This window comes from Uranotaenia lowii, unplaced genomic scaffold, assembly GCF_029784155.1.
Source record: "Uranotaenia lowii strain MFRU-FL unplaced genomic scaffold, ASM2978415v1 HiC_scaffold_184, whole genome shotgun sequence".
Lineage (NCBI taxonomy): Eukaryota > Metazoa > Arthropoda > Insecta > Diptera > Culicidae > Uranotaenia > Uranotaenia lowii.
Window position 1 is genome coordinate 1 of NW_026597899.1, and position 64,443 is coordinate 64,443.

The following is a 64,443-nucleotide window of genomic DNA, read 5'->3' on the forward strand; positions in this document are numbered from 1 at the left end:
TTTTTACTTCAAACAGCCACAAAAATTTTATAAAAATTTTTTTTAGTTAAATAAAATCGTTGGGGTTTAGAAAAACATCTATCAAAAATATTTGGCTCTAATTTGTTGACTTCGGATGATTCTGTGCTGAGATACAGTGTCCACCGCAAATCCTGTTTTCTAAAAGGCATCCTCGAAAGTGCTCCGTCACCGGCTCATTTTTCAATATTTTTCTACGAAAAAATTACTAAATGTTCTTTTAACAATGCTTTGTATAATGCAAAAAAATTTAATACATTTGCTTGAACGATAGCTCTAAAAAAAATTCGTGAAAATGGTGTTTTTTTTACCCGTTAGACCCTACTTCCCCCCTTTGTTGAAGGTTTGAGTCTTTTTCGTTCTGAGTCTGTTTTGTTTATGTTTCCAATTACAAGATTGATTTGACGAGAGCAAAGATGCTTTTTCTAAGACGATTAAGTCGCTAAAATTCAAATACATGTAGTTTGGCATTTCTATTAGAACTTTTTTAATAAAATTTTAATTGCGTTATTTTATGTAAATGAAAAATGTCAAATGGATCGATAAATATTTTTATTTGGATCATTAAGAAAAAAGTATGAATATTTACGAGTCCTTACAACTACACAACCTCTTCGTTCATAATTTTTCGAGTAAACAACCCATGCAGCAACAGTGAAATTCGTTAAGCTACACTCAGGAAAAAATTTGGTATATTTCAATAAACAAATCAATTTGTTATTTAATGTTTGTCATTTGTATTCAATGCGTTTGAAAACTAAATTATTCCGTATATTTTCGCTCCACAAGTGGCATAACACATTCCAACTTAGCTCATGAATTAAATATAACTCTCATATTTATCAACTTGATTTGGCTCACTCGCGTATTTTATTTTTATACACTTTTTCTCTGTGTATCGCTACCTCTTACCTGCAAATTTTGCTTCAAAGGAAGTAGATGAAATTCAGGAATTCAAATTTCATTTCAGCTCAATGTTACTTCCTTAAAATTTTGAATTTATTTTGTTCCAATTTGGTGCAAAGTATTGCTTGCTTCGAAACAAGTGATGAAATGATATTTTTAAAACCACACAAATATTTGAATGGCTTAGAAAGTTCAAGTCCAAAATTTAAATTTTTATGTTTAAGTTGAAGAATATATTATCAACAATTCCTCATATCCATCATTATAAAAAGTCGAGTGGTGATCACTTAACCCACATCACCCAGAAATAGACAAAACGGTAAAATTTAACAAGTTTGGTGAAGATCATAAATACGTACATAGCATCCCTACATATCTCCGTAAAGCATGCACAAATGCTGCTGTGGGAAATTTTCAGATCTCCTCTGTTTTTTTTAAAGTTTGCACTCATCTTTCGTTCGTTCGTGGTTGCCAAAGTTCTTCTTCTCCTAGATGGGTACACATATTCTCGTCAGCATGAGAAAGGATACCTTCCAGCAACAAAGCTCCAGCAGCACCAGTCACACAACAGCATCCATCCTGCTGGGTACATGAGTCAGTCAGCTCACAACACAACCCTCGACATTCGGAATTATTGCAACTTTCTACCGGTCTTTGTTCCAGTCATAAATTGTTCGTTTTGAGGTTACACGTGTTAACTTTTAAAAACTTTTCAATGTGGTTAATCACAAACTTTGCTTAAAAGTAACAACATATCATAAATTTCGGATCAGCTGATTGATTCGTTAAAAAAGAAACATCGTTAAATTATTTTCAACTATTCTCTTGGGTCCAGCACTGGTGCACTTTCCCTACATGCTAGAGCTCTAGCAGATATAGACGAGTAGCAACATTTCACAGTATCGGAACCTGAGATGGTGAAAATTTAACCATCATGCCCCAGCTCGCAAAACCACGCTTTATGTACTACCGTTTCCGGTGACAATTGGATGAACGAACGGAAGCTGGCTGAAAGGAGATGCGATGATTGGAAAAAAGAGGGAAGAGAACAGGACGGTTTGGCATCAGTTGAGCAAATGTGGAAAGGTTGAAAGCTCCTGGCGGCTGTACATAGTCATTTTCCTCCAGTCGAGCTTTGCTGTGGTAGAGAGACACACAAAAGTGGGTGGAATGACACCCAACCAGAGGTGGATGATCAACGAAAACATTTTCCCTAATATGATAACACAAAAATTGTATCATAGTTACCCCCAAATCTCGACGCCAGTGGACAAACTTTTCATCAAACCTGCCGAGAAGAAAATGTTTCCAACGAATGATCTGTCTACGGGAAAGGCGTTCAGCACGATATGAACAAGTTTTTCCTTTAACATTCTCTCAACAATTTCCCAGCAGCAGTAGCAGCTCTTCTCGAAACACTCCTCGGTTTGTGTTTTCGCCCATCGCATCGAGTAGAGAAGAAAGTCAGCCACCCACCCGACAATTTTGAACCTAAGCAGCTAAAACGAAGCGTCACGAAGAAGCAGAGAAAGCATATTAAGCACAAATCCGAGTCAGTTGTGGGTGGCAATGTGCTTTAGGTAGGTACCTATTTAGAAAGACTGTAAGATAGGTCCATGTCAGGAAATATTTTGGAAAGATATCCTTAACCTTTAAATGTTTACAATTTTTTTTATGGAACACCAAAAACATTAATATAACACCTTTCAATTTGATAAACCTTAAGAACTAACATAATATGAAAAATTTCGAAGAGACATAAATAAAATCCTAAAGAGTAAGGGGGGATGAATCAACTGCTAACAAACCACCGTGCGACTCCATAAAGCTATGCAATTCTTTGCACAACTGCATAAAAAAAAATTGTCAAAAAATGACGAATGATAAATGACAAAAATGAAAAAAATCACAAAAATGACAAAAATGACAAAAATGACAAAAATGACAAAAATGAAAAAATTAACAAAAATGACAAAAATGACAAAAATGACAAAAATGACAAAAATGACAAAAATGACAAAAATGACAAAAATGACAAAAATGACAAAAATGACAAAAATGACAAAAATGACAAAAATGACAAAAATGACAAAAATGACAAAAATGACAAAAATGACAAAAATGACAAAAATGACAAAAATGACAAAAATGACAAAAATGACAAAAATGACAAAAATGACAAAAATGACAAAAATGACAAAAATGACAAAAATGACAAAAATGACAAAAATGACAAAAATGACAAAAATGACAAAAATGACAAAAATGACAAAAATGACAAAAATGACAAAAATGACAAAAATGACAAAAATTACAAAAATGACAAAAATGACGAAAATGACAAAAATGACAAAAATGACAAAAATGACAAAAATGACAAAAATGACAAAAATGACAAAAATGACAAAAATGACAAAAATGACAAAAATGACAAAAATGACAAAAATGACAAAAATGACAAAAATTACAAAAATGACAAAAATGACAAAAATGACAAAAATGACAAAAATGACAAAAATGACAAAAATGACAAAAATGACAAAAATGACAAAAATGACAAAAATGACAAAAATGACAAAAATGACAAAAATGACAAAAATGACAAAAATGACAAAAATGACAAAAATGACAAAAATGACAAAAATGACAAAAATGACAAAAATGACAAAAATGACAAAAATGACAAAAATGACAAAAATGACAAAAATGACAAAACTGACAAAAATGACAAAACTGACAAAAATGACAAAAATGACAAAAATGACAAAAATGACAAAAATGACAAAAATGACAAAAATGACAAAAATGACAAAAATGACAAAAATGACAAAAATGACAAAAATGACAAAAATGACAAAAATGACAAAAATGACAAAAATGACAAAAATGACAAAAATGACAAAAATGACAAAAATGACAAAAATGACAAAAATGACAAAAATGACAAAAATGACAAAAATGACAAAAATGACAAAAATGACAAAAATGACAAAAATGACAAAAATGACAAAAATGACAAAAATGACAAAAATGACAAAAATGACAAAAATGACAAAAATGACAAAAATGACAAAAATGACAAAAATGACAAAAATGACAAAAATGACAAAAATGACAAAAATGACAAAAATGACAAAAATGACAAAAATGACAAAAATGACAAAAATGACAAAAATGACAAAAATGACAAAAATGACAAAAATGACAAAAATGACAAAAATGACAAAAATGACAAAAATGACAAAAATGACAAAAATGACAAAAATGACAAAAATGATAAAAATGGCAAAAATGGAAAAAATTACAAAAATGACAAAAATGACAAAAATGACAAAAATGACAAAAATGACAAAAATGACAAAAATGACAAAAATGACAAAAATGACAAAAATGACAAAAATGACAAAAATGACAAAAATGACAAAAATGACAAAAATGACAAAAATGACAAAAATGACAAAAATGACAAAAATGACAAAAATGACAAAAATGACAAAAATGACAAAAATGACAAAAATGACAAAAATGACAAAAATGACAAAAATGACAAAAATTACAAAAATTACAAAAATGACAAAAATGACAAAAATGACAAAAATGACAAAAATGACAAAAATGACAAAAATGACAAAAATGACAAAAATGACAAAAATGACAAAAATGACAAAAATGACAAAAATGACAAAAATGACAAAAATGACAAAAATGACAAAAATGACAAAAATGACAAAAATGACAAAAATGACAAAAATGACAAAAATGACAAAAATGACAAAAATGACAAAAAAGAAAAAAATGACAAAAAAGAAAATAAGAAAAAAATGACAAAAATGACAAAAATGACAAAAATGTCAAAAATGTAAAAAATGTCAAAAATGACAAAAATGACAAAAATGACAAAAATGACAAAAATGACAAAAATGACAAAAATGACAAAAATGACAAAAATGACAAAAATGACAAAAATGACAAAAATGACAAAATGACAAAAATGACAAAAATGACAAAAATGACAAAAATGACAAAAATGACAAAAATGACAAAAATGACAAAAATGACAAAAATGACAAAAATGACAAAAATGACAAAAATGACAAAAATGACAAAAATGACAAAAATGACAAAAATGACAAAAATGACAAAAATGACAAAAATGACAAAAATGACAAAAATGACAAAAATGACAAAAATGACAAAAATGACAAAAATGACAAAAATGACAAAAATGACAAAAATGACAAAAATGACAAAAATGACAAAAATGACAAAAATGACAAAAATGACAAAAATGACAAAAATGACAAAAATGACAAAAATGACAAAAATGACAAAAATGACAAAAATGACAAAAATGACAAAAATGACAAAAATGACAAAAATGACAAAAATGACAAAAATGACAAAAATGACAAAAATGACAAAAATGACAAAAATGACAAAAATGACAAAAATGACAAAAATGACAAAAATGACAAAAATGACAAAAATGACAAAAATGACAAAAATGACAAAAATGACAAAAATGACAAAAATGACAAAAATGACAAAAATGACAAAAATGACAAAAATGACAAAAATGACAAAAATGACAAAAATGACAAAAATGACAAAAATGACAAAAATGACAAAAATGACAAAAATGACAAAAATGACAAAAATGACAAAAATGACAAAAATGACAAAAATGACAAAAATGACAAAAATGACAAAAATGACAAAAATGACAAAAATGACAAAAATGACAAAAATGACAAAAATGACAAAAATGACAAAAATGACAAAAATGACAAAAATGACAAAAATGACAAAAATGACAAAAATGACAAAAATGACAAAAATGACAAAAATGACAAAAATGACAAAAATGACAAAAATGACAAAAATGACAAAAATGACAAAAATGACAAAAATGACAAAAATGACAAAAATGACAAAAATTACAAAAATTACAAAAATGACAAAAATGACAAAAATGACAAAAATGACAAAAATGACAAAAATGACAAAAATGACAAAAATGACAAAAATGACAAAAATGACAAAAATGACAAAAATGACAAAAATGACAAAAATGACAAAAATGACAAAAATGACAAAAATGACAAAAATGACAAAAATGACAAAAATGACAAAAATGACAAAAATGACAAAAATGACAAAAATGACAAAAATGACAAAAATGACAAAAATGACAAAAATGACAAAAATGACAAAAATGACAAAAATGACAAAAATGACAAAAATGACAAAAATGACAAAAATGACAAAAATGACAAAAATGACAAAAATGACAAAAATGACAAAAATGACAAAAATGACAAAAATGACAAAAATGACAAAAATGACAAAAATGACAAAAATGACAAAAATGACAAAATGACAAAAATGACAAAAATGACAAAAATGACAAAAATGACAAAAATGACAAAAATGACAAAAATGACAAAAATGACAAAAATGACAAAAATGACAAAAATGACAAAAATGACAAAAATGACAAAAATGACAAAAATGACAAAAATGACAAAAATGACAAAAATGACAAAAATGACAAAAATGACAAAAATGACAAAAATGACAAAAATGACAAAAATGACAAAAATGACAAAAATGACAAAAATGACAAAAATGACAAAAATGACAAAAATGACAAAAATGACAAAAATGACAAAAATGACAAAAATGACAAAAATGACAAAAATGACAAAAATGACAAAAATGACAAAAATGACAAAAATGACAAAAATGACAAAAATGACAAAAATGACAAAAATGACAAAAATGACAAAAATGACAAAAATGACAAAAATGACAAAAATGACAAAAATGACAAAAATGACAAAAATGACAAAAATGACAAAAATGACAAAAATGACAAAAATGACAAAAATGACAAAAATGACAAAAATGACAAAAATGACAAAAATGACAAAAATGACAAAAATGACAAAAATGACAAAAATGACAAAAATGACAAAAATGACAAAAATGACAAAAATGACAAAAATGACAAAAATGACAAAAATGACAAAAATGACAAAAATGACAAAAATGACAAAAATGACCAAAATGACAAAAATGACAAAAATGACAAAAATGACAAAAATGACAAAAATGACAAAAATGACAAAAATGACAAAAATGACAAAAATGACAAAAATGACAAAAATGACAAAAATGACAAAAATGACAAAAATGACAAAAATGACAAAAATGACAAAAATGACAAAAATGACAAAGATGTCAAAGATGACAAAAATGACAAAAATGACAAAAATGACAAAAATGACAAAAATGACAAAAATGACAAAAATGACAAAAATGACAAAATTGACAAAAATGACAAAAATGACAAAAATGACAAAGATGACAAAAATGACAAAAATGACAAAAATGACAAAAATGACAAAAATGACAAAAATGACAAAAATGACAAAAATGACAAAAATGACAAAAATGACAAAAATGACAAAAATGACAAAAATGACAAAAATGACAAAAATGACAAAAATGACAAAAATGACAAAAATGACAAAAATGACAAAAATGACAAAAATGACAAAAATGACAAAAATGACAAAAATGACAAAAATGACAAAAATGACAAAAATGACAAAAATGACAAAAATGACAAAAATGACAAAAATGACAAAAATGACAAAAATGACAAAAATGACAAAAATGACAAAAATGACAAAAATGACAAAGATGACAAAAATGACAAAAATGACAAAAATGACAAAATTGACAAAAATGACAAATATTACAAAAAATACAAAAATTACAAATATTACAAAAATTACAAATATTACAAAAATGACAAAAATTACAAACATTACAAAAATTACAAAAATGACAAAAATGACAAAAATGACAAAAATTACAAAAATGACAAAAATTACAAAAATTACAAAAATTACAAAAATTACAAAAATTACAAAAATTACAAAAATTACAAAAATTACAAAAATTACAAAAATTACAAAAATTACAAAAATTACAAAAATTACAAAAATTACAAAAATTACAAAAATTACAAAAATTACAAAAATTACAAAAATTACAAAAATTACAAAAATTACAAAAATTACAAAAATTACAAAAATTACAAAAATTACAAAAATTACAAAAATTACAAAAATTACAAAAATTACAAAAATTACAAAAATTACAAAAATTACAAAAATTACAAAATTATATCAAATTACAAAATTACAGAAAATTACAAAAATTACAAAAATTACAAAAATTACAAAAATTACAAAAATTAAAAAATTTAGTATTTTTTGGTATTTTTTGGTAATTTTTGGTAATTTATTGGTATTTTTACAAAAATTACAAAAATTACAAAAATTACAAAAATTACAAAAATTACAAAAATTACAAAAATTACAAAAATTACAAAAATTACAAAAATTACAAAAATTACAAAAATTACAAAAATTACAAAAATTACAAATATTACAAAAATTACAAAAATTACAAAAATTACAAAAATGACAAAAATTACAAAAATTACAAAAATTACAAAAATTACAAAAATTACAAAAATTACAAAAATTACAAAAATTACAAAAATTACAAAAATTACAAAAATTACAAAAATTACAAAAATTACAAAAATTACAAAAATTACAAAAATTACAAAAATAACAAAAATTACACAAATTACAAAAATTACAAAAATTACAAAAATTACAAAAATTACAAAAATTACAAAAATTACAAAAATTACAAAAATTACAAAAATTACAAAAATTACAAAAATTACAAAAATTACAAAAATTACAAAAATTACAAAAATTACAAAAATTACAAAAATTACAAAAATTACAAAAATTACAAAAATTACAAAAATTACAAAAATTACAAAAATTACAAAAATTACAAAAATTACAAAAATTACAAAAATTACAAAAATTACAAAAATTACAAAAATTACAAAAATTACAAAAATTACAAAAATTACAAAAATTACAAAAATTACAAAAATTACAAAAATTACAAAAATTACAAAAATTACAAAAATTACAAAAATTACAAAAATTACAAAAATTACAAAAATTACAAAAATTAAAAATATTACAAAAATTACAAAAATTACAAAACACACAAATATTACAAAAATGACAAAAAACCAAAATATTTTTTTTTCTAAAAACACAATAAAGACACAAAAAGAAACTTAATTTTTACAAAAAGTGAAGAGAATAACAAAGCAATAACAATGAAAAGACACAGCCACTGGTTCATTTTACTCGCAGCTTTTTAAAATTTACAATATTTGAAGGTCAGCAACCCGAATGGAGTTAAGTTCATAGAAAAAAGAAGTGATTTAATATTCTCAACTCAACCGCTGCTGCTAGACACTAATCCGGAGCTATAAATTTCTTCAAAATATGAGATTTTTATCGCCCAGTTCCATCTCCTCGGCACCGAAGTCGGTAAGCGACACGAAACTTTGTGCCATCGTTCGCAAATATTTACTCCTTGGAAAGGAACACACATTTGCTTCCGCTTTTCGGTTCTTGGTCCATCTTCGAGTGGTCTCTTTCTCATTGGCCCGACCAAGAATGTCTCCAAGAAAGTTACGATGATGATTTGGCCAAAAGTTTTCCCCCCAAAATATGTGGACCTTGGGCTGCGAAGAGGAAAGCGACAAAAGACCAGACATAATTTTCCACTTTCCTGGTTCAATAGACTGGCTCCTATACTCATCTATGCCGAGACAAGCCACGATGCCGGAATTAGACGAGAGTTACTTCCTTTGGCCCCGATCATCATCATCCTAGTTACGCCAAATGAGCTCCTAGGAATGTGTCATTCGGAATGAGTCTGGAAGGAAGATGGCGCTAGTCTTGCCTGGGCACATCATCTTCGAGGAGAGTTTAGGTTTTCGCATACGGAAAGAGTGTCTCCCGATATGGTGCGTCATTATTTCGTGCGACCGGGCATTGGTTTTTCGGTTCCTCCGCCGGGTTCTTCTTCTGCTGCTGCATCTATTCGATGTAAGTAAGTAGATGAGTAAGTATTTGGTTACGACGCGTCGCCATTCGACAACATGATGTCGTCTGGACGTCTCGACGGCGCGGCAGTGTTATTTTCTACTATTTCCTCATTGTTGCACGTGGCGTTATTGCTCCTTACCATATTGGCGGTGGCATTCAAATTTGAGGTTATATGAGGATCATTCACATTTGATGTCAGGGAAGGATAAGAATTTCAATTTACTTCCTTTTTTTATGGACATTGGCATACAATCTGAAACAAATAATAAATATTTATCTAGATTTTGGATATCTATTCAATCGGGTTAAGTCAAATTGATATTCGCTCATAAAACTCACTATGAGAAAATGAATGAAATTTTAAAATCGCTTCCTTGAAGTGCCAGCCTGAACATCCTGCCTACATTCTCTCCTTTTAGGTCTAACTTCTAAGCCAAAGCCACCCAAGGACGTGCATGTCGGCAGGTGAATTATTGATAGCTTTCCTAGCACAAATGTCTACGACGCCCGGCCTTATGATTCCGAATGAGGAGGAATGAGCTGTACCGGAATGGGCAAGAATAATGGGTCCCTATCCCTAGTCAGTCCAATGCCACCTTGTCGAATTGACTTATCGCTTGTTGTTTGTCGAGGCGAATAATAACTGTAGCGCCTTGGTAGAAGAAGCCAGCACAATGTCTCGGCACACATACAAATTCATACACACACACGCTATCCCACCCACCAATTGTTAACTAAACCGTGCAAAATCACCCACTATTGTCTCTCATCTATTTACTGAACTAAACTATAGGATAGGATAGTGCTGCTTCCTGCTAGGTTGATTCCTATTACCTAGTTCATGAGCCTACAAGGACTTTCGTGCTTCGGGGAGTTCTGAACCGTCTTTGGATCGAATTTCTTCTTCATCATAACGCCCTTGAGCCTCCTTCCCTAACCCTTCCAATAGTGGGAGATTTACTGTTTATCAACTAGGAAATGTATGTTTAATAGGAAATGGGGACTAGAGGTGGGCAAAACGGCTCATTTCAATGAGCGGCTCAGAGCCGTTCGCTCAATTCAATGAGCCGGTTCATTTGAACGGCTCAAAAATGAACCGTGTCACGCGGCTAACACTGGAGCCGTTCACATACCACGTTGTCAACCTAAGGGAAGGGGGGGGGGGGGGGGGGTTTGGAAATTTCCATGTAGAGGGGAGTAGGAGTTTGAGTCATGTCCACGTGGACATACTCACTCCATAAATATTTTGGAACATTGAATAAATATTATGAAATTGTAATTAATATTTTAAAATATCTAGCATAATGAAAATTATAAATAACTTTTTTTGTAGAGAAATGAATCCAACTTAGATGAAATTTCAGGGACTAGATAAGGGAAAATTGATGTTGAAAAACATGCGAAAAAAAATAATAAATAACTTTTTTTTAAAAGTGCTAAATTCAAGGCAACATTACGTATTAAACTTCTACTACGAATATAAACTCGGGATTAATGTTTAATGTTATAAAAAAAACATGAATTAAACATGTCCGCTGGAGTCCTCAATTTTCGTTCATTTATCTCTAGCACACTTTAGCAGCTTTCTCACATTATCCAAATTAAAGTTAAAATTACATTATAGGCTCACATTTTTCGAGTGTCTGAATTTTGTTAATTTTGTATTCGAATACGTATACGGAACACGAGATATGGCTGAAAAATCAAAGAATCCAGCGCATCCCTTTTTTGTGTGGTGATCTGCTTTTGCTTCAAATTAGCAGCTTTTGGTTCTTCGCCCATCAAATCACAGGTAACATAGACTGAGGAGCGAAGAACAGCAGAAAGCCGTTCGATCGTTCTCTCGAACCTAAAGGAACCGTGCTGGGTGGTGGTTCAAAAAAGAGTCGAAAAACGGCTCGCAAAAGAACGGCTCGAAAAGAACGGCTCAAAAAAGAACCGCTCAAAAAAGAACCGCGACTCGCTCAACTCTGGTTCACAATCTGAACGGTAAGAGCGGAGTATGGAGAGCCGTTCAATTTGATCAAATAAACGGCTCGGCTCGGATGCTCTGTTCGGTTTTTTTTTTCGAGCCGTCCTGTAGCTCTTTTTTAACCACCCACCACCCACCACGGTTCTTTTGGTTCGGGAGAGCGAACGAACGGATTTCTGCTGTTCTCCGCTCTTCAGTTTGTGTTGCTTGTTTGGTGATAGGAGAGCAACCAAGAGCTGTTTATTTGAACCGGCTCTTTTGGAAAGAACGAACGAACCGTGACTCGTTTGATTCGAAGAACGGACGGCTCTCCACTTTCCGCTCTTTCATATTGTAGCGGTTAAATATTTCAATCGGTGTTGAGCGGCGGGTCACGGTTCATTTTTGAACCGCGGCTCTTTTTTTAAGAGCCACGGGTCGTTCGTTCTTTTTGAAGAACCGGTTCAAATGAGCGGCTCTTGAGCGCTCGCGCATCACTAATGGGGACTCTGGGAGCACTGGCTTCTTGCAAACGCGATTCTTTTCGCGTAAATTTTAAAGTCAATATTTTTTTATTAAAACGGTTTAAAATTCATTTCTTGCTGTGAATTAAGTGAATAAAGTGTTCGTGAAAGTGTTCAAAGTGAAGTTCAGTGAAAATATTCAGTTGAACCCGCGTAAAAAGTGATTTTATTTCGCCGAAAGTTGGTCTTCAGATGACGCGATGATGCGACAAACGCTTCCAAAGCCACGGGAAAAGCTTACGCAAAATTGCAAAAGATGGCACTGATAAGCTTAAGCAAATAGGTTCAGGTCTTAGCTAAAGTTGAAGCGTTTGAGCTACCAAGTGTTCCCAGACTAATAAATTTTTCATCTTGTACAATCTTGGACGGATTGTATTATCTTCGCTGGATCTGGATTGAAGATAAGTACCTTTCTTTAAAAAAATTGTATAAGGACACATAGTTTTCAACATAATTTATACCACATGAATGAATTTAATTTACACTATTCAGATTCTTTAATTCACAAATTTATAGTAATTAATATAAAAAAAATTTAAATATAAGCGACTTGACCAATTTTTTGTTAAAAAATTTGCTTTTTTAACGATTTTTAACTTGATTCCTCCACTCTAAAGATTTTCAACAAATGATTAATAATTCCCTATTTAGTCGCTAATGTTTTTTTTCTGATTGAACTTGCTTGTAGAAGAACTGCGTATCTGAATGCTTGACTGTGAAATAATTTCAATCATCAACAAGCCAATAATTTTAACCTCTCCAACCTGAAGTCCGTATCATATTAAGTTTTTAAAAATTATCTAAAGACCTAGAGGAGTATTTAGCATAATAATCATCATGTTAAAAGCTTGTTAAAAGGTTCTGAATATTTGAATTAGGAAATGGAGTTTCGAAACAGTACCTCATTGTGTAGTCATTATTGCATTGAAGTAACAGTTATTCGAAATGTATTTTAGGTTTGTTTTCGAGAATCTGTCGTTTGGTGGAAAAGTCAATAAAGGTGAATTTACACATCACAAAAGTATAAATTTAGAAAAGGGCTTTTCTTGAATTCTTATTTTTTTTTAAAATAATGAAGGGCAAAGTCATCAAATGAATGTCATGATAGTTTTTCTAACATGGTCTGTTCGACAGTATTCAACGTCTACATGTGGCATATCTAAAACTGAATCATACGCTTTGTAGTAATGGAATAACGAATTGTTTTTTTTTATTAGTTTAGGAAAATCACAAAAAATAACAATAGGGTAATAACACAAAAGTAACATTAAAAAAAAACAATTTATCTCAAACAAAAAAAGCATCGAATTAAAAATAATTTTAATGCAGCTATTTAAAAAACGAACCCATTTATTGTTTGTGTGTGCTGAAATAAATTAATATTTGTATGTTTTGAAAATGAAACAGACAACAACTGAAAGGCAATTATTCGCTTGTTAAATTATGTAATTTATCAATGAATTTGATAACCATTAAAGCAAGGTACGATGCAGTTCAATTATGCTATACGTAACCGTTCGCTTTCTTAAACATTCTTGTTTGTAAAAAAAATAAATTGATCATGATACATATTGTTTTGTTTATGATTAATGCCCATGTTTCACTTTTTAAACATAAGTAGTCAAATAATCTCCATTTCCAGATCAATTCATTTTTTTTTATATACCTAGTTCAATTTTGTGTTTGCAGTTTGAGTATAATGTTCCCAAACATTTATTTGAATAATATCAGATTACGACTATATTCCTTAGAAAAATGTAAACACATGATTCAGGAGTTCCATTAGCGAATAGTAGGAGATAAGGATTATAGGTTAAAATAGTCAGATCCATGCACTAGTCAAAAGTGTTTCCAGATCGTATCCTTTAACCCACACTCCCAACCAAAAGTTTTTTTTTTTTTGCTAAGATGCAGAGGTAACCTCGGTCTTAAAGCGCAAATTTATACCTGTCATCCCTTTCTCTACTTTTTCCGACTATCTATTGACTACTAGGACGTGGCCGGCGCCGTTATTGATGTTTAAAGAGAGAGCATCAGTTTTGTACATTGAGAATGAGCTACTAATCCCAAGAATCATTCTTTTGACCTTTGTTCAAAATTGATGGCCTCGATCAATCACGGAGTAGCAACCATTGGCGATGTGGAACTTGTTCTACTGAGCCACGCCTGCGATCGTGGAATTCGAAATGCATTTATATAAAATACTGTTAAACATATGAGATTTTCTAAAACTTGAATACATTGAGAATAATTATCAAAATTGTTAAAAGATTATTTATACTTCAAAACTGTTGATAGAGCATTTCGAGTTCAATGATTAAGGTGGATGTGAGTAGTCAATCAAGCTAAGCTAAGCTAAGCTAAGCTAGGAAATGTATGTTTAATAGGAAATGTATGTTTAATAGTTTAGGTCTATCAATTATGCAAACAGTCTATGCTGCTCCTCATCCCCAGCTTCAAATTAGGATGAATATTTCTTACAAATCTTAAAACTTAACTTTTAGTTTGAAGGACCACAAAAATCCGAAAGCCAATTCAAGTAAACTCACCAAGAACAACAAATCATATCAAACAATTAATGTTGCACAAAACCCTCTCGTCTGCCTCAAGATGAATGGATAATCCGTTTTCCAAGAATTTCCTTCCAATTCCCTGAAACATCCGATAGGCGTGAACCGGAATCAAAGTGTATCACAATATGTGCAGGCATCACAGGAATAACCTAATAAATTAATTAGCATCGACATTGCCGTTGTCGACAACTTGTTTCGTTTCATCCCTGTAATCCCCTCCCCACTCTTTGCAGGATGGTTCAGAATGCTAATTTAGAAAATATGAATGAAATTCAAAATCCAATCCATTTTTCGTAAAATGTAAAGTAGATATTTTTATCATAATTTAGGATTTTTGAATCAATCTAGTGATTTTCTACCGAGAAACACACAGTTGTACTTGAAACAATCAAAGTAAACTGAGGCTGAGACTGAGTGTGTTTGTATGTGATTTTCCCCGAATTTCCTACTAGACAACAACAAAAGACATCGGTCGAAGTGAAACTGTTCGAGATCACTGCTTTCTCGTTGCCAACGGGTTTGAATGACATCCAAGCAAGCTATTTGGTTGGTCTAACATAGACAACTCAATTATCTGATGAACTACTACAAATTTTATTCCTAATATAAAAGAGTTTCTGATGGAACCCCTGGAAGTCAATTTTTAAATTTCTATATGAGAAGTATTACATATAGAATTTTCATTTATTAGCATTGGCGACCTAGTTATCCATGAGTTTTGCACTAACTGCTGTCATTGTGTTCGTTTATTATTTCAGAAGTCCACCAGTTTTTCCCGAGGTTTGAACCACAAGCAGGCGGTAGCAACCCGTAGAAGTTGTCAGTGTTGGGGGTGAGCATAAGGGTGAATATAGCAACCATATATCTGCATCGTCCAGGCCCGGGTGACGATTTTGTTTGTTTATTCTGAAAAAGTTTTGCCCGCGCCAGTGGAGGAAACGAATACGGCAATAGATTAGCTTTCTTCTGGAAATGCTATACAAAGAAACAGCTAAAATTTTTATCTTTCAATCAGCACTTCTTTAGGGTCTCCAGTGAAATTTTTAAAGCTGTTTGGCTCAATAAAACAGAAGCGCGGATTCCAGTATACTGAAGAACTGAAAATTTTTATTGAGAGAAGGGTGGTGTCATTACATGTTACAGATTACATGTTCGAATTATACCTTTACTTTAAATCTATAGATCTTCGTGTATAAATTCGTCTTCCATTTTTCTTCATTCTTTTTTCTTTAACTGTACAAGTTAATGAATTGTAAATACAAAAATAAGGGTTTGGCTCTTTAAAGCCCTCGGTATAAGCCGTTTCAAATAAACAAATTTAAAAAAAAAACAAACAGACGAGGAACTTAACTTATGTTAGATCTGTTTAACACGCCAAACGCGAGCGAAAATTACAACAAAAGTTGCAACATGAAATTCACTGAAATCACACAACTTATTATATTAATGTATGTGAGCATTATTATTGTTGAAAGACGTGAGTTTAATTCGAAATTTCCCCTATTCGAAACACTTTTTTTCGGAAAAAAGTTCTTGAAAATTTATAAAAACGAGAAGCGTAGAAATGTTCACGTAATGTCCGAAGCACGGATTACTTTGATGTTCCCTAGAGAATTGATGGGAGAATAGCATGGGATGGATATTTTACATATAAGATGTAGGTAGGCGAAATGTTTCTATGATGATTTGAGAGCTTCTTTACAAGTTGTTTGACGTAACTCAGGAGCTGATCAAGCAAATGTTGATCAAGCAAATGTTCAAGAGATTAGATTCGAAAGGTGTTGAGATTTAAATGAAATCTGTATGATGATCAAATAAATCATAGTTCAAATATGTAACTATGAAAAATTTCAGCCATACCGGGTCAGCTAGTTTCCATTAAATGTTGCATATAAAAATGCTGTTATGGATAGAACAAGAAAAAACAATATGTTCCGATTTGTTGAACCGATTTAATTTATTCCACTGATCGGTTAAAAAATTTCGGTGGTACATATAATCCGGTTTGTTAAGTAATAAGGTTTGTGTTTGTGTTTTCGTTAATTTCTTCGAATTTGAGCTGGGTATGTTTGTGTTGTTTTCAACTCTTTTCACCTATCATTCGAAAACAAACTATTATTTCTTTTTCAAATTTCTTCTTTGTTTTTCAGTTACCTTTTTTGAAGAGTGGTCACTTTAGTGTCCGGAATAACAGGGTATGCTACGAAATGTGATCGAGAATCCACTCTAACGGGTGTTAAATAAAAAATGAGAATGTTTTCAATACCTTTCAGCAACTCAAATAAAGAGCGTAAAATTTTCTTTCTCCAAGAAAATTGCTCTTTGGGCTCCCTAGAAACAGTAGGCGTGTTTGGTTTTGCTAGTTTGAATTCAGTTAAAGCAAAGATGGCGTCGAAAAAGCACGTGCTCCGCGAACGCATTGTACGGTTCTACGAAACGCATTTCCAGCAAGGAAAAAAGTTCACGGTGGCACATTTTAAGGAAGAAAATGTACCTGTCAGTACGGTACATCGTATCCTGGGTTCCCTGAACGTAGAGCGGAAGGTCGGAAGTGGTCGTCCGGTGATGATAATGACGAAGCAGAGGAAGACATCCTTAAAGAAGCTGTTTGACAACAAGGACGCAACCAGCCTGCGTGACGCCGGTCGGAAATATGGCTGCTCCCACGTATTGATCCATCGTACCCTCAAGATGGAAGGAATCGTCTGCAGGAAGAAGACGAGGTCGCCGGAGTACACGGAGGAGCAGATTGAGACGGTTAAATCACAGTGTCGGTGGATGACCAAAAAATACCGCGGGACGTCATTCGTTCTGGCTGGCTGGCGTACCTTGAGGAGAAAAAGATACCGTTCGTGCCGAAAGATTGTAACCCAACAAACTTGCCCCAGTGCCGCCCAATAGAGGATTTCTTTGGCTCACTCAGTGCCCTAGTGTATAACAACAATTGGAGGGCCAAGGACACGAAGCAACTGACTACAAGAATCCTGAATTGTATCCGGAAAATGGACGTAAATACCGTACAACGTTCTTGAAAGAGCATCGCGACAAAGTTGCGTCGAACATCAGACCACGGCCCTTACTCAAACATTCACTGACATTTTTTTTGAAGAAAATACATTATGTTAATTATGAAAAAATTCTGAAATCGATGAAAAATAAATAACATTTTTTTTTATATGTGATTGAAAATATCTCATTTTTTATTTAACACCCGTTAACCTATAAATTACGGATTTTCTAAAATTCTTTTCAAGGTGTGATATATATTTTAAACCCTAGTTACCTATGCTCTGCTACGAACGATTGTTCGCTACCACCGTATTTGCAGCCACAGCTTAATCCTCTAAATCCATAAATTTCTATCGATTACAATAATCGCGAACGAACTTAAGACACGCTTTGTCATAAAGACTTTGCAAGAGGAACTGTTTTAGATTGATCTGTTTTTTGACATTTAGAAAAAAGGTACGCTACGGTATGTTTTTTAAAAAGTATAAGTGTGTCTTGGTTTAAGGTGCGTTGACACGTCCGAGACGTTCATCACACATGCATTATCAAACAAATATTTAGACAGTTAAAATATTATCGGTTTGCATTTAGTTGATCCTCAATCGCATAATGTTATTGTGTAAAATAACAACAACAATATGCGTTTGAGGATTAAGAAACTACCGGTTAACCCTAAATGTCTTCTACACTTGAAGTAAATCAGTGCAAAATTGGTTTCCGATAACCGGTTTGGGTTTGCTAGAGTATTATGTATAGCATTAGGCAGTTTGATTCGGTGCCTGTTGGTTTTCCCGAACCCCGACACGACACCTTCTCGAACCGGTAGATAGCGGACAAACGGAGGAAACCCATCATCATCGTCATAATACGACGGAGGGACATCATAATTCTCCAACCTCCTTCCTTGCGGAACTACCCATGTGTGTTGATAGAAATGTGTTGGCAGCAGTTGGCAATTGTGTTCTGCCAATGCTGAGAAACGTCCGGAAAGTGCATCCCCATCCGCATATGGGCGGATAATTCCGTCCGGCCAGTTGCACATCCGTCGTCGAGCGAGAAATGAGGATGCCCTTACAATATCGCACCCATCCGGCTACACATCCAATAAATTCAAACAAACTTCTCACCTCCCAGCAGTTCTCCGAGTCGAAGCCGTTGATCCAACGAATTCGGACTAGCATGGCCGGGTGCCGGGGATCAAGGATGGAATTGGTTTTATCAGACGCGTTGATCAGTGTTAATATATCCGTGACCATGAACAGACAACTATGTCCACATTTATCCGGACTGTAGTCAGTTATGGCTTGGCCCATCTATGGTTTAGGGTTGGCCCATCACACCGAAAGGATGAAGTCATCCTGTCGTTCTTCCCCCATCCCACACCCCCGGAAAGCTGCTCCAAACTAACTGTCGACGGTACAATGGCTGGACATTGACCAAACCGGCCAACCAACCAACCATCTATCATATCCTTATTCGTTCACCCCTTTTCCCTGTCCAGTGTCCGTCCATTTTCAGAGCCTGCAGTGTAGTGGGATGTGTCATTCCGCCGGAGAGTCTGTTACAATGTGTTTTGTGGTGGGCGCTCGGATTCCGAACCGGAGAACATATCATCCCGTTTGCTGCTTGCTGTAACTGCCCCCGGGGAATAACTCCGGAAAATTGTCCACCACATGCAAATCCTTACATAAATATAAACTCGTCGTCGTCGTCGTGCTGCACACGTGTGTTTATGTGTCCTCCCAGGTCCTAGGAAGGTCGTTAAATACGTATGACGGCACCCTCCATATGCATTCATCAGGTGTATGGGACAATGGATGTGGGAACAACCGGAAGACGCTGCATGGGAAGACAACCGGAGAAGGACGCACCCCGAAACTGATTTCGGCCGGAAAAACTTGGACGTCCAAATCCGCTTCACACCTAACCGGTGTGTGTTTTGAATTAGGGGGAAATCTAACGCTTCCTGAATTGAGGCGCGAGTGTAAGGCTGGTGTTTCCGATGGGTTCAAGTGGAATCTAAACGCTTTAAAAATCATAAAAAAATATGTTTAAATATTTATCTTTAAAAAAAACAAAACTTAAAAAAAAATATTTGAATTTTTGAAGAATTCTCAACAAATGCAAACTTTTGATTTTGAATTTTGTGGAGATAAATTTGAAGGTTGTTTTTTTTTTTTTAATGCATCTAAGACTCCTTATAAATAATATTATACAATTCAATAAATCATTCTGACAGGTTCAAGTCAAAAAGTCGATCGAAAATATCAAAAATTGTCATGTTTGCCATTTTGGTTATACCGCTAATTTTTGGCATTTTTCTATGATTGTAATTTTTTAAATTTATTGTCATTTTTGTAATTTTTGTTGTTTTAAAAACTTTTGTCATTTTTGTAATTTTTGTCATTTTTGTCTTTTTCGTCATTTCTGTAATTTAAGTCATTTTTGTCATTTTTGTCATTTTTGTCATTTTTGTCATTTTTGTAATTTTTGTAATTTTTGTCATTTTTGTCATTTTTGTCATTTTTGTCATTTTTGTCATTTTTGTCATTTTTGTCATTTTTGTCATTTTTGTCATTTTTGTCATTTTTGTCATTTTTGTCATTTTTGTCATTTTTGTCATTTTTGTAATTTTTGTAATTTTTGTAATTTTTGTAATTTTTGTAATTTTTGTAATTTTTGTAATTTTTGTAATTTTTGTAATTTTTGTAATTTTTGTAATTTTTGTAATTTTTGTAATTTTTGTAATTTTTGTAATTTTTGTAATTTTTGTCATTTTTGTCATTTTTGTCATTTTTGTCATTTTTGTCATTTTTGTCATTTTTGTCATTTTTGTCATTTTTGTCATTTTTGTCATTTTTGTCATTTTTGTCATTTTTGTCATTTTTGTCATTTTTGTCATTTTTGTCATTTTTGTCATTTTTGTCATTTTTGTCATTTTTGTCATTTTTGTCATTTTTGTCATTTTTGTCGTTTTTGTCATTTTTGTCATTTTTGTCATTTTTGCCATTTTTGCCATTTTTGCCATTTTTGTCATTTTTGTCATTTTTGTCATTTTTGTCATTTTTGTCATTTTTGTCATTTTTGTCATTTTTGTCATTTTTGTCATTTTTGTCATTTTTGTCATTTTTGTCATTTTTGTCATTTTTGTCATTTTTGTCATTTTTGTCATTTTTGTCATTTTTGTCATTTTTGTCATTTTTGTCATTTTTGTCATTTTTGTCATTTTTGTCATTTTTGTCATTTTTGTCATTTTTGTCATTTTTGTCATTTTTGTCATTTTTGTCATTTTTGTCATTTTTGTCATTTTTGTCATTTTTGTCATTTTTGTCATTTTTGTCATTTTTGTCATTTTTGTCATTTTTGTCATTTTTGTCATTTTTGTCATTTTTGTCATTTTTGTCATTTTTGTCATTTTTGTCATTTTTGTCATTTTTGTCATTTTTGTCATTTTTGTCATTTTTGTCATTTTTGTCATTTTTGTCATTTTTGTCATTTTTGCCATTTTTGTCATTTTTGCCATTTTTGCCATTTTTGCCATTTTTGTCATTTTTGTCATTTTTGTCATTTTTGTCATTTTTGTCATTTTTGTCATTTTTGTCATTTTTGTCATTTTTGTCATTTTTGTCATTTTTGTCATTTTTGTCATTTTTGTCATTTTTGTCATTTTTGTCATTTTTGTCATTTTTGTCATTTTTGTCATTTTTGTCATTTTTGTCATTTTTGTCATTTTTGTCATTTTTGTCATTTTTGTCATTTTTGTCATTTTTGTCATTTTTGTCATTTTTGTCATTTTTGTCATTTTTGTCATTTTTGTCATTTTTGTCATTTTTGTCATTTTTGTCATTTTTGTCATTTTTGTCATTTTTGTCATTTTTGTCATTTTTGTCATTTTTATCATTTTTGTCATTTTTGCCATTTTTGCCATTTTTGTCATTTTTGTCATTTTTGTCATTTTTGTCATTTTTGTCATTTTTGTCATTTTTGTCATTTTTGTCATTTTTGTCATTTTTGTCATTTTTGTCATTTTTGTCATTTTTGTCATTTTTGTCATTTTTGTCATTTTTGTCATTTTTGTCATTTTTGTCATTTTTGTCATTTTTGTCATTTTTGTCATTTTTGTCATTTTTGTCATTTTTGTCATTTTTGTCATTTTTGTCATTTTTGTCATTTTTGTCATTTTTGTCATTTTTGTCATTTTTGTCATTTTTGTCATTTTTGTCATTTTTGTCATTTTTGTCATTTTTGTCATTTTTGTCATTTTTGTCATTTTTGTCATTTTTGTCATTTTTGTCATTTTTGTCATTTTTGTCATTTTTGTCATTTTTGTCATTTTTGTCATTTTTGTCATTTTTGTCATTTTTGTCATTTTTGTCATTTTTGTCATTTTTGTCATTTTTGTCATTTTTGTCATTTTTGTCATTTTTGTCATTTTTGTCATTTTTGTCATTTTTGTCATTTTTGTCATTTTTGTCATTTTTGTCATTTTTGTCATTTTTGTCATTTTTGTCATTTTTGTCATTTTTGTCATTTTTGTCATTTTTGTCATTTTTGTCATTTTTGTCATTTTTGTCATTTTTGTCATTTTTGTCATTTTTGTCATTTTTGTCATTTTTGTCATTTTTGTCATTTTTGTCATTTTTGTCATTTTTGTCATTTTTGTCATTTTTGTCATTTTTGTCATTTTTGTCATTTTTGTCATTTTTGTCATTTTTGTCATTTTTGTCATTTTTGTCATTTTTGTCATTTTTGTCATTTTTATCATTTTTGTCATTTTTGTCATTTTTGTCATTTTTGTCATTTTTGTCATTTTTGTCATTTTTGTCATTTTTGTCATTTTTGTCATTTTTGTCATTTTTGTCATTTTTGTCATTTTTGTCATTTTTGTCATTTTTGTCATTTTTGTCATTTTTGTCATTTTTGTCATTTTTGTCATTTTTGTCATTTTTGTCATTTTTGTCATTTTTGTCATTTTTGTCATTTTTGTCATTTTTGTCATTTTTGTCATTTTTGTCATTTTTGTCATTTTTGTCATTTTTGTCATTTTTGTCATTTTTGTCATTTTTGTCATTTTTGTCATTTTTGTCATTTTTGTCATTTTTGTCATTTTTGTCATTTTTGTCATTTTTGTCATTTTTGTCATTTTTGTCATTTTTGTCATTTTTGTCATTTTTGTCATTTTTGTCATTTTTGTAATTTTTGTAATTTTTGTCATTTTTGTCATTTTTGTCATTTTTGTCATTTTTGTCATTTTTGTCATTTTTGTCATTTTTGTCATTTTTGTCATTTTTGTCATTTTTGTCATTTTTGTCATTTTTGTCATTTTTGTCATTTTTGTCATTTTTGTCATTTTTGTCATTTTTGTCATTTTTGTCATTTTTGTCATTTTTGTCATTTTTGTCATTTTTGTCATTTTTGTCATTTTTGTCATTTTTGTCATTTTTGTCATTTTTGTCATTTTTGTCATTTTTGTCATTTTTGTCATTTTTGTCATTTTTGTCATTTTTATCATTTTTGTCATTTTTGCCATTTTTGCCATTTTTGCCATTTTTGTCATTTTTGTCATTTTTGTCATTTTTGTCATTTTTGTCATTTTTGTCATTTTTGTCATTTTTGTCATTTTTGTCATTTTTGTCATTTTTGTCATTTTTGTCATTTTTGTCATTTTTGTCATTTTTGTCATTTTTGTCATTTTTGTCATTTTTGTCATTTTTGTCATTTTTGTCATTTTTGTCATTTTTGTCATTTTTGTCATTTTTGTCATTTTTGTCATTTTTGTCATTTTTGTCATTTTTGTCATTTTTGTATCATTTTCAATCATTTTCAATCATTTTTAATCATTTTTGTGATTTTTGTGTCTTTTTCTTATTATTTTTGTATCATTTTCGTGCCATTTGTGTACCATTTTTGTGCCATTTTTGTTTCATTTTTGTGTCATTTTTGTCATTTTTGTATAATTTTTGTGTTATTTTCGTGTAATTTTTGTGTTATTTTCGTTTAATTTTTGTGTAATTTTTGTGTAATTTTTGTGTTATTTTTGTGTATTTTTTTTTGTTATTTTTGTGTAATTTTTATGTAATTTTTGTGTTATTTTTATGTAATTTTTGTGAAATTTTTGTGTAATTTTTGTGTAAGTTTTGTGTAATTTTTGTGTATTTTTTGTGTAATTTTTGTGTAATATTTGTGTAATTTTTGTGTAATTTTTGTTATTTTTGTAATTTTTGTCATTTTTGCCATTTTTGCCATTTTTGGAAAATTTTCTCATTTATCCGCATTTATTTTTTTTCCATAATTTCATATTGAATTGTCTGTATTTCGTTAACAAAAGAATTGTTTCCGCCCGGGATCGAACCGGGGGCCTTCCGCGTGTTAGGCGGATGTGATAACCACTACACCACGGAAACTGTTGAATCAGATCAGCAGCTGCAGCAGCAGCTGTTCAGATCAGCAGCTGCCAAATTTCGAACAAATGAAGTCATTTATCAAGATCACAGACAAACATCAAACCAGAGGCGATAAATTATCACGCGGAAAAACTTGAATAGACGGTTGAACTCAATAAAAGACTCAATCTTATAACTTTATTGCCTACCACTCTTGTATAGTTTTCATCATAAAATATCTTGTAGTGCTGAATTTGTTGAAAATCTTAACTAACTTCCTTCAATTTATTTTCTATATAACATCATAAACGTGAGAAAAGTGTATCATGTTTACTCTATAGTCGCTCGTCTATAATTGTATATGTCCATCGACACATCGTCTTCAGTTGACCGCATCCAACAAATGACGGACATTTTCCGTTTTGATTATTTCTAACGAATTCAAGCCAACGTGAGCCGATGTGTTGAAGCTGTGGAAAGAGCGAGAAGTGAGCAGCAAACGCGATAAGCAGCGTAACCACTTATCTAGGGTACTTCTGTCCATAATGCCCTTGCGGGGTAAAACGCCAGCGACTATATTTTGATAAATTTTGGAGATTTGCGTAGTTTTTAGTGGATTCTTTTTACACAAATGTGTTCTCAAAACCAATACCTTGTAACTTTAATAAAAATGGTTACCAGATATTCATTAAAACGCGAATAACAATTAAATTAAATTTTGAGGTGGCTATCCATCATTCAAGTTGTAAAAAATGATGAAATGAAATAGGCTTTTACACCAAGATGATTGCTTAAAACATCCTCACCATTGATTTTATTGATAGTTCAAATTATACATTTGAGTTATCAATTGATGAAAAACTGTGGTAAATTGATGTTTTATGGTAAACTGAAGACATATTAAATTTGCAATATCTGATCAAAATGCCCCCATGAATTTATGGACAAAACGCCCTCCTCTCAAGGTGCTGTTCGGTAAGATGTAAACAAAACCACGTGTTTTATTCTAAATTTTGGAGTGCAGTTTTCCATGAATACAGACCGATTATCGAAATGATTTATCGATCTTCTTCTTTGCTTAGTCCTAAATTATCATTAGGATGCATAATAATTATAACTTTCGATCGGATTTGAGTAAAAAAAGGGGACAGAAAATCGAATCGGTTCACTAAATTTGTCGCCAAAAGCCGCAGAAAAATTTGGTTGAAACGGACACAGTTCAAAATACAGTCAAGAATATCAAAAATTTTCATTTTTTCATTGAGAAATGTTAACAAACCACTTGTTGTTGTGTGTAGATAAACTTGGAAAAAATGTTTTTTGGACTTTTTTTCGAATCGAATAACAGAATTAGTTTATTTTCACTGTGAATATTGTCTTGTTTTCGAGTCGTTTTGATCCAATGTTTTGGAGCATCCTTTGCCTACACTGGGGCGTTTAACATCCAAGTATTTCAAAGGTTGCTTTTGGAGGCGTTTGTAAAAAATCGAATATTTTCATAGTTTTTACATTAAAAAGTTATATTTTTGACAGAATATGAGTAGAAGATAGAAATACGAAGCACATGTTGCAATGTATTCGGGTGTTCAGCTTATGTACTCCGCATACTCGGTCATTTCCCTTAGCAGGTGCATATTCCCCCGAAATACCCTACTGATTTTTTTTATTTATAGGCTGACCAAGCCACGCGCTGTTATCAGCGCTCGGCTGATAATCAACAGTTTCCGTAGTGTAGTGGTTATCACGTCTGCTTCACACGCAGAAGGTCCCCGGTTCGAACCCGGGCGGAAACAAAGAGTTGCTTATTTGATTATTTTTTTGCCAAATATTGTTACTGTATTAATTTTGAAGTTCGTTTAAAAATTCTCTATAGATTGTAAAATCCCACATGAAAAATCACGAGGCTCTCGATAGTTGGTGAGTGAGTTTTCCAAACTTCGTGGAAAACAAATTAAGCTTAAAAAATTCATACTGGAAAACTCTCTTCAGCCCTTCCGACAAGATGCAAGAGAACAGCCATGATGGCGGGGAAATTTCCCCTCCTCTCTCGACTAGAACTTCCCCTGTACGAGAAGCTTTTCGTTTCTTACTGTACTTGGCGTACCAGATAGGGGTGCCTACCTGATTGTCCACCCAATGTGCTCGTTGCGAGAAAAATGTGGAGAAAATCGAGTTCAGCGAGATTCGAGATCTTCCCCAATTTGGGGGCTCCAAACATTAAGGGGCACAATCACACTCCGTCGAAAGTGAACTTGGGAGCCACCAGGCTGGCATGATTTCGAAGAAGCAATCTCTGTTTGGAGGGAATGTTTCTTGTTGTTCATTGTGCTTTTTTCGGGCTTTCTCACACCCCTCGCGGGAGACAGCGGTTATTTTTGGAGCTGTTTGTGGGCAAAAAAAAAACAGCTTTTAGGTTTTCCTTTTTTGCTTTGACAGTGATTAGAGTTATTTCACCGGCATCATGCAAGGTAAAAAAAAATAAAAATTAAAGCTTGATGTGAATAATGTGTTTTGAGCGCAATATTACTATTTTATATGACGTTTTTCTCTGACTCTATCTTTCCATTTTAATACTGAAGATTTCTAAAACTAATACACAAACTGAAGCAAAATTAGGTAAATATTAGAAAACGTTAAAAATCTGTTTAAAAAACTGAACATTTAATGTTGCCGAAATGTCCAGTAGACTAAGGCTCATTCTTTTCAACATCAAAACTCGACGCAGTTAGGTTTGAAAGAAACCATTATTCTACGGTAAATTAAAAGATCGGAGTTGTTTGGGTTAGAAATTCGAAGCCATTTCATTTTGCTTATGTTAACTTCAGAGAGAAGTTGGTTTCAGGAAACCGATTTGAAGAAGATAAATAATCCCCCCTTACCCAAGCTGCAATTATTTAAAGCAGAAAATATAAGACTGGTTTAGGTATAAATTTCATTGACTTTCAACAAAAAAATATTTCCGCAGATAATTCAAAGGCTTATGCATCCATAGTGGTATAATTTATGGAACATCACAATGATTTAGTCAGAATAATATATATAGCAAAGTTTCCTCAGTAATTTTTGATAACTAAAAACATGCCTTTACCTTAAGTTTAGAAAAGTTTAGCTAAACCCTATGAAAGTTTAACAGCCTTCTCAGAAATGGTCCTGAATTTTCAATCAACGTGCCAAAGTTTCGTATTTATTTTGAGACACTCTGAAGATTGGGGAAGATAAATGGGTAAAAGATTTTGATATCTTTGAAAGTGTTGATACTTACGATTTCGGTGGAGCACATTGCTGCCGATTGCAGCAGAACCAAAATATTGTTTGTTTTGGTTCCACTTGCTATTCCCAATTCGCATTCGAGAACAATAGATCGATGGTTCCTCATGACAGGTGATGATGGTAAACACGGTACGAATGTTTACCATCATCACACGGTTAGGCGAGAACACTCAAATTGGGTTTGTGGTAACACAACAGTGTTGCCAGATATTCTGGGTAGGAATACCAAAGTACTCATTGAGAAATGAGTACTTTCCCGATTAGGAAATATAAGAAGTGGAAAGTGACAAGTAGCTATCGCTAATTAATATAGTTGTGTTCTAATGACCTAACAGACGAAACATGAATAAAGATCTATTCCATCACTGAAACCTGCGTCTTCAACAGAAAGTTCTAAAATCATCGAAAAATTTTAAAGCCGAATCTCCTAAAATATTGGCTTATTGTGCCATGAAGGCTATCAGGCTTCCACACTTTTTTTTTTATTTTGCCCGAAACAAAATTCACACCTTTTCGAAAGTTGATATATGAAAAATCAAAATATATTTGCGAAATTAAAGAAAAAATATTATTATAAAAATTTTGCGCAATTGAAATCTAAAAAGCAAAAGTTTTGACGTATAAAAATTAATTGTTAACAAACATGTGTTGCACAATTAGGTATATCCAAGAGTGTAGGAACGAAAGAAATTGAAACTTACAAAACAATCGCGAATTTTTTGTTTTAGATATTTAAAATGAGATTAAAGTACGCGGGTTTTGATATGAAGTTCTGTATGAATAAATTCAATATTTTTTTCAGAGAAACCTGCCCTTTAAGATTGAGATCAAATACAGACACCGTTCGTTTTTGGCAACATTCGATTTTGGCAACATTCGATTTTGGCAACATCCGATTTTGGCACATGTGCCAAAATCGAACGGTTTTTAGAAGCGACATTACCTTTTAGTTTTCTCTATAACAGGACCAATATAATTTAGACTAACACCAAAAATACGTTTTTACGTTCAGAAATGGTGATAAAATACAACAACAAAAACAAAAGTTTTTTGAAAAATTTATAAAGTACTCAAAAATTACAAAAAGATGAAAAATTAAAAAAAAACAAAAACAAATACAAATACAAACAAAAGCCTAAAAATGACAAAATCAACGTAAAAATGATGAAGAATGACAAAAACAACAAAAATGCCAAAAAAAACGAAGATTATTAACAAAACCAAAATAGTGCAAAATGCATCAAAAACATGAGAAAAAAAAACTATAAAAATTCTAAAAATGGTCGAAAAGAGACTTAAAATAACGTTAATGATAATAAAAATATTTACTTTGTAAAAATACGAGAAAAAAATTTCAGATAAAAATCCGTTCGATTTTGGTAACATTCAATTTTGGCAACACAAAATATTCGGACATGTTGCCTAAAACGAACGGGGTCTGTATTTAAAAAATGTTTGAAAAATTTCCTTACCACAACATTTCTGAAGACCGTAAAAAAAGGAAAAGAGAGAAAAAACACGCTCCACTAGAGTAATTTTTAACCTTGAAATAATTAGCATCACTGACGAAAAATCCTCACAAAGTTTCTTAAGCTCATTATAACAAGTCATAAATGTTGGAGTCTTGAAATGCTCTGACAAACTAATTTGCAGAGTTAGCAGATTTTCAGAGTCACCAGTTGCACTGATTCTGAAAAAATTTATTTCATAAGTAGTTTAATTACTGGACTGGGCGCTTCGAGTTTGTTGTGTCCTATTTTATTATGTTTTTCAATGATTTTTTAAGTTTCTTTTTTATACAGATATTAGATACTGACACATTTATTAGCTTAATCAATGTTTAAAAAAAATCTGTTGATAAATTTGAAAAATGAGTCATGAACCATTTTATTCAAGCACTGTCGGTTCAGCTTACAGCGAAGTGATCTCAGATGAGCGATTCTGTGGTAAATAAATCATCCCCCCTTACTGACGGTTCAAAAATTGAGTGCCGAATTCATCGGCCTACTGAATTGATATTTGAATCTCGTCCAGGGAAGTTATCGAGTGTCAATTGTGAAAATCACCTTTGAAGTATTGCTTGAGAATTAGTCATGTCATACCTCGCTAGGCATCAGCAGTGATGTCAGTTGAATTGATTATTTTTCAGTGCCAAAAGACATACCCCTATTCAACAGCTAATAACTTTTTTCCTGATAGAATACGAAGTTACGGTCTTCGAAAAAGTTGTTTAGCGGTAAATTTTCTTTAGAGAATTTATAACTTGGCACAAAAACTATTAGCAGAATCAGTTCCACAGAAGAAACCAAAATGATGTTGATTTTTCAGTACAAAATATTATATTGTCCCATACAAACCTAAAAGAAAAAATAAAAGAAAAACTGAAAGATCGCTACCAACATCTGCAGGGAATTCCGCCGAAATCCTATATAGACGTACAACCAAGGATTCTTATTGGCAGCAATTACGCAAATTTAGGTTATGTTTTGAAAGGGAAAGAAGGTAGAATGTTTGAGCCGGTTGCTACCAAAACTCGACTTGGCTGGATCGTATACGGAGGCAGTGACAAAACGTGGCTACAGTTCTTAGAGTATCACCACCTGCATCACTGTGAATGCAAGGAAAAAGGAAACGATGAACTTCATAACGCAATGAAAGAGTTTTTCGCTATCGATAAAGCTGGTATCGAAAAACCTATGAGGCTGATTGAGTCAAAGGAAAACCGCCGTGCATGTGACATCTTGGAATCATTTCAGCGTACTGCGAGTGGTCGTTATAAACTACGACTTCTGTGGAAATTCGATGAATTTCGTTTACCAAACAGTAAAGCTAACGCTCTACGTCGAGCACAGTGTCTCGAAACGAAACTTAGAAAGGACCCACAGCTAGCTGCTGTGTTGACTGACAAGATCAATGATTACGTTTCCAAGGGCTATATTCGAAAATTATCTGACAAAGAGCTGGCTGTAAAGCAGAAACGAGTATGGTATTTGCCTATATTCCCGGTATTTAATGCCAACAAACCGAAGAAGGTACGCCTGGTGTGGGACGCAGCAGCTAAGGTTCAAGGTGTCTCGCTCAACTCACTACTGCTCAAGGGTCCTGATCAGAATATCTGCCTACTCGATGTGCTGATTCGGTTTAGAGAGAACCGGATAGGGGTATGCGGCGACATTAGGGAAATGTACCATCAAATTCTCGTCGCCGAAGAGGATCAACACTGCCAGCGCTTTCTATGGAAAGGGAATCTAACGGATGGCGAACCAAGCACCTATGTGATGCAGGTGATGACCTTTGGAGCAAGCTGCTCCCCCAGTTGTGCTCAGTTCGTAAAAAACTTAAATGCAGAAAAATACGAAAGCCAATACCCTAGAGCAGCCGCAGTAATAAAAAATAATCACTACGTTGATGACATGCTGCTAAGTGTGGAGTCAGAACAAGAAGCTAGTCAACTGGCTCAAGATGTTCATTTTATACATGCTCAAGCGGGATTTGAGATGCGAAACTGGTTATCGAATTCTCCAACAGTATTAGCAGCCCTCAATTCAAGTAGTCTACAATGAAAAAGCTTAAACTTTGAAGATGAGTTGTCCACAGAGAAAGTCCTAGGGATGTGGTGGTGTACTGCAGCCGATTGTTTTACGTACAAATTGTCTCCGAAACACGAAGAAGATTTGCTAGCCGGCAGACGCGTACCAACGAAGCGTGAAGTACTTCGCACACTTATGGCGATTTTCGATCCGCTAGGATTTCTTTCAAATCTACTTATCTTCCTCAAAATACTGCTGCAGGAAATTTGGAGGAGTTCAATTGGATGGGACGAAAAAATACCGAAAAAACTTTTTGATGACTGGCTACAGTGGCTTAGCGTGTTACCAACAGTTCAAAACATCAAAATTCCCCGCTGTTATCGCTCGAAAATATCGTTTGATGAGAATACATCGATAACCTTACACACATTTGTTGATGCAAGCGAATTAGGATATGCGGCTGTAGTTTATCTTCGATTCCAACAGGGAAACAGAGTTGAAGTTGCCATTGTATGGGCTAAGGCTCGAGTAGCACCCTTGAAGTTTCTTTCAATACCGCGTATGGAACTACAGGCAGCAGTTATTGGGACCAGCTTGGCTGATTCTGTTGCGAAGGCACTATCGTTCAAGACGAAGCAACGGTTCTTTTGGAGTGATTCCCGAAACGTTCTTTGTTGGATAAGATCAGACCACCGCCGATACTCACACTACGTTGCTCATCGGGTCAGTGAAATTTTGGAAACCACACAAATTAAGGACTGGAAATGGATATCCACCAAGGACAACGTTGCAGATGAAGCTACGAAGTGGCAACGCTTACCTGATCTTAACAACCAAAGTCGATGGCTAAATGGTCCAGACTTCCTGAGAGAAAACGAAACGGCGTGGCCAAGCGAGCACTTTGGGAAGGAGTTTACGGAAGAAGAGCTTAGACCGAATAATTCTTGTAACGTGCATAGCATATTTCCTGTTAATCGTTTACGACCAGATAATTGTAGGAGTTGGAATTTTCTCAGGCGAACTGCAGCCTGGGTTCTGCGATACATTGCCAACCTCAAAATTAAAGAAGAATTTAAGAAGAAACGCGAACTGGGACCACTTTCCGGCAAAGAAATCCACCGAGGGGAGGTTTTAGCGTTTAGAGAAGCCCAAAGTGAGCACTTCGATGGCGAAATTAGTTTACTAAGCTCAACATTACCTTCCCCGTCTCAAATACCGAAATCAAGCTCAATATATAAGCTTTGGCCATTTCTCGATGACGAACGAGTCTTGCGAGCTTCTGCTCGGATCGGCGCTTGTGAAGCAGTCAGCATGGATGCAAAACATCCTATCATACTTCCGAAAGACCATCGAATCACTTGGCTAATTGTACAACACTACCATGTTAAATTCTATCATCGCAACCATCAGACAGTCATCAATGAAAAACGACAAAGGTTCCGTGTAACTCCTAGGTTATCCAGTTTGTACTGGAAGGTTCGAGCGAATTGCCAGTTGTGCAAGAATCTGAAGGCTGCTCCGAGACCTCCTCGGATGAGTAATCTTCCAGCAACAAGACTTTCCGCGTTTACCAGACCATTCTCGTTCGCAGGCGTCGACTATTTCGGTCCGATGTTTGTCACCGTGAAGCGTAGTACTGAAAAGCGTTGGGGCGTATTGATAACATGTTTGACTATTAGAGCTGTACACATCGAGATAGCACATTCCTTGTCAGCAGAATCCTGCATAATGGCACTTAGAAATTTTATGGGGAGAAGAGGTACACTGATTCAAATTTTTAGCGACCGTGGCACAAATTTCATAGGGGCAAATAAAGAGCTTAAGTTGGCATTAAGGGAAATGGATCAGAATACTATTCTTCGAGAAATTTCAAGTCCAGATACAACTTGGTCTTTCATACCACCAGCGTCTCCTCATATGGGTGGATCTTGGGAACGAATGATCCAAACAGTTAAACGTAACCTAAATCAGATCAAACCCAAGCACCAACTTAACGATGAGGTGCTACGCAACTTGTTAATAAAAGTAGAGAACACCGTCAACTCTAGGCCGCTAACTCATGTTTCATCTGAGGATTCGGAGCAACCAGTATTAACTCCGAACCACTTCTTGGTTGGGTCATCGAACGGGTTGAAACCAGCCTCGTTGTTGGACGACAGGGACGAAGTCGTGAACAAATCGTGGAAGTCGTCGCAGATAGAAGCAAATATCTTCTGGAAACGTTGGGTACGAGACTACCTACCCGATCTTACCGAACGTACAAAATGGCACGCTCCAGTGGTTCCTATCCAGGTGGGCGATATTGTGGTGGTAGTGGACTCCAATCTACCTAGAAACTGCTGGCCAATTGGCAGAGTTATTTCAGCAGAACCAAGCAACGACGGAGAAGTAAGAAAGGCGGTCATCCAGACATCCAACGGAATCTACGAACGACCAGCAGTGAAGCTTGCTGTACTGGATGTTCAACGCAAAACGGAGTAAGCCATAGTACATTGTCTTACTGGGGGGAGTGTGACGACCTCTCGGACGTAGCGTCTCCATCATCACGGTTGCCAGCGAAATTTATTTGGATAGTATTAAGTACCTTTAAGCAACATAAATGTCAAGAGAAAAAGATAGATATATGTATAAAGTAGAAGGCATGTAGTTAGCAAGATTGTCAGATGAGATAAAACGGAAGTTGCAAAGCGTGTAGTTGGCGGCAAAAACTAAGATAGCTTATCGAAAATTTCTATAGTACAAAGTACTAGTAAGTTTATTTAGATTGAATCCATTTCTTTCAAGCACTAAATCATTGCTAATTTATGTATGCAGGAAGCTATCATCAGACTTGTTCCGAAGAGTGCATTAGAAGCCTTCCATCCAGTAGATCTCGGTCCAGACAGTTGATGGACGATCAGCACGTTGTAGGTTATACCTGAAATAATTAAAAATAACATAAAATCAATTCTGAATATTAGTGATAGGTTATCGGAACTTTACTTGTCGTACCAAGTTCCTACGGATGAAATTCGTGGTGTAGAGTAGCAGGATATAAGGAAAGGAAAAGGTTTGGAGAAACAGAGTAGAAGAAGTGGCAAAAAACAGTAAACGTAAGTGGAAATAATTTCCCAATTTGATGATTCCTTAATTGAAATTATATTTTAGGATTTTTTAATATACATTCTATTAAAAAATTGGAAAATTCTGCTACCTATTTCTGTCGACAAACCACAACCACACATCGCGTTACGCCTCGGTCGTATGCTGCTGCTCGGTGTGAATATATGGCTCGTTCGATCTATTCGATCCGAGCAGCAGCGCATACGATCGGGCATGGGTACGGTATGGGCACTACAGTCATCCGTGACAGTCCAGCAAAAACTGTCACGCCCTGCAGCCGACAGTTAGGATGAAATTATTTTCGAAACAGGAGGCATGAAGGGATGAAAACCGAACTGTCGGTTGGGTTCGCTACAGCTTAAAGCACAACACTTTCGGCAACGCATGCTTTGAGCAGATTGTTCAGATACAGCCTAGGTTCTCGCACGTGTGCGTTGTAGCCGAAGCATTACGATTCGTTACCGACGGTACAGCAGCCAACCGAGTGGTAAGGAAAACCGAGATAGTTTGCTTGGCAAGAAAAAAGCTGTCATAGCAAAGCTGTACTTTTCGGAAGCCTGATTAAAACACCGGGCCGAGCCGTCTTTATTTTTCTTCGTTTGTTTTGATTCAACCGTTTGACGACCAGAGGCGTTACATTCCATTTTTCGTGCGTTCCATAACGCCAACCGAATTTAGTCATCAATACGGCGGAAAAAATGGATAAATTTCGAAACACTATTTTTCGACCACGGTACAGCAGAAAATGGAACAGTGAAAATTTTTCGCACGCGATATTAAAACACGGAATTTGTCACTTCACACGAGATTCAATGAAAACTGTGAGTACCATTCACAACAGTTCTTCTTTAATAATATAAATTTAGCCTTTTTCACATTTAATCTTCATTTTAACTGTTAATTAGACAAAATTTTTACACAGCTCAAAATCTAGATAACACTTGCAAACAGAGTTGCCAACTCCTCCGTATTCGAAACTCATAATTGCGGTATATAAAAAATAAATATTTAAAATTGCAAACCATTTTCAAGACTTTGATTTGAATTTTAAATTTTGATTCTTATGCAGAAACAGAACTTAGAAAAGTTCATGGCTCGCAATTTTCAACGAATAACGAATTCATATTGAAAGCCAAAAATACAGAATTCGAATCAGATATCTCTGGTTGAGGGTTCTCAAACAAATTCCGATTTTTTGGTTCATATCCATAGGAATTTTTATCTGGAACTAAGATACAAAAATTGTTTTCAGATTCAGAACTCAAATTTTGATCTTAGATTCAAAAACAGGATCCAAATTGAGAATTAAAATTAAAAATTCAGTTTCAGATACAGCTTGAAGTTATGTTTTTTAATCAAGACTGAAATAAGAAATAAGAGTTATATAAAGGATTCAAATTGAAGGAGATCGTAGTTTCAAAGTTTTGATATAGGATTCAAAAATAAAATTTAATATTCAATCAGAGTCAATTTTGAAACACAAACCAGAAGAAATCACAAAAATATAAAAAAAATGGATTCATTCTAATGATTTCGATTGTAGAAATATAACGATTTTAATTTTTTTTTTAATATTTACAGGATTTTGACAATGAATTCAAGCATAAGTGGTAAATTTTTGTTGGTCAAAGAACTTGTAGGCTTTAACTTCATGTGAAAATTCAACTGGAAATACTTACTCAGCTCTGATCTAAGCATCTATTGCATTCTTCTCAGCCCAAAATTTAAGTTACTATCCATATTACCAAGTTCCATAACCGAAGCTGAATAGGAGACTATTCAGCTTTTGAATGAAAGCAAAAAAAAATTAATAGAAAATAGGGCGTTCATTTTTATTATCTACATTCAAACATTACATCCCTCATATTATTATTTTAACTAACTTTTAATGAAAATTATACTTACTTGAAAAACTTTATGGAAAAATTATGACCTTTTCCAAATTTTAATTTTATTTAGTAACAGAAAAGATCGATCTATCAGAGATCGATCATCAAGCTTCGATTTTTAAGATAGATCGATCCGAGATCGAGAATAGCATTCAGTAAGTTTCAGGTGCAAATAAATTTCAAAAACAAACATTTTGTTTGATCAACAAACTATTCGAACAACGGTTATCTTCTACCAATAATGGTAAACAAAGCTATTATTTGCTTAATAAGTTCAATATATTCATGCACTGACTCCATGGGATAATTTTCAAACACGCCTTTCACCCTCCCTCCAAAACGCTCGTTATCGCAGAATAAATTGAACAACGCTCAATACCCACCACAAATTGATCACAAATCAACGGGCTCAACAACAAAGCTCAACTGTGAATGAGCAAAACCAGTTCACTTTAACAGAAATACCGCATGACCAACAGATAATGGCTTTAATAGCTCAATTGACGGCGACGACGACGGCTATGAACGCACATCAGCCAAACAGAGAAATAATAGAAAGAGGTAAAAAATAATAACACAGAGGGAATGAGAAAAAAAAAGTCCGAAAGGTAGGTACAAATAATAAAGCTCCCGAAGCATTTGGTTCAACGATGAAAATGTAACAATTCACTTTTCCCCCCATTCTTCGACCCACCCACGGGGGAGAACAAAACGAACGAAACAAAAAAAAAGAATCAGCCACAACACACACTCGGTGTCATTCACTCATTCGATTCATTGGATTGGATTGGTGAAATAACCCGCTGGCATTCCCGATCGACCCACAGACTCTGGACGTTTGAGTAACATAAACCTATAGTCATATGATAAAAGTCCAACAAAAGTTTGGTCATTTTTCCCGCGAGCTTGCTCCTGGACATCCATCTGTGGCATAAAAAATTGGAGCTTTCATACGAAAAAGCCACCACATTGGCATCATCGAGTGGATCCGAACTATCATCGTCGGTTTATGGGCCAAGGAACAAAAATTCGCTCCGAGGGTGGGGGAATGAGATCGAGAGACAGCGAGACCAGTCAGTGTCAGTAAATCAATACCGGAGGCTATTTTCAACAATATTTATTGTATCGAGCTGGTCAATCCAGCAAATGCAGACACACACACATTCGGTAGGAGGACGTCACCGTTCGTTGTTTCTCGTCGTCCGATGGATGTCCTCGGGCCGGGTTGGTCGGTCGGTCGTTCCGGAGGTTTGCCACCCGACGAATCGAATGGTTTGAAGCCTGGCCGTGCCGAATGGCAGAGGATTTGCAGTGATGAACCGCCTCTCCCTGAGCTACGATTTTCAGGAACATGTTGGGAGTCAGAGTTGTAGCAAGGTGATGGTAGTCAACCCCGGATTCCACGAAACTTAAAGAATCTTAAAAAAAATATTCGATGTGCCAAATCAAATGTTTTTCGAAAAACGACCAAGTTTATAAAGATAGATTTTTGACCAGAATTTTTTTTTTTTTGAGCTCACACCAGATTTTGTCGTTTTATGCATTTTGTAAGTCATTTGGCATCGAAAGTAAAATTTCGGTGTTCCGATATACTTTGGTCTCCCTTTTGGTAATTTTCGAGGGTCAACTTTGAGCGCTTTGAGGAACCCTAAAAAACCTAAAACCCTAAAATTAAATGCCCATTTTGGATGCCACCCTAAGACATATGTGGCCCTTGGAGCTAAAGAGGAATTCTAGATTCTAAATCAATATCCTGATTCCGGATCTTAATCTGGATTCTGATCCTGGATCCTGATCCCACACTTTGATTATAATACTGATTCCTAAATCTGATCATAGATCTTGATCCAAACCTTGATTCAAAATTTGTGTCTTGTTATCTGATCCTGGATTGTATACCTGATCAAGATACAAAAGCCCGAACTCGAACCTTGATGCTAATCAAGGACCCTAATCCCGGATTCTTATTCCGGATACTTATACGTATTCTGATTCTGATAATAGATTCTTGACCTCTGATATCGGTCCTAATACTAAAGCTGGATCTAAAATCTTGATCCTCCCGGTACCTAATCCCAGTTCCTGAATCCTGAAACAAGATTTTGATCAAAATCCAGCATCCTAGATTCTAATCCTTAACAATAATAATTGTAAAAATTTTAAAAATTGTAAATATTTTAAAAACTTGTTAAAATTGAAAAAATTGTAAAAATTGCAAAAATTGAAAAAAATGTAAAAATTGTAAAAATTGTAAAAATTGTAAAAATTGTAAAAATTGTGAAAATTGTAAAAATTGTAAAAATTGTAAAAATTGTAAAAATTGTAAAAATTGTAAACATTGTAAAAATTGTAAAAATTATCAAATTTGTCCAAATTGTCAAAATTGTCAAAATTGTCAAAATTGTAAAAATTGTAAAAATTGTAATAATTGTATAAATTGTAAAAATTGTAAAAATTGTAAAAATTGTAAAAATTGTAAAAATTGTAAAAATTGTAAAAATTGTAAAAATTGTAAAAATTGTAAAAATTGTAAAAATTGTAAAAATTGTAAAAATTGTAAAAATTGTAAAAATTGTAAAAATTGTAAAAATTGTAAAAATTGCAAAAAATTGTAAAAATTGTAAAAATTGTAAAAATTGTAAAAATTGTAAAAATTGTAAAAATTGTAAAAATTGTAAAAATTGTAAAAATTGTAAAAATTGTAAAAATTGTAAAAATTGTAAAAATTGTAAAAATTGTAAAAATTGTAAAAATTGTAAAAATTGTAAAAATTGTAAAAATTGTAAAAATTGTAAAAATTGTAAAAATTGTAAAAATTGTAAAAATTGTAAAAATTGTAAAAATGGTAAAAATTGTAAAAATAGTAAAAATTCTGAAAATTCTAAAAATTCTAAAAATTCTAAAAAATGTAAAAATTGTAAAAACTGTAAAAATTGTAAAAATTATAAAAATTGTAGGGGAGAGTGGGGTATCGTGGGTAAAAATTGTAAAAACTGTAAAAATTGTAAAAATTATAAAAATTGTAGGGGAGAGTGGGGTATCGTGGGCCATGGGGAAACGTGGGCCACTTTTAATATCTCAGCTGTGTGTTTAGATAAAAATCTCAAACCAACTGTCATCGTCGTCGCTTTGCGTGAGCTTATATTTCTATATGTTGTTGACTGAAATACGCATCATATGCTTCTTTTATTTATCAAGCTAAAAAAAGTTAGAAAAATTTTCTTACATAATTAATAAAACACCCGCTAATTTCATCGATAGGCAACCTAAAGTGCAAAACAAAAATATGCTCATACGCTTATGATCTTAATTTTGCCATGATCTTTCACGTGGAAAAGGAATTTTTGATGAAACATAAATAAGTCACACAAACGCCACCAATTTGCAAATCATAGCTTGTGGGGAATCGTTGCCACTCATCTTGAATCACCTATATTTTTATGTTTTTATACACATTCAGAACTTTAAATACGTTTTACCTATATGCAAATTTTTTTTATGCCAAATGAAGAGTTATGAAAAATATTTTTTCCATCCTATAGAAGAAATTTTGCCAAAACGTTCGCGAGCCAGGTTTTGGAATCTATGCGATCATACACAGCTCTCTTTTTTATTTCATCATCTGAAATTGCTTTAAAATAACGATATGAATTAGAAAATCACAGTTTTGAGTCAACTCATAAACTTTGCATGTTATTTTGTCAATTTGGATTTGATGGCCCACGATTCCCCACCATTTTTCAAAATCCAAAAAAATATTGCTTTTTTTTAAACAGTCAGAATTTGGGGAAGGTAACTTATTAAAAATTTAAAAAAATATCTTATGATACCTTGAAGATGTAGAAAACCATACCATTTTTTATTTCATTTTATCTTTTATAATAAAGAAGTTATGGAACAATGAAAAAAAGTGGCCCATGATTCCCCACTCTCCCATAATAATTGTGAAATTGTAAAAATTGTAAAAATTGCATAAATTGTAAAAATTGTAAAAATTGTAAAAATTGTAAAAATTGTAAAAATTGTAAAAATTGTAAAAATTGTAAAAGTTGTAAAAATTGTAAAAATTGTAAAAATTGTAAAAATTGTAAAAATTGTAAAAATTGTAAAAATTGTAAAAATTGTAAAAATTGTAAAAATTGTAAAAATTGTAAAAATTGTAAAAATTGTAAAAATTGTAAAAATTGTAAAAATTGTAAAAATTGTAAAAATTGTAAAAATTGTAAAAATTGTAAAAATTGTAAAAATTGTAAAAATTGTAAAAATTGTAAAAATTGTAAAAATTGTAAAAATTGTAAAAATTGTAAAAATTGTAAAAATTGTAAAAATTGTAAAAATTTTAAAAATTGTAAAAATTGTAAAAATTGTCAAAATTGTAAAAATTGTAAAAATTGTAATCATTGTAAAAATTGTTAAAATTGTAATAATTGTAAAAATTGTAAAAATTGTAAAAATTGCAAAAAATTGTAAAAATTGTAAAAATTGTAAAAATTGTAAAATTGTAAAAATTGAAAAAATTGTAAAAATTGTAAAAATTGTAAAAATTGTAAAAATTGTAAAAATTTAAAAAAATTGTCAAAATTGTCAAAATTGTCAAAATTGTAAAAATTTTGAAAATTGTAAAAATTGTAAAACTGTAAAAATTGTAAAAAATTGTAAAAATTGTAAAAATTGTAAAAATTGCAAAAATTGTAAAAATTGTAAAAATTGTAAAAATTAAAAAAATTGTAAAAATTGTAAATTAAAAATTGTAAAATTAAAAATTGTAAAATTAAAAATGTAAAAATTGTTAAAAATTATTAAAATTGTAAAAATGAAAAATTGTAAAAATTGTAAAAATTGTAGAAAAATTGAAAAATTGTAAAAATTGTCATAATTGTCAAAATTGTCAAAATTGTCAAAATTGTAAAATTGTCAAAATTGTCAATATTATTAAAATTGTCAAAATTGTCAAAATTGTCAAAATTGTCAAAATTGTCAAAATTGTCAAAATTGTCAAAATTGTCAAAATTGTCAAAATTGTCAAAATTGTCAAAATTGTCAAAATTCTCAAAATTGTCAAAATTGTCAAAATTGTCAAAATTGTCAAAATTGTCAAAATTGTCAAAATTGTCAAAATTGTCAAAATTGTCAAAATTGTCAAAATTGTCAAAATTGTCAAAATTGTCAAAATTGTCAAAATTGTCAAAATTGTCAAAATTGTCAAAATTGTCAAAATTGTCAAAATTGTCAAAATTGTCAAAATTGTCAAAATTGTCAAAATTGTCAAAATTGTCAAAATTGTCAAAATTGTCAAAATTGTCAAAATTGTCAAAATTGTCAAAATTGTCAAAATTGTCAAAATTGTCAAAATTGTCAAAATTGTCAAAATTGTCAAAATTGTCAAAATTGTCAAAATTGTCAAAATTGTCAAAATTGTCAAAATTGTCAAAATTGTCAAAATTGTCAAAATTGTCAAAATTGTCAAAATTGTCAAAATTGTCAAAATTGTCAAAATTGTCAAAATTGTCAAAATTGTCAAAATTGTCAAAATTGTCAAAATTGTCAAAATTGTCAAAATTGTCAAAATTGTCAAAATTGTCAAAATTGTCAAAATTGTCAAAATTGTCAAAATTGTCAAAATTGTCAAAATTGTCAAAATTGTCAAAATTGTCAAAATTGTCAAAATTGTCAAAATTGTCAAAATTGTCAAAATTGTCAAAATTGTCAAAATTGTCAAAATTGTCAAAATTGTCAAAATTGTCAAAATTGTCAAAATTGTCAAAATTGTCAAAATTGTCAAAATTGTCAAAATTGTCAAAATTGTCAAAATTGTCAAAATTGTCAAAATTGTCAAAATTGTCAAAATTGTCAAAATTGTCAAAATTGTCAAAATTGTCAAAATTGTCAAAATTGTCAAAATTGTCAAAATTGTCAAAATTGTCAAAATTGTCAAAATTATCAAAATTGTCAAAATTGTCAAAATTTTCAAAATTGTCAAAATTGTTAAAATTGCCAAAACTGTCAAAATTTTCAAAATGGTCAAAATTGTCAAAATTGACAAAATTATCAAAATTGTCAAAATTGTCCAAATTGTGATGGTGGTACCAAGAAGGACATCGAAACCCGGATCAGAAAAGCCCGATTTGCGTTTGCGAGTCTCCGAAACATCTGGCGTTCACGCCAGATCTCTCTACGAACTAAGATCCGAATCTTCAACTCAAACGTCAAATCCGTATTGCTGTACGGGTGTGAAACTTGGTGCACATATGCGGTGACGACGCGAAAACTGCAAGTTTTTGTGAATCGCTGCCTGCGGAACATCATCCGCGCTTGGTGGCCTGGCAACTGGATCTCAAACGTTGAACTTCATCGCCGGTGTCATCAAAAGGCGCTAGAAATCGAGATTCGGGAACGTAAGTGGAGATGGATTGGGCACACGCTGCGAAAAGATGAAAACGAGATTTGCAGAGAGGCGCTTGACTGGAATCCAGATGGGCATCGAAGAAGAGGCAGGCCCAAAAGCTCGTGGCGGCGAAGTCTAGCCGCTGAAATCCGCACAGTTGACGAGAACCTTGGCTGGCAGCAAGTAAAGACGCTGGCTCCGGATCGCCAGCAGTGGAGATCTTTTATCTCAGCCCTATGCGCCGGTCAATCGGCGCTGGACCCTTAGGTAGGTAGGTAGGGGTCCAAATTGTCAAAATTGTCAAAATTGTCAAAATTGTCAAAATTGTCAAAATTGTCAAAATTGTCAAAATTGTCAAAATTGTCAAAATTGTCAATATTGTCAAAATTGTCAAAATTGTCAAAATTGTCAAAATTGTCAAAATTGTCAAAATTGTCAAAATTGTCAAAATTGTCAAAATTGTCAAAATTGTCAAAATTGTCAAAATTGTCAAAATTGTCAAAATTGTCAAAATTGTCAAAATTCTCAAAATTGTCAAAATTGCCAAAATTGTCAAAATTGTCAAAATTGTCAAAATTGTCAAAATTGTCAAAATTGTCTAAATTGTCAAAATTGTCAAAATTGTCAAAATTGTGAAAATTGTCAAAATTGTCAAAATTGTCAAAATTGTCAAAATTGTCAAAATTGTCAAAATTGTCAAAATTGTCAAAATTGTCAAAATTGTCAAAATTGTCAAAATTGTCAAAATTGTCAAAATTGTCAAAATTGTCAAAATTGTCAAAATTGTCAAAATTGTCAAAATTGTCAAAATTGTCAAAATTGTCAAAATTGTCAAAATTGTCAAAATTGTCAAAATTGTCAAAATTGTCAAAATTGTCAAAATTGTCAAAATTGTCAAAATTGTCAAAATTGTCAAAATTGTCAAAATTGTCAAAATTGTCAAAATTGTCAAAATTGTCAAAATTGTCAAAATTGTCAAAATTGTCAAAATTGTCAAAATTGTCAAAATTGTCAAAATTGTCAAAATTGTCAAAATTGTCAAAATTGTCAAAATTGTCAAAATTGTCAAAATTGTCAAAATTGTCAAAATTGTCAAAATTGTCAAAATTATCAAAATTGTCAAAATTGTCAAAATTTTCAAAATTGTCAAAATTGTTAAAATTGCCAAAACTGTCAAAATTTTCAAAATGGTCAAAATTGTCAAAATTGACAAAATTATCAAAATTGTCAAAATTGTCCAAATTGTGATGGTGGTACCAAGAAGGACATCGAAACCCGGATCAGAAAAGCCCGATTTGCGTTTGCGAGTCTCCGAAACATCTGGCGTTCACGCCAGATCTCTCTACGAATTAAGATCCGAATCTTCAACTCAAACGTCAAATCCGTATTGCTGTACGGGTGTGAAACTTGGTGCACATATGCGGTGACGACGCGAAAACTGCAAGTTTTTGTGAATCGCTGCCTGCGGAACATCATCCGCGCTTGGTGGCCTGGCAACTGGATCTCAAACGTTGAACTTCATCGCCGGTGTCATCAAAAGGCGCTAGAAATCGAGATTCGGGAACGTAAGTGGAGATGGATTGGGCACACGCTGCGAAAAGATGAAAACGAGATTTGCAGAGAGGCGCTTGACTGGAATCCAGATGGGCATCGAAGAAGAGGCAGGCCCAAAAGCTCGTGGCGGCGAAGTCTAGCCGCTGAAATCCGCACAGTTGACGAGAACCTTGGCTGGCAGCAAGTAAAGACGCTGGCTCCGGATCGCCAGTAGTGGAGATCTTTTATCTCAGCCCTATGCGCCGGTCAATCGGCGCTGGACCCTTAGGTAGGTAGGTAGGGGTCCAAATTGTCAAAATTGTCAAAATTGTCAAAATTGTCTAAATTGTCAAAATTGTCAAAATTGTCAAAATTGTCAAAATTGTCAAAATTGTCAAAATTGTCAAAATTGTCAAAATTGTCAAAATTGTCAAAATTGTCAAAATTGTCAAAATTGTCAAAATTGTCAAAATTGTCAAAATTGTCAAAATTGTCAAAATTGTCAAAATTGTCAAAATTGTCAAAATTGTCAAAATTGTCAAAATTGTCAAAATTGTCAAAATTGTCAAAATTGTCAAAATTGTCAAAATTTTCAAAATTGTCAATATTGTCAAAATTGTCAAAATTGTCAAAATTGTCAAAATTGTCAAAATTGTCAAAATTGTCAAAATTGTCAAAATTGTCAAAATTGTCAAAATTGTCAAAATTGTCAAAATTGTCAAAATTGTCAAAATTGTCAAAATTGTCAAAATTGTCAAAATTGTCAAAATTGTCAAAATTGTCAAAATTGTCAAAATTGTCAAAATTGTCAAAATTGTCAAAATTGTCAAAATTGTCAAAATTGTCAAAATTGTCAAAATTGTCAAAATTGTCAAAATTGTCAAAATTGTCAAAATTGTCAAAATTGTCAAAATTGTCAAAATTGTCAAAATTGTCAAAATTGTCAAAATTGTCAAAATTGTCAAAATTGTCAAAATTGTCAAAATTGTCAAAATTGTCAAAATTGTCAAAATTGTCAAAATTGTCAAAATTGTCAAAATTGTCAAAATTGTCAAAATTGTCAAAATTGTCAAAATTGTCAAAATTGTCAAAATTGTCAAAATTGTCAAAATTGTCAAAATTGTCAAAATTGTCAAAATTGTCAAAATTGTCAAAATTGTCAAAATTGTCAAAATTGTTTAGAATTGAAACTTTATTCATCTCATAGTGTGAAAGGGGCATATTTTGCTTATCAACGTCAAATAAATTGATACTTTCAATTGATTCTTTCTTTCCCTTTTAAAAAGTTTTCTTCCCTAAATTTAAGAATCATACCTTAATATGATTTCAAAAAAGGTTCTACATATTTTTTGAGCAATTATGAAAAATATTCTCAACCCCTCTTACACCACTGCCTAAGCCAACTAGCATATTGCATTGTGTTACAGTGGGTAGAATTCCTCCATTCTCCTGCAAACTTCCACCTTCGCTCAAAATCCTTCCAGCCATATTTGGAATTCACACTCCAGTGTTCTCAGTGAATGCTCATACACAAAGATACAAACACGTGCATAAAGCACACACACGCACACATACACACGTGGGCACACACTCGTTCCCTAAATGAATTAATGATAATTGATTCGATCACCAATCGGACGTACATAAACATTCACCCAGCCAGCACCCACCCACCCACAACTACATGCACATTTCTCCCACGTGCTCATGTTTGGTGTCCCTACGATGAGGGAAGGGGGTCTTCAGGGGTTTGAGACGTGGAAGACGAAGAAGGAAGCGTGTGGTCTAGGAATGTCCTTCTGACTATCCTTTGCGATTGCGATGATGATGTTGGTTTGATCGTTCGTTTGTTCGTAGGACGCAGAGTGAAGGTTGGAGTACGATGGCAGTGGGTGATTATTCATGCCGATGATACCCATGAAAGTTTGCCGATTTACCCCACACAAACCCCACATTTCCGGCGATTCCCGAATACGTTTGAGGCTATCCGCTTGGGAAGGCTGGTCTAGTGAATGGGTGAATGTCGGCGATACAAAACCGATAGCAACATATGGCCGGGTGGTCGAATTGGTTACTGACTGGCATGAAAGAAGAGAGATAGTACCGAATCATAGTAATATTTTTTCCAGAATCAATAAACAGTCTCAAACAAGGAACATGACCCGGGCAAGGAAAAACTTAGATTAAACCACAAGTGGACTGACTAGCAACTAGATTCCAAAAATCAATTTGATTTGGCTCATTTAGTCTCTGGAGCCACCTTTGGCTCCTAACAATCTTCCTTAAATAATTTCGTTGATTTTTTTCAATAATGCATACATTTTTCATGTTGAATAACCCGTTTTTTAAATACTGGACCTAAAGATGTTTTAAATTTTAGTCTCATAAAAATTGAGCCTATAGCTTTGTAAACAATTGGACTATCGTGTTCGACATTCTTTTAAATTATGCAACATTCGTTGTTGCAAAAGTTCTCGTATAACAGGACAGAAAAATGGAAACTTCCTGAGAGAAATGTCATGAGTGACTCAAAATTCGATTTAAATCCGGAAAAATAACACGTTTCTTTGTTATAAAGCTTCGTTCTCCAGCGTCGACGTTTTGGTTATGAAAAAAATCAAAGTTCTAGCTTGTCAGCAGGGTTTTAAATATTCAATCTAATGGTTTTGTCAAAATTTGACACACATATGTAAACTCATAAACATATCATCGGTATTTTGTCTCTACTATTATAAAAATTTGTTAGATAATGACGTTGAAGTTTTTCTCCTCAAGTTTTGTCCCAATGTTTCTGGAAAGTGTCTGTCAGTGAACGCAAAATTGTAAAGTGCGTCGTGCTCAAAATACGATTTAAATCTGCTGGTGTGTAGCGACAAAAAAAATTATCCAATCGTTTATTTTTTAATTAATTATTATTGAAAAATTCGTTTTTTTATATTTCACTTTAGAAAAATCAATAAACATTACCAATCTTATCATGTTTTGTCAGCTGGAGTATCTGAACAAATTTGGATTTCTGATAAGAACACTAATATCCTTTATTTGTTTCGAAAAGTTGGAAACAACTAATGTTAATAAGTTAAGTGTAAATGTTGGTCAATCGAGATGTATTGTTGTAGACTTTAGTTGAATTTCGACGAGTTTTACAACTTATATTCGAAGAAAAGTTTTGAAAAACCTCTTGGCTGAATGTTTAAAAGTTAAAAAAAACGTCGTCCAGACGATTAAAGCTACTCTGGCATTCGTTTTTCTTCAGTGGACAAAATTTCTGGCTTTCGTCTATAATAATTTGTTCTGGCTCAGTTTATTAAGCTCAGTAAGATTTTGGCAAAATGAAACTTGATGACTTTTTTTAGTCTTAGGTTAGGTTTTAGGTTCGATTTTCGTGTATCCGTATAGTTCCCTTACAATTTTCGATAATCCGTAGAACATTTGTAGGAAATGCTGAATGTCCGTAGAGTCGTAGAAGTGCTCAAAATCCGTAAATCTGGTAACGCTGCTTGTAAGCATCCTGGAAAATGAAAAACCAGCGTCCTTCATTTTCCTTTTCAACGTTTTATCTTATATACATATTGAATACATTACAGATACAACTACGGCCAGCCATTTAGGGAGGAAGAAGCGTGGTAAAAGGTAATATTTTAAAAAGAACAAAAATAATGGATTGATCTCACCAAAAACTACCGAAGCTTGACGCAGATACAAATTGATGGCTTCTGGAACTCTTTTCCAGCTACTCCTGAATACTTCAGCAAACTTCAAAATATGGTTGACGAAGGCTTCTTCATTGAGATATTAATTTCATTTGTCCACCGAATTCACAAAACTCCATTCCAGGATTTCTCAATTCAAGTTTAATGATTTTTTAACTTTCACTGTCTTCAAAAGTTTTTTGTGCAATTCCAACTCGTTACTTTAACATAATCAGGTTCTTTGGAAAACTCTTAACACTTAACACTTTAATAGGTTGTAAGAAAATATGTTACCTGCCATGGAATTAGTATGAAATTTCACGGAGCCGAAAAAACCGAGTGATGACAGATTTGTATACGCCTACTATATCTACCGCCTTGTTTGTCATTTCAACTCTAAAGTGTCTCCAGGAAATTTGCTCCATCAAATATGCTTCATAACTTGAAAGTATCGAAAGTTAGTCAAAGTCTAATTGAAAAAATTGAAAATTCAAAATATTGAAAATAAATAGATAGAGCTTCGTTTTATTCTTCAAGTTTGAGAATACGCCGAAATATTCAGAGCTAAGCTTTAGAGGTTTTATTTTGAAAGTTGTAACACAGTTTCTTTAAATTAGGTTTTTACTATTGTAAGATTAGGATTTCCATGAATAAGACGTTCTTAACATTTGTTGAGGCATTTTAACGTTTGCAGAAGATTTCAACATTCTACGGCGTTTCCTAGCAAACTTATTGTAACTTTAAGTTTTATTTTTTCTCAACTACACGAGCGTTTATTGCAAAAACGTGCAAGTGGATTTTTAAAAATTAAAAGATCTCATTGAAGCTTGAAATATGGTCAAAAAATTGGGGATGGTGCCCAATTGTCTTCACGTGATCATATTTGAACACAACAATCATATATTAGACGTGTTTGGTGTGTTTTCAATTTTTTCATAGTACACTTTGACTAATTTTTGATAATTTCAAGTTATGAAGGATGAAAAGTTTGAAGGAGCAAATGTTCTGAAGACACTTTAAAGCTAAAATGAATTACAAAGGCGCTAGTCCTTCCGGGCCACTACTGTACAGCACGAGATGACCAGCTTTTTTTTAAATATCATTCAAAATACCAATTTCAATGTTAATGCTTCAAACTTGATTGTTATATCTCTGCATTTACGACAGTTACCTACCATTAGTTACACAGAAAAAAAACACTTGCTCAAATCGAACTTTATGTAGGGCAGGCATGTCAAACTCGTTTAAGTGTGCGGGCCGCATTAAAACTTTTCTATGACGTAGAGGACCGCAGCTAAAATCTGTTAAATCGGTACATTCAGTTTTAGTTTTTTTTTTGCAGTAATATTTTACATAAAAATCAGTGGTTTTTATTTCTGACAATTTAAGACGGGGCTACGCGGGCCGCATTGACCTAGGCCGCGGGCCGCATGCGGTCCGCGAACCCCCAGTTTGACATGCCTGATGTAGGGCAAGTGCTTCTACTTTGAACCTAGAGCCTACTTTATTCCCAAAATGCCGAAAATCGGAAATAACTCATTTCGTTTGCATAGATTCATGACACTCCTATGCAAATAAGGGAACATCCATAAATGACGTAGCATTTGGGAGTGGAGGGGGGAGGTTTGACTTTGTGTTACGATGTGTGACGAGAGGGGGGGTAGGGGTTCAAGTAAAGCAACGTAGCTTTAATTTAATATCGAAAAAAAAATCAAAATTGTTTTGAGTAATTATCACTTTCACGCGCCCCTTGGTTGTGCGCTTTCCATACATACGCATACAGTCGCAGATTTTTTATTCTCTACCTCTCTTTTGGACGAAAACGTCAAGTCTGTCGCCGCCGTCGCCACGATCGACGCCCAACCAGGCTTCCGAAAAGTAGGTACAGCTTTGCTATGACAGCTTTTTTCTTGCCAAACAAACTGTCTCGGTTTTCCTTACCACTCGGTTCGCTGCTGTACCGTCGGTAACGAATCGTAATGCTTCGGCTACAACGCACACGTGCGAGAACCTAGGCTGTATCTGAACAATCTGCTCAAAGCATGCGTTGCCGAAAGTGTTGTGCTTTAAGCTGTAGCGAACCCAACCGACAGTTCGGTTTTCATCCCTTCATGCCTCCTGTTTCGAAAATAATTTCATCCTAACTGTCGGCTGCAGGGCGTGACAGTTTTTGCTGGACTGTCACGGATGACTGTAGTGCCCATACCGTACCCATGCCCGATCGTATGCGCTGCTGCTCGGATCGAATAGATCGAACGAGCCATATATTCACACAGAGCAGCAGCATACGACCGAGGCGTAACGCGATGTGTGGTGCCGGTGCAGGTTAGGCGGAAAGGGGTGGCGAGGGTGATTGGGGTGATCACCACCCGCAGTAGCTTCAAGCAAAAGGAAAATACGTTCGTTCGAAATCAACTCAGCCCGAGCGAGTCTCGGCTACAGTCGGACGGAGTGAGTAGTACTGTCATGCGAAATTCAACGCATTGAAAACTGTCACGAAGATTTTCCCAAAACTGTCACGAAGCTTAAAAAACTTTTATGCCCACGAACAAACTCTTGCATGAGGTAAAACAAGCCATCGCTGTACATCGCCCGACCGCTCCTTTTAAAACTGTCGGGGAAGAAATATTCGGGAAGCTTTCATCGAGGTGCATGTGCGACATTCGCAAGAATACTGTCGTTCGCCAGTACTTTTCGGATGCCTGCGCCCAACACGAGAGAGGCAAAAGACAAGAAGCTAATGACGGTTTCGGTCTGAGCGATTAAATTAAAAACCGATTTGTAAAAATGGGATGAGGGAGGGGTTTATAAAGCTACGTTATTATCTAGGGGGGGTCTATGAATTTGTGACGAAATGCTACGAGGGGGACGGGGGGTTATAAAAACTCAAAATAAAAAGCTGCGTCATTTATGGATGCTCCCTAATGAATTTTTATTCTTGCTTTATCCCATCATAACGCTATTTGACATAAAAAGTAATTTTAATAAAATAAAATAAACGTTTTGAAAAATATACTTTCGCTTTAGTGGTAAAACCGTAAAACAGACAGCTCAATTAGTGGGGAGCATTTAGAGAAATCATAGAGATTAAGAATAAACCACATTATTTAACTGGCTAAGCCTAATTTTAAGATAAAACTGCCATTGCTGTGATGAATATGAACTATACTATCTTTGGATCTTTCGCATTCTTTAATTTGATGCAGAGTACTGTCTTGTGATTTAAAAAGATCGCATTTCGAAGAATTTAGCTCCCTAACATTGTGCCTGAACATTTTTTCATTTGTTGGAATCAAATCTCTCAGCCAGGATAAAAAAGAATGACTTCTGCTGAGTTGAGCAAAGGCGAGTCTTCATCGTGCTCTCATTTCGCGCGGTTCGGTTTCTCTCTTCAAGGATGCCGTCCAAAATAACATACATTGTGGGCAGAGCTCGAAGAAATCATATTCGTTGACCGCAGTAGGGCATGAATGAGAGAAAATAAATTTCATCCCCACGTGTTTCGAAAGACGATGAAATAAAATCATATTAGCATAGACGAACTTCATAATGACAGTGAATACATTTTTTTCTTTCGTCATTCACTCCACAGTCATTCAATCCTCAAAGTCGTGACAGTCAACAAATATTCAATCATGTCAATTGGATTTTTTATGTTTGGATGTACTTTCTATACTACCAGACAACAAAAAATGTTCTCTTCCGGACTCTTTGCAATGCCATCTGGACGTTTGCGAAATCAATTTAACGTGACTACCCTTCCCCAGCACGAATAGGCGTGTCTGAATGATAAAAACGATGATTTTATTTGGTCGGCTTAATAATTTCTTAATAGACTATGACCTTAAAGAAAAACAATGAAGACCCCCATCATGCAATGTTTGTAGGGAATAAAAACACCCAAGCGTTAAAATCCCAAAAAAAAATCATGCGTTGTTTACAATTTCAACTCTGTCATGATCTCCGAATTTAGATGACTGAGTTTTTCAAAAGTTCCCATTCACGAGTAAGAAATTGAAGTGACTTTTTTTCAACAGTCAATCACAGATTGCTATTTTGACTGATTGGGCGCAATGATGGAAACGTGAAACGTAGACATTGAAAGGAAAATTATTTCACTTTCATCCAAGAATGTCAACAGTTTTGAGCACTGATTGTGGGTACAGTTTAATGGCGTGTAATAGTGGAAATACGCGGACGAATTGGTGACGAATTTAAGTGTTTTGTTCAGAATGGTGGAGCGGTGAATCAGATTCGCGTCGGTCGGGTTGAACTGCAGCGGTATTCCTATTCCTAATTATACTGGAGGCGGAGCGCCATCGGTTTTCGAACATGTCCGAACGTGTTAAACGAGCTATCAGGATTGCAGGCTAGTCACACTTGGAGCGCCTAAGATGATGATGAAAAATCTAGTGATTCTGATGTTGAATTTGGAGATTGTGAGTGGGGAAAGATTTATTTCTTAAATGATTAATTGTTGTGCAAAGAATCATGAGGGTTCGTTTAGGCCGTGCAGTCTATGAAATGTAGCGAATACTTTTCTATCGTGCGCCGCTTGCTGTGATTGATTAAAATAAAATACGGTTGCGTTGTACGCTAGTGAAAAGTCTCAGCTAAAACGAAGGCGCCGAATAATTCAATTCCGATGAAAATCCATGTGATGTTTTGTGCAAAAGAAAAAAATACGTGTTATTGTTGTTATGTTATGTTCTTATGGTTTGTGATTTGAAATAATCAAGAGATGGAGGGGCTGCGTATCAAGTTTCGAAAAAGGATCGGAGTAATGCTTTGAAGGGAATTGCGTTGGTACGAAAAGTGGAAATGGAGGAATTATATGCCTTCAAGAGTGATGCCATCAAGAGTTATGCGGTCGCGAACAAGTTGCCTTGACAACAACATCGTGGTTTTTGCGTCGCTTTAAAAATCAATCAGCGCTTGATGTGTTTGATTTGATGTGGTTTAGAAAAAAATTTGCCTAATATGATGGTGAAAATCGATTCGGTGAAAGAATTAAAAGGAAAAAAAAATCAAGTAGATGAGAGTTGGATATGCCTACAGTGAGAAAAAAAATGAGGGTCAAAAAAGGTTAAAATCTTTTTGGAAAAAGTGAAAATATAGCTGAGGAAGGAAATTGGGTCTGCTGGCATCTTGATATGGTGGATACCTGTTCCGGATTGGTGAACGCATTACTAGTTCAGAAAAAGAAGGAGTTGAAGCCCACTTTGGTGAGATTGTTCCTGTTTTCCTGATTTATTTATTTTTTTCATATTGTGGTTTAACGATTATTTGAACGTTCAATCAGGTGCCAACTGGCCAGGTATATACACGGATGCCGGAATACCTGTAGTAAATGTATAACATGTAAGATGTTATTCATTTTGAACTGGTTGTGTATCTGTTTGAATTGTTCTTCCAAATATATACTTACATTTAAACGTTACACATTCACTTCATAACAGTTCACACGAAGCCATGGTGCCGGGTATGGAGTTAGGAGTTGTCTAAATTAATCAAATTAATCCATACTTTGGTCAAACTGCGGTGAATCCGTGCACCCATGGTGGATTATCAACATACATACATGACTTCTGAGTTGAGCTAAGGCAGTTTTGATGGCAATTTTCAAAAATAATTTCCTATTGAAGGCTCGGCAATTCCTCTTCCATTTTAATATCAATGTTAGTAAAAACTCCTAAATGAATTTAATGGTATTGAAATTTGGAAAAAAACTCGTAGTTCATTTACCAATGCTCATCATTCTCGCATATTCCTGGAGAAGATATTTTTATTGACGATGCGCATAATAAGCTCATTCGGATTTAACTGTCTATTTCTAGTGTATAAAACATTCTTTAAAAATAATGCTTTTGATTTTGTCTCAACGTCTGCCAATGCAAATCTACTATATAAATTTACTAATAAGTAATACTTCAAAAATTCCACGAGCTAAAATCATAAAAATTAACGTTTGGATGGATGATATTTTGAAATTAACAAACGCGTGATGCAAAACAATAATTTTTCAGCATGTGGAAAAGAGATTTGAAAGGTGAATCTTTGATTTGCATTTTGATGCATTTTAGCCCAGCCTGGAAACCGAATTATAAAAATATTTGTTAACAAAAATTTGCTGATTGTCCGAAAAAAAAATATTCACACCAGAAGTGTCAGTATAGGATAACAAAAGCAATATATAGTTTGTAGGTGATATCATTAAGCCGTCATATTGGGTGAAGTTTTTAACGGCTTCGAAAAATGATTGCATTTTTACATCTATTGCTCGATTTTTTTCAAAGTTCTATGAGAACCGAAAGCTTTAAAAAACTATCTCACGATGTGAGAAACTATGTCATCATGATAACTTTATTCTTTATTACATTATATTAAAACTAAAATTGAATAAGTGTAGCACAAAAATGTATGTGTATACAAATGTTACATTTAACCCTGGTGTTGCATGATGCCTCGTTTGACGGTTTTTTGTTTCTTATCAACTCTTGTTAAGCTATTTTTAGCTTCAGTGATTTGTGAAGTGTGTTTTTTTAATATGCCCGTCCATTCTGAGAGGTTGACACGAGTAACAAAAAAAAACTTTTACATGCACTAAGCATTGCGAATATTTTGTCATTATCAAAAGTTGGTGACCGATACCAGAGGCTTGTCGCGACGAACAGGTGAAATTACTTAAAAGCGAAAACCTCAAGTCGTTGATTCATATAACATATCTTCATTACGATTGCTTTATTTCTGGCATAAGATTGAAAAAAAAATTACTGATTTGAGGCAAATTCCGCACCATGATGCGAGCGACAAATTAATGGCTTAAATTACGCCAAATGACTGAGCACAGATAATCAAACGCGTAATTCGCTGGAAACTTTGCGAACCAAAGAGCACCTCATGATTAACAAGGGCGTCGGTGGTGTAATGGTCAGCATAGTTGCCTTCCAAGCAGTTGATCCGGGTTCGATTCCCGGCCGACGCAGGATTTATTTTTGGTGGTTATTTTAAGAATGGCTTACGAGCAGTTGTTATTTCCTTAAGAACAGTAAAATTAGCCAATAAAAACATGTCCCTCAACAGCCGTGATCGTCTAGTGGTTAGGACCCTACGTTGTGGCCGTAGTAACCCAGGTTCGAATCCTGGTCACGGCAATGTCCATCTAGAGAAATTGGATATTGTCACGGATGAGGGACTTTTTTTGTGCATTGACTTTGATCATATAAGTTCTTAATTTAGTTTCAACTTCTGATTGAAAGTTCTAAAAATTAAAACCAAACTGGAAATGTTGAAAAGAGAATGCGTCATAAGTCATATTTGGGTATTGCAACTGAGCTTCTGAAGCGTAACGCATCCGGGTCAAGGGAACTTGAGCACAATTTGGAACCATTAACAATAGGCTTGTCACAAAAATTACCCGAACTTTCTCTAATTAGAATGCTGATTGTCGAAGTTCTTTTCACCGATTCTTTTGCCCCTCGACCTTCGGATAGGCATACCTAATTAATCCTGCGATTTGGGCAATCAACCAGGTTGGGGAGAATTTGCTCGAAATGCAATTCAAACATATTGGTTTCCAATGGTCAGGCAGCGGCCAATCAGTCGTGCTCGGATTCATGACACGTGCGGTCACAATGATTACGACAAACCGGCGACGTCCGACAATTCCGGAAACCTTCGCCGGAGCCCATGTGTTCATCACTGGTGCGACCGGGTTTATGGGGAAGATCCTGGTCGAGAAACTACTACGAGCATGTCCCGATGTTGGCCAGCTGTTTGTCCTGATTCGACCCCTGCACGGACAATCCTGTCAAGATCGGATAGATGAGATGTTCAAAATTCCGGTGAGTTTGATACTTGTTTTTGATTGGACTCAGATAAATTTTCAAAATTCATTTCAGCTGTTCGACATGCTGAGACAAACTCGTCCGGAAGTCTTCAAGAAAGTGATTCCCGTGAGTGGGGATTGCTCCCAGCTGAAGATGGGCCTCGATGATCACGTTTTTGAGACACTATCGAAGGTCCAGTTCATCTTCCACGTGGCCGCCAGTGTTCGATTCGATGATCCTCTGAGGAAAGCAATTCTGTTGAACGTCCGAGGAACGCGAGAGGTGCTCGAATGGGCCACGAGTCTGAAGAACCTGAAAGCTGTGATCCACGTTTCGACCTGCTACAGTAATCCGGAACTACTGGAAATTGAAGAGCGTCTGTATCCCTGTAAAATGCCTTGGCAGAAGGCCATTGAATTGGCAGAAAAAATAGAACCAGAAAATTTTGAATCTTTTTGTCCTATGTAAGCAATCTTTTAGCGTCTTTTGATCCTTGATATAAAACTCAAATGCATTTATAGGTTAACCGGTTACGCTCCGAATACTTACACCTTCACCAAGGGTCTGGCCGAGCATCTTTGCAACGACTACCGGCATCGTCTACCGTTGGCCATCATCCGGCCTTCGATCGTGTTGAACATCGAGAAAGATCCTCTCCCCGGGTGGATCGATAATCTGAATGGTCCAGTCGGCTTGATTTCGGGTGTCGGTGCCGGGATCATGCGTACCGGTTACCTGAATCTGGACGTCCGCATGAACTTGATCCCGGCTGACGTTTGCATCAAGGCGTTCATCATTGCAGCCTGGAAGCAGGCAACTAGCAGCTCAGATCTCTCGAACGATTGTCAAGAGATCAAGGTCTACAACTGTGCCGGGGAGACCCATAAGGCACCCACCTACAGAGACATTTTTAAATATTGCCTTCACTGGGAAGCTCAGCGTCCTTTCGTGGGTAAAATGTGGTACACCAATTACACCCACTCGTGGTGCATTTACATGTACTACGTGCTGTTTTTTCTGCTCCAACTTGTACCGGCAATTTTCTTTGACACTTTGTTGCGATTAAGTGGTCGAAAGCCATTGTAAGTTTTCAATCAGTAAACACTTTATTCCATAAGTCATAACAATTTAAATTTTAGATTGGTCAAGCTTCAGCGGAAGGTATTTCACAGCATGATCATGTTGCAGTACTTCACCTTCAACAATTGGAACTTTCACACCGAAAACTTCCGTAGCATGGACAAGGATCTTCATGAGTCCGATGAGTAACTAAGACAAACTAACAATTATTTTGTACCCAAATTAAATCGTAACCTCCCCAACAGACCCCTGTTCAACATTAAGTACATCCAGAACGGCCTCTACGAGTACACGGATCTGGCATGTCTTGGAGGCAGGAGATATATCTTCAAGGATCCGGACGAGTCCATTCCGAAGGGATTGGAGAAGAATCGAAAACTCTACATCCTGCATATCGTGTGGCAGACGACGCTGATCGTGTCGTTTATGTACTTGATCTATAAGCGGTATGCTGGGGCTTGAACCGCGACCTCTATAAAAAAAAGTTCAGGCTTGTTTTGTTCCTTGTTTGTTTATTTTTATTATAATCATTAGAAATACAGGTATAATATGTTGGAAAAAAAGTTCATCGGTTCCCTTGGGATCAAAACGCCCCTTTATGAGAAATGAATGAAACCCTGGTAAAAAAAAATAGAAAGCATATTTTGAATTATTCATCCTCATTCCGTGCCATTTTGACTAATTTTTTTAAATATTTCATATTAAGTACTACAATTTTAAGACTATTTTTCCTTGCAACCTTTTAACTCTCATCTGTTCCAGAAATCTTCAGCCGGTAGAATTCCTGGAGTGTTAATTTGACATTCCTGAATCACTACATTATATCTCTCTTGATTCTCAACCGATTATACAAATTTTGAATTTTGGAAACCTCGTAAAGCAACTTCAATTTGTTTCTCAGACAATATTCAGCTTCAACAACAAACAGATTCGTGCGAAGTCACCAGGCCGGCTTCATGGAGGGACGGTCTACGACGGACCAAATCTTCACATTAAGGCAAATCCTTCAAAAATGCCGTGAGCACCAAGTCTCTACGCACCATCCATTCATCGACTTCGAAGCTGCATACTACACGATCGACCGTGACGAATTATGGAAAATCATGAACGAGAACTGCTTTTCCGGGAAGCTGAATTGTCGATCTTGATCTTCAAGCTGTCCTCTCAACTAGGTGTTTTTTCATATTTTTAATTCAAGCTGTCTTCTGGACCCGCCTGATCACTAAGCTGTCCTCTCAACTCGCTTAAAGGTGTTTTCTCGTACATTTATTTCAAGCAGTCCTTTCGACCTGCTTGATAACCAAGCTGTCCTCTCAACTAGCTTATATGTGTTTTTTTTATATAGGGGAGAGTGGGGATACTTGATCCCCTTTTCTTATTTTCACCATATCTTTTTTGAAAAATTTAGCAACTCGCCGTCTTTGACATTTTCTGACAGCTTGTAACTTAAAGTTTCTCTGCTCCAAAAATTAGAACGATACTTGAACCCGTTGATGAACTAGAAGCTTTTTCGTGGGAGTAAAAAAAATGCGATTTTTCTGAAGTTAGGGGAGACTTGATCCCCTATTGAAGGAGACTTGATCTTTTATTCAGGAAGCCCTAATCCTTGTATAAAAATCAAGCAAAACCCCAAGATAGAATGTTAATTGACTATTTTGGTCATGTTTGTTCTCATTCACAATTTATAGCAGACATAAGAAGAAAATTCTCTAACTTTGTCTCAACGCTATTAAACATTGCATACTTAAAGGCGCTATTTTTATACTTAAGAGAAAATTAATTATTTTTGTTCTTTTCTTCAGACAATTGTTTGATAAATATTAGTTTTTGGATAAATATTAGGAATATCGTAATCAGCAATCATAACGATCATTTCAGAAGAAGAATATGCCGTTTGGAAGGGGGATCAATTGTACCCAACTCTAGGGGATCAATTATACCCATAATCAACATTTTAGAAAACTTTTTCTGAAAAAAGTTGAGAGTTTTCCATTGCTTTGAAAATATGGCATTATAAAGTTCATTCTACGCTCGAACGATTGATGCATTGGAACAAATTTTTTTTTCTTAATTTTCACATGTAAGGAACATTTTAAAGTGATGAAAAAAGATCTTCAAGTTACATTTTGTGAAATTTTTCAAACAAAGTTGAATTACTCAAACAATTATTTTGTTAAAATTTTTTAAACAACAAGCATTGATATTTTGCTCATTTTGGCACATTTTTCTAGAACATTTGATCTTTGTAAGACATTCCAGTTTCGAGATATAGCTAAGGAATCAAGTATCCCCAGGGATCAAGTATCCTCATTCTCCCCTATATATTAAATTCAAACTGTCCTCTCTACCTGCCTGATCACCAAGCTGTCCTCTCAACTCGCTTATAGGTGTTTTCTCATACATCTATTTTAAGCTGTCCTTTTAACCCTCTTGATCACCAAGCTATCCTCTCAACTCGCTTGTTGATGAATTTTCATACATTTAATTACAGCTGATCTTACAAAACCCGCTTGAGTTGTCTTTTTCATCAAGCTGTCTTCTCAAATCGCTTTCTGGTAATTTGATTATTGATGATTTATTTTTCTTTTCATTTCTTTTAATTTATTGTTGTTTTCTGTTTTCCATTCAGAGTATCATTATTCTTCACTTGGAATCATGTTTTGTGACCTTTTGGTTTTAAACAAATAATTTTTAAACTCATTTGTTTTTTCTCAACTATTAGTAGAATTTATTCAGCGTGTAGAACTTCTGACGATTTTTTTTTATTCGGTTTTTTTTCTTTACAAATTCTAAAAGAAAATACAATTTGTTTTTCATAGAGGCGAACTAGCTTGTGGCTGAAAAACCTCTCAAATAAAGACACAAAAAAATGTTTATTAAATACCTGTCACGGTTGCCATATGTGCAAACCGGTCCTTTGCTCGGAAACAACACCGGTGCGCCGCTGGACTACAACCTACCGGGAGAACCACACGCTACCGATCGACGTGCCTACTCGCGCTTACTGCTGACTGGCTGACCTAGTAGGCCATACATAAACGCTCGAGGCGGATTGCCCTCTGCAGGGTTGTCAATATTTTTTTTTTTAAATCACGGAGAAGTGAAATAAAAATCAGGCTACGTGAAAGTATCGGAAATTTCGCTCAAAGTGATATGACCTTTTTTTTGGTCGTCGCTACACATTTTCATTTTAATGCAGTTCCTTCCCAGCAAAAAAAATTGCATTAGAAATGATAGCTCAAATCGTAAACAATGCTAATGCGAATCGCAATTCCTACCAAATAAGTAAACGATCGTTAAAAGGGTTACTTAAAGTCAATATAAGTCGGTGAGAAAACAACTTTGTTGTCTTAAGCAGTGTAACCAGATTGCCAAAAATCAGATGATTAATTTTAAAAATTGTACAATAAGAGAAGGAGCAAATATTGACGCTGGCAACGGTTTGTATGCATTGGGAGCAAAACTTGCGCTCTCTCGCATTCTTTCAGTATGTACGAATAAGGGATTGAATAGCGTCCAATTTGTATAATTCGTATCGCTTAAGCCAAAAAAACCAGGCAAATCCTGAAAAGTTCTTATCTCTATCGGCTTTTTTTCTTCTATACATTGTAAGTCAGAGCCGGTTCGAGCTATCGGGAGGCCCGGGGCCATTTTTCTTGAGAGCACAATGAATCGATTTTTTTTCATAAGCCATCCCTATTAACCCTACTATAGCCGTTTTTTTCAATCGCAGAACTTCTAAAAGTATTCACTCACATGCTCGTGGGTCACAAAGAAATGATAAACATTAAATATACGAAAAGCCACCAGATATAGAAAATAAACTTTAAACATACAACGAGTTGAAAACCATTCAAAATCTATTGATTGAAAGGACTAAGTTTTGGAAGTAAAAAAATGCTGAGCCAGATAATGCTGAAACGTACAACCTTTTATCAGCTAACTATTCTTAGAAATCTGAGATACTCTTCTTCTTCTTCTTCTTTTTTTACCAACATAGCCAATACGTGTAAGCATCCTGGAAAATGGAAAGACTTGCGTCCTTCATTTTTCTTTTCAACGTTATCTCTGTTACATAAAACATGCATTGCAGAGATAACTACGGCCAGGCCAACCATGTGGTAAATACCGCAAAAGATTCTGGAGCAAGGGGAGGAATAAAGCGTGGAGTTCCCTACCAAATGCTTCATATGGATTACTTATATACCTACAGCATAATTTGAAAATAGCTACACTAATCAAATGACATTGTGTATTAGGAAAATAATACAATAATAACGTTTAATATAATGGAAAACGTTGGATCTCACCAAATAAGTCTTGAAAGTTTTCGACTAGAAACCTCTTCCTCTAGTCTGGACCAGCTGGCTTTAAAATTCCTTCCGAAGTCCCCTAACCAGGATTCAGCATGCCGAAACAAAACACGAATCACTCCGGGAACTACCATCAGTCACTTAATCTATCATTTTCCACTATTTAATTCTAAAATTTTTAGTTTTATTGTAATTTAACTAAAAAAATTATGGACGAAAACAAAAACGCTGCGTTGCCCAAAAGTCATCTTAGAAATCTGAGATACTCAAATGTATTGAAAATTTAAGGTTTCCATGACAATTTCTCAGAAAAAATTCTTTCTTTTCAATTTACGTATAAAAATTATTAAATATGGAATGAACTCACCAAATAATCTTTGGGCCCTGATAGTCATTGATCGATTTAATTCTCCAGTCAGTTCTTGCCGGATTCCCGCTCTACCCTGCGCCTAAGGAAACGACCCTTAAAGTCTTTACTTCGCCGAGGGAGACTGTTACTTCCCTAACGATCACTTTTAACGATTGACATATTTGGAAGTACGATATTTCAATTTTTTTTTCTAGTTTAGAATCAATGAACCACTAAAACATCAAAACGACGGACTGAAAATAAAACGCGTCCGTTGCCAACGAATCATAGCCTCCTCTTTTCATATGTGTCAGAAAGATAAGAAATAAAAGTTTACATATTGTAAACTAGTGAAAGATGTAGATCACCTACTGGATTACTACACCCAAAATTCAGTCTCTATGCCAATAGTGAGATATCAATATCATAGCATCATTGGCATAAGAACAGAACGCGGCCGGGGATGATTCGATTTGCGATCGCCGGCTCTAAACTCCCAGCGTAACCGCATTGCGTATGACTGCCAAGCTGCCCGGGCTTAGCAGCTGTGCGTGTATTTAAGGCAGGCAGTAAGCAAAACACAGTTCTCATTCAATGGGTTTCCCGTTTCCTACACAAGACAAAGCACTACCTTGAAAGGAGGCCAAACGCCAGGAAGCCACCGTTGTGCTTTTTTAGTGATTGATCGGTAGTAGAAAGCCTATGACAAATATCCTTCGTCCTGCATCAAGCTCAAGTAGTATACTGGTAAAGATGTCGAATTGCAAAACGATAAAAAATTGATGTTGTGAGTTCGATTTTCACTTCCCTACTGTGGCTTTTTTTCGTGTTTCTGATATGAATTATCAGGATGAGAGTCTCATAAAATATTTTTCTAGATTCGCTTGAATGTACAAACAAAACTAGTTACGAAATATTACTGGTTTTCAATGGAATAGAAATCAAAATCGTTAATTTTGTCTTTATTAGCCGTTTGTTTCTTCTAAAAAGTGCTTGAAATCAAAGATTGATTGTCAGAGGTCATATGAATCGGTAAGTTTAAATTAAATTTCCTAGTGTTGTACATAAATTGTGGAACATTAAAAAAAGATTCTTAGCAAAGATTTTATGAAGTAATCAGTGTACATAATATTTCGATGACTATTAGTCGTTTTGTGAGGTTACTTTGGAAATTTTCACAAGAACTGACTATCACATTACAAAAATCAACAAAATTTCAAATCAACAAACCCACCAAATAAAACTTTTTACTAATTTAAAGAGCCAAAAGTTGATGGTATTAAAAAGCATAAGCTCATATTTTTTTTCATAATTCTATTGCTTACCAATTCTTTATAAAATAATATTTTTAGATGAATTCCATACATTTGATAACAATTCTCATATTGATTTTTTGGAGCCTTTCACCAACACAGTTGAAGAGGACGGAATAGCCTACCTTGTCTATTTTAAAGTACTATGATGCCAGTAGTGCTTTTTCAAACATATCATGTATCATCTTTGGCATAGTACACTTTTCAGCGCATTTTCGGCACAGAGATTTTTGCAACCTCTTCTATGGGTGTAGACTTGACTAACCGACATTTACCACAAAAGACAACTGTCAGCCACGCCACGTCGAAAAAATTCACACAGCAAATTTACAGGATTGTAGATTAAATAATTGAGCTCGTTGTTTATATTACAACCAATAAGATATTAGAGCTCGGTTGACCCAGTTTTGACGGTCGCCACTGAGGAAAGAGTCACCGTACGGAACTTGTAGGTACTTTTTCAATCCACAGGGGACTGTAATTTCAGTCCTAAGTATTTATAGTAGTTTTTTTATTTAAACGAGGAAGTCGATACTAAACGATGTAAACTCTCTCTGGAATACTCCTCTCATCCTTTCGTCCGTTCGTTTTGAAGTCAACAGAACAATATTTCCTTTTTGAGGTATAATAAGAAATGGATCTATTTGTCAGCTTACTCATTTACAGTTGGTTAATCGTCCATAAACCTACCATCTTATCATACATCTGTAAGTAATTGATGCCTTCTAACCTTCGAAAAATTGATCCTTGCACGAAAACATGTTTAAACATCACCCATCATGTATTGGCAAACTGAAATAGGGCCAACTCACGCAGGCAGGTATGTATGGATACGAACAACGACGCGTGTTGGGTAGCTTCGAAAAACATGTGATAGGTATCAACACGCTGATCGGATTCACTTTACAAGGTGTTTGCACCCATGTTGCGCCTCCAGTTTTCAAGTTAGAGACCACATCATACCGAACGAAGAAGAACAAGTTGAGCAGCAAAAAAAACTAAACGCAAACCATGCCATGTTGTAGGGAGGTTGGTAAGTGGCGAGCAATTCACTAACTGTCATCGGACGCGCTCGTTGTAGAACACATGTAAGATTATTAATTTACATATTTGCCATTTATGCTCGGGGATGATTGTATCTTCGTCGTTGCCGTCGCGCAAACTTGACATGATGGAAGAGACGAGTTAAAAATTGAGGCGATTAGTGGCTTGTATTTTGGAGTTATTTAATATCTTCGTACAAAGAATGGATTTAAAATCTGGTTTACCCTTTGTAGGCTTTACAGAAAGATTTTTGTTATTTTTAAAATAAGGTAGAATTATTGAATACCACAATGCTCACAGTTCTATTTTTTGTGTTCTAAATTTCTATTCAATTCTGGAGATGCTTCATATGTTAAAGTTTACATTTTTTCTAACTGACGAAATTATTGTTCAAATCCAGTTTATCACTAACAGATGATTCTAAAATACACGACTGTCGACTGTCAACGATACAAATTCAAACAAATCTTCTCTGGAAGGATTTCTCCGAATGTACGGAAACTTCTCAGATTTTCGAAAAATAACTCTCGAGCTAGCTAAGTTATTCCAAGTCGTTGGCTCTACGTACCTCGTTCTTAAAATCTTGAATCGAGCAACAATCGGCTGAGGCAGGAATCAGCAGGAGCAATCATCCGAAAAGCGCAACACCACCGGTCAACGTCTTCAGATCTCACTCCCGCACGCTCGCCGATACTCATGTCCGCTCGAGATTGGACCGAATCGGCACCAGGACTTCCCGTGT

The 64,443-nt window shown here is 33.8% G+C and overlaps 2 protein-coding genes and 4 non-coding genes across 6 annotated transcripts; 5 read left to right on the plus strand and 1 right to left on the minus strand.

Annotated features, from left to right (window-relative positions):
- Window positions 1–24,320: 24,320 nt before the first annotated feature.
- Trnav-aac (transfer RNA valine (anticodon AAC)) lies at window positions 24,321–24,393 on the minus strand. The gene has a single exon. It is a non-coding gene; the product is annotated as a tRNA-Val (tRNA).
- A 1,699-nt stretch (window positions 24,394–26,092) lies between these two features.
- Trnav-cac (transfer RNA valine (anticodon CAC)) lies at window positions 26,093–26,165 on the plus strand. Its single transcript has one exon. It is a non-coding gene; the product is annotated as a tRNA-Val (tRNA).
- Window positions 26,166–31,253: 5,088 nt separating this feature from the next.
- LOC129759533 (uncharacterized) lies at window positions 31,254–33,653 on the plus strand. The gene has a single exon (XM_055757003.1). It carries the CDS (start codon window positions 31,254–31,256, stop codon window positions 33,651–33,653), a length of 2,400 nt encoding a protein of 799 aa, XP_055612978.1.
- A 21,033-nt stretch (window positions 33,654–54,686) lies between these two features.
- Window positions 54,687–54,758, plus strand: Trnag-ucc (transfer RNA glycine (anticodon UCC)). The gene has a single exon. It is a non-coding gene; the product is annotated as a tRNA-Gly (tRNA).
- A 97-nt stretch (window positions 54,759–54,855) lies between these two features.
- On the plus strand, window positions 54,856–54,927 carry Trnah-gug (transfer RNA histidin (anticodon GUG)). Its single transcript has one exon. It is a non-coding gene; the product is annotated as a tRNA-His (tRNA).
- A 393-nt stretch (window positions 54,928–55,320) lies between these two features.
- On the plus strand, window positions 55,321–57,223 carry LOC129759534 (fatty acyl-CoA reductase wat-like). Its single transcript, XM_055757004.1, has 5 exons — window positions 55,321–55,617; window positions 55,675–56,066; window positions 56,124–56,684; window positions 56,742–56,867; window positions 56,928–57,223. The coding sequence occupies exons 1-5, from the start codon at window positions 55,327–55,329 to the stop codon at window positions 57,142–57,144; spliced, it is 1,587 nt and encodes a 528-aa protein (XP_055612979.1). The 5' UTR covers window positions 55,321–55,326; the 3' UTR covers window positions 57,145–57,223.
- The last annotated feature ends 7,220 nt before the right edge of the window (window positions 57,224–64,443 follow it).

Excerpts from the sequence above, each read along its gene's own strand:
- LOC129759533 (XM_055757003.1), top strand. The coding sequence starts at position 31,254 with ATGTGGTGGTGTACTGCAGCCGATTGTTTTACGTACAAATTGTCTCCG.
- LOC129759534 (XM_055757004.1), top strand. The coding sequence starts at position 55,327 with ATGCAATTCAAACATATTGGTTTCCAATGGTCAGGCAGCGGCCAATCA. Across the intron at positions 55,618-55,674 it reads ATGAGATGTTCAAAATTCCG|CTGTTCGACATGCTGAGACA; the intron begins GTGAGTTTGATA and ends AATTCATTTCAG. Across the intron at positions 56,067-56,123 it reads TTTGAATCTTTTTGTCCTAT|GTTAACCGGTTACGCTCCGA; the intron begins GTAAGCAATCTT and ends ATGCATTTATAG.